Source organism: Ochotona curzoniae, unplaced genomic scaffold (assembly GCF_017591425.1).
Source record: "Ochotona curzoniae isolate NIBS_2020 unplaced genomic scaffold, NIBS_Ocur_1.0 scaffold_1037, whole genome shotgun sequence".
Classification (NCBI taxonomy): domain Eukaryota; kingdom Metazoa; phylum Chordata; class Mammalia; order Lagomorpha; family Ochotonidae; genus Ochotona; species Ochotona curzoniae.
The window spans coordinates 1946313-2018401 of record NW_024467083.1 but is presented as its reverse complement, the minus strand read 5'-3'; the positions used below and the strand labels follow the sequence as shown (position 1 = coordinate 2018401).

Sequence of the window (72089 nt, the reverse complement as noted above, 5' to 3'; positions counted from 1 at the left end):
TAGCCCTTGACCCTTTGCCCAAATTAACCATGTAACGATTGTTAAAATAATATATATATATATATATATATATACAAAAAAAAAAGTTTCTTCTGGGTCTCCCATGCAGGCACAGGGTCCCAGGGTGTTGGACCGTCCTTGATTGCTTTCCCAGGCCACAGGCAGGAAGCTGGATGGGAACCGGGCTACCAGGATTAGAACTGGTGCCCACATGCAAGGTGAGGACTTTAGCTGCTAGGCTACCATGCTAAACCCATAATGATATGTGATTATTTAAAATTTTTCCTTAGATAACTAAAATGGACTCATTTGATTATTGCTTACAGTACTTACCTGTGTATCTGCTGAACTACAGTTTTTCACATTTTACTTGTTAAGCTCTTTATTTGAGTATTAAGCCTTTGACTATAACATAATTAAAAATATTACCACCCTAATTAGGAAAAAAGCAAGAGGGAAAGTAAAAAAGGATGGAAGCAGGAAGAAAGGAAACAAGGAAGGAAGATAATATTTCTAGTTTTGTGTAGGAATAGAAGAGCTTTAAAAAGTATTGTTTGTTTAATGCAAAGCATTTAGCAGCTTATAAAATGAATAATCTCACTTTGTTAACAGCTGTGTACTAACACAACAAAATTACACCTATCTATGGAGATATTTTCATAAAGCAGATTAAACGTGCACTGGCTGACATTTGTGGAGTCAAGTTGTGGATGGAAATCAATATCTCTCTGTGTCCCCCAATGTTATTGTGCCTGTGAAATTTAAAAAACAAAAACAGTCTTTTAAAAATTGTGTATAGGGCCTGGTACGATAGCATAATGGCTAAAGTCCTCACCTTTAACGCACCCCGGGGGTCTCATATGGGTGCCAGTTCTAATCCCGGTAGCTCCATTTCCCAACCAGCTCCCTGCTTGTGGCCTGGGAAAGCAGTTGAGGATGCCCCAATGCCTTGGGACCCTGCACCTGTGTGGGAGACCAAGAAAGAAGTTCCTGGCTCCCGGCTTCAGATAGGCACAGCACCAGCCATTGTGGTCACTTGGGGAGTGAATCATTGGACAGAAGATCTTCCTCTCTGTCTCTCCTCTTCTCTGTACATCTGCCCTTCCAACAAAATAAATGCATCTTAAAAAGATTGTGTATATTTTAGCATATGTTTGATATTTTGACATATTTAAACTATACATACTTTAGGGTACCATGTGACATTTGAATCTATGTGTGCATTTGTGTAATATCCAATTAGGTTCAACATATGTAGTTCCTCAAACTATCATTTCTTTTTGGTAAAAACATTTAAATACTTTCTTCTAGATTTTTTCCATTTTTATGAAAAAAATATTTAGTGCATTATGATTGCAATCATCCTCCCACATGAAACAAGGCACCTGAACTTTTTTCCTATTGGTCAAATTACCTTTCCCCAAGCTTCTCTCCCAGTCTCTAGATGCTATCATTACACTACTAAAATCTGTGTGACAAATTCTTCAAGACTTCACATATTAGTGAGACCATAATACAATTCTCTTTCTTTACTGACTTCAGTTATCATAAAGAATTTTTATCCATGTTGGAGCAAATGACAAGATTTCATCCATTGTTATGGAGGAATGGTATTGCATTGTGCCCTCAGCACATAAAGAAATGCTCACCATAATGGGAAATGTGAATCAAAGTTGCCATCATCTCACTCCAGTTAGATGACCTATTCTAAAAAAGAAGATAAAGGAAGAAAGAAAGGATGGAAAGAAGGAAAGAAAGAAGAAAAAGACAAGAAAAAAAATACACCTGCTGGCCAGTGTGGAGAAAAGGAAATCCTTGTATCCCTGCCCACCAGTCTAGGAGATGTAAATTAGGACAGCCATTATGGAAAAGTTTATAGACTCCTCACAATAGTAAAACCAGGATGTCACATGATCCAGCATTTCCACTGTGGGCTACATATGGGAGGGAAATGAAGTCAGTCTGTGAAAGAAACGGCTGTGCTTCCAAGTTTATTGCAGCACTGTTTACAATCACTAAGACAGAGAAACAAAAGGAGAGTTCACCAATAATGAGCGGGGAAGCAAAATGGGCACATATCTACAACGGAATACAAACCAGGAAACTCATAAGGCCAGGAGGCTACGAGTGGAGAGGACAGCTCCATTGGATAGGGGTAACAACCATTGATTTCCATGGCCTCCTGTTTAGCGCAGATTGAGGCTACAGATGCCTCATACCTGATTCTTTCACAAAGACCTCGGGTCATTCTGATGCAGTTTGTGCAAGCACCATGCACTCTAAAAATGGATACATATAAGGGAGATTAGGTACCACAGTTAATCCCAGCAGTTTAGTGAAAGTGAGACTAGAACCCACCAAATGCAATAGTGTGATCACTTTGGAATATTAAATGTGGCTTTAGAAAATCAAGTGATACTGAAACTAGTCTGAGGTAGCAGGAAAATTATAAGCAAACACAGAAGAAAGGCATGAGATGGTGCCTGCACAATAGCACCTCTGCCAGGGCCTGGATTTGGGTTTCTCAGTCCCAGTAGGAACTTCAGTCCCATGGGGCAGAAAACGCTAGGACCCATCCCTCCAGGTCTCACATGGGACAGTTTGCTGCAGCACTTACAAATGATTTCCCTAAGTGGAGCAGCACATTCTGGGGATGCAGGGCCCATGATCTCAACCTCTGTAGAGATACTGTGGAGATGCAGAGCTGCCCAGAGAAAAGTGCCCATTTGTCAGCATGTCAAGACTCCAGCACCAAACTCTTCCTGCCTGCACCCACACATTTTGTCTAGGCTGTGTTGTATATTCAAGGTCCTTGCTGTCAGTAAAGGGAAAAGGCATGCATGACACAGGCACACTTTACACTCACCTGACCTGGCAATGAAGTTACATATAAATTCACCTGCAACCCAAACTCACCTGTTGTACTTCCCTCCTGAACCAGCTCCTCTGAAACCCTCTCTTTGAAGCCATAAAGAGAAACAGATCTGACTCCTAATATAAGTGCTTAGGGGAGGAGAACCAAAACCAAAACCATTCCCCACACCCCCGTTGTGCCAAGAGCTAATTATGGAGATGCTTGAACAATTTGCAGTCAGTCAGTAAATAGATGGGTGGAATGTGACCCTGAGAAAGTCCCTGGCTCCCCACCTGTTTATGTGACTTTGCTCCTCACAGATGGAGCCCTTGTCCCTCTGCCCACTCAGCCGCCCTGCAATCAGGCAGGAGTAGCCTGTGCCACATTCCCAGGTGGCCACCACAGACACCTCCTGGGTAACAGCCACACTCCGGGGCTAGCTGAATATTCAGGAGAAAAGGTTCAGGGACTTGTCAAGAGGCCAGACAGGGACACTCACCCTCCTGAGTACCAATTATGAAGCTCCTCAGCAAAGGGTCCCTGGAAGGGCATCCACCCTGGCTGCTGCTGAATATAGAGCATGAGAGCTAGCTAGGCAAGCATCCTGGGCTTGAAGGGTCCAAAACACATAGTCACAGCTGCTGTGAGGGTGGCTCTGGTAAACTGAAGAATGTCTCAGGTTTCTTTGTGAGTGCCCACTGCAAACCTTCCATGTTCTCACTAAAAATAAGAATAACTGACTTTTTTTAAGCCTGGGAATTCTTATTTCCATTCTTTCAATGTTATAGCATTCATAGAACCAAAGTTGACCTACTTCAGTGTTTGAGGTGGGGAGGGGGACGCTCCCATCAATGCTGGACCAGAGAGGAATGCAGTGTCCCAGCCACAGGTGAACCTTAGACTCTGCACTCCAGTCTTCTAGAAGAGCAATCATTGTGAGGATGTCCCTGAGGGACATTGGATGATGGGATGATGGCAGGACGTCCCCTCTGCCTCCTTAGAAGAGCTGCTTCTTCTTCTTTTCTTGAAGCATTTATTGTGTTCATTGAAAAGACAGATTTACAAGAGATAGAAAGATCTATCTGCTGCTTCATTCCCCAGATGGTGCAACAGCTGAAGCTGAGCCGATCTGAATCCAGGAGCCAGGAGTTTCTTCCAGGTCTTCCACACAGGTGCAGGGTCCCAAGGCTTTAGGCCATTTTCTGTTGATTCTCCCACAAGCAAGAAATTGGATGGGAAGTGGAATAGCAGGGAAACAAATCAGCGCCTATATAGAATCACAGCACTTTGAGATGAAGGACTAGCCAGTAGAGCCATCATTTATGTTCCTAATCTGGGGTTCCTATAGAGCCAATTGAACCAGAAATGTCTATGTAAAAACTATCAGGAGTCCATCTTTTATTTTGAAGTAGAGACAACGAATAGTGCACTGTATCTTCACAGGTGTATATGATCATCCCTATTACAAAGTTGCCCTAGATGACTATATGTACATACATGTTCACATACATATCTGTTGATCTTGTATTTTACATAAAGATTGCCTTATATCAGAGAGAAGACATGATATTTGTCCTGTGGTGCTAGGGTCCATGCAGTAGGTGTGGATGGCATGAAGGTGTGAAGAGAACAGCTCCCTGCTTGGCAGGGCCAGGGGAGCTTCCAGCTGTTTGGCAGGGCCCGGCAGATTTCTCTCTGACCACCTTGACGCAGTCTCACCCCCTGTTTGCATGGACGCTCAAGCACCCCACTAAAAGTTCTGTAATCTATTGAGGCATTGTTTGCCCCTGTGAGATGGCTTTGGCAACTAATGTGAGCTTGAGAGCTAATGTTATTGATAATGTCGCAGTGAGTGGGCCTTTAACTGTACACAAGAGTACAATTAAACCCATGCCATTTCACGGCAATGCCTACCCATTGCCCTGAAATCGGGCCCAGGTATATAGCATGCCTTCTGGGAAATAGCTTGATAACAATTTTACAAACTAATGGAAGTGATGAGAGTATGAGTGGAAACTGCTATGGCAAAAAATATAGTTACTGTAACCTTAAAGGTTAGCCTGTCCTTACAACTCTTTAGAGCATAGAAAATGTAGCTGTTTTAGCTGCTTTCATAATTTTTAACTAGAGGAAGTATAGGGCAATTCTATTAACATCATAGAGATATACTTTTGATTATTATTTGATTGCTTATGAAGTTGTAGGGAGATTTAATGTTTGAAATTTTTTGTCTTGGATCCTTATGCTTTTTCTCCTTTGATGCATTTCTCCCATTAAGTGATAGATAAGTTGTGAAAAATAAAATGTAGTAGGAATGTTTCACTGATTAGCAGGTAACCATCTGTGCCTTGGCCTTGGAGTTCAGGCTGTCACCTAATGGCTACTTCTGAAGAACGAATAATGGCTTGCTTGAAAGAAACTGATTATAGTAACTTACAGAATTATCTTTAAGAGCACCTGGTTGATCATGAAGTAAAAAGTAAAATAATGAAACATCTGGGCATACCCACTTAGTCATGAAGTATAAATAGAACAAATAAATGATTGTGTAGAGGTTTATATGTGTCTAAGTAAATAAAAAGGACAGCTTCTTCTTGAGCTCAAGCAAGAAGGCACCAAGTGACAGTTTCTGTGTCTCTCTTTATCGCTGACGCCACGCACCCTTCTTGAGCTCCGAACTCAGCTGGATCTGGACTCTGGCACTGTTGGAATTGGTTCTCAATGAAACTACTAAATATATGTAGGATGCTGGACTCTGCCATTGTCCATACCTACAATGTTAAGATACACTTAAATAGTAGAATGATGGAGTCATGACTGCTTTTGAAGGAATATATTATGTAATAATATAGGGGAAATCAGTGGGGGAGGATTTGGGGGAAGAAGGAAGGGAAATATCAGAGTGCATGGAACTGTATCATAAAATAAATTTAAAAGATTAAAACCAAAAGGAAAACAAAAATTATCGCATATACTATTTAGCCATTATTTATATTTGCATCATTTTTAACGTTGAAGACTTAATTAAAAAATAAGTTAAAAAAAGCAAAAAATCCCAAACCAAAACTAAACAAAAAGATTTACTGCAAGCATACAGATTGTCTCAGACTAACACTTCCCTGTAATTTGTGTTTTAGAAATTATTATACATTTGATGGTTACTTAAAGTACACTTTGGATAGTGTTTTTTGTTATCAATAAAACAGAACAGGTGTATTTTTGATATAAGGACAAAAATGTGTTCATAGGTATACCCAAAACATCAAACATCACCACAGCAGGACTGTGTAGATTGCAAGTATCCATCCATTGTAAATAGGTGAACAAAATGAGGTATGCTTGTTAAAAGACATTTGGAGCAATGACCATCACAGCCTCTCATCACACCAAACACTGCAGATGGGTATACTTAGATAAGTACAGTAAGAGCTATGTGTTCAAAGGGCTGAGCACACGGAGTAGATAGGCCGCTTCCTTTGGAGAGTGTGCACACAGGCAAATCCTAAATTTGAGGTCAGAAGGCAGAACTGTCAACTCTGTCATACCACATTGTGTACTGAAATTTGAACTGAATTTAAAACTGCTCCCCAAATTGGTGTTGCATAGGTAGTATGAATAGAGACTCATCCTTAAATTGCCAGTCTGAGCATCAAAAGAACTTGAAACTGAAAAACTTGCCAGTTTTGCCCATCTTCCTCACGCTTTTCTTGTCTCCTCAGCCTATCAGCAGACTGTTTTTTGAATGGTAAGCACTGAAGTTGTCCACAGCTCTTGCATAAAAGCAAACATTAGTATCCATTACAGGACACAGAAGGAATGAAATTCCATTTCTCAGAAAGGAAAGTGAAAGTAGTAAAGTCTTCTGTGAAACAGAATTAGTGCTGAGAAACCAGCTGCCTTTTCTTCTGACCAATAAAATCTATTGTTTACATCAGCAAATCAAAACATAGTTACAAGGACAAATGAATGTTTTTGTGAATGCTTATGTAATAACAGAATATCCTTTTTACAACAGAAATCACTTTCCAAATTAAGTCTGTAAATAAAGTTGAAAACATTGGTCAAGTGATATGACTTCAAGTGTATTTTGCATGGTTTCATTTGTGAAAAATGCTCATAAAAGTATATGCTTATGTAAATATGTACAATATATGAAGATACTAAAAAACAAATTTATGTATCACTGAATACATTGGTAACTTTTCATTATCTTCTGTGAATTATAAATTTCTGCCCAGTGAATGTATCTTATAATCATAGCAATGTACCTACATAGCATGAAGAGTTTCCCTATTTTAATAACAAAATCATTAATTTCAGAAACAGATTTTTTCTTAATAGATTTATCTTATATTTGATGATTCTTATTTACATAGTTGAGAAGGATGCATGTTCATGCGGACCACTGATTAGGGAGGAAAAGGGTTAAGGAATAGGCAAGTGGATAAGACAATTGCTTCCAATCTTTCATTCTATTCTTCCTTTATCTGGGGAGAGGCAAGAGAGGAGAAGAGGGCTACTCCTGGCAGTCAAACACACCAGTACTTGAGGATGTGGGACGAACACTCAATGGCATCCTAGAGTCCCTGATGTGGAGCATGTTCTGAGGATACTGCTTAAGTGGTTTCAATAGTTCTGAGATGCTGTTGGTTTCATTGTTTCAAGGTTGAGGAAATCCCTTCAAATTTCCTTGCCTGACATAGTCCAGCCCAGAATCTCCACTCACCCAGATAGCTACTATTGAAGCTTGACCAGGAGTTTTCTCTGCCCTGCGTACTATTAGACATCTTCTGAAAGCCTCAATATCTGTCATGTCCCCCATGTGCATCTGGGCATGCCATCCATTTCACAGGTATCAGCAACTAAGTAGACCCAGTCCCAATACATACACTCTGAGGTTGAACCACAAATTCCCTGAGGTTGGAGTTTTGAGTCCAGTGATCCATTTGGGGGAGGTGGAGGAAAGATTTCTAAAGAAACCTCACCTGAGGTGCTCTCCGACCTGACTCCTGTGTGTGCCAGGCAGTGCAGGGTCTAGCTCAGTCTGTCACCTGCATTGGCCTACACACACAGTAGTGGTTATACTCACCTGGTCAGTTCTGTCCCCAACCCCATCTTATACACAAACCAGTGGATGCTGTGGCCTAGCCTAACCTTGCCCACCACACACTCAGCCCTCATACACACCAGCAGAATCTGAAGCCAGGGCAGGATGATCCTCAATAATCCCCACCAAATCCACTTTCATCTGGGTTCCTACACATGGTGGAGTATACAGCAGACTGTTTCGGGTGGTCAGACATCCCATTATCCCATTTGGATCTTGTGGGGTACAGCCTAGCTAAGCCTGACTGACCCCATTAGCTACTCCCAATGTATGCTGGCAGGTTCTGTCACCTTGTCCAATCAGTCTGCTCCCCAGCTCTGATTCTAATGCTTACAGTGGGAGCTACAACCCAATGTAAGGGTGCTCACATTTTTCCTACTAGGCCTTCTCTTATCCCCTGGAAAGTACAAGATCTTTCCAGGTGGTAATGGAGTCCAGTCTGACATGACTTGCACCCAGTCTTGGCACTTGCCAGCAGATGCTGCAGCAAAATCCAGCCAGTCTGCCCTTATTCTGGTTCTTGCATATGACAGTGATTGTGGTGGTCTAGACTAGTCTGGCTCCCCTAAAACCTAGCTCCCATGTAACCCTGCCCAGTCTAGTCCACTGCATTCCCAGCTGTCACATTCACCAATGGAACAGTGACTCACCAGGGCAGCCTCCATAGTTCCCCTGCCAGGCTCACTCCTAGCCCAGGGTCTTGCATATGCTAGTAAGTGTTGCAGCATAGTCTAGCATGACCTGTCTCACCTTGGCATTTACCAATGGATGCTGACCCTAGTTTGGCTTAACCTGGCATCAGTTCCAGCTCTTGCTGACAGACGCTGCAGTTTAGTTCAGCCTGGACAGCCCCCAAGTAGAGTGACCTTGTCTGACAGGCCTGCACCCATTTCAGCTCTCACCCATGGATATTACAGCAGAGCTCATCCCTGCTTGGCTCATCCCCAGACCTGGCTCTCATGTGGTTCAATAGATGCTGTGATCTAGCCCATTCTGTCTCACACCCACTCTGGCTTTTGTGAGTGCCATTAGGTGCTACAACATAGCCCAATTTGGCTTACATCCAAAACCTGGATCTAGCCCACATACCTAGCAAGGGAGAAAGTAGCCATGTCATATGCAGCTAAGTTTCCCCCTCCCCACACAAAAATCTGGCTCTCAGACTTACCAGTAGGAATTGTAGCCCAGCATGGGGAGGCCCTTAGCTCCCCAGCCAATCCCACTCCCAGCTACAGATCTTGTATATACCAGTCATTGCTTCAACCCTGCATGTCATGGCCCAACCCCATCTTTACCTTTGCCATTGGATGCTTCGCCCCAGCCTGGCCTTGTCTGCCACAGTCCCAAGTCTTACTAAATGATGCTGCAGCCTAGACTTGCCCAGCCTTCTCCAATCCCCAGCTCTCATGGAAGCCAGTGAGTTTGGAAATCTAGCCTGACATGGTCCACAGAACTTCCTTGTTTCCACGCATGCCAGTGTGTACTACAATTTGGCCCAAACTTTCTTGGTGCCTGGCCCCCTGAGCCAACCCACATACCTCATCACAAATGGAATATCCTTCGCTAGTCTGGCCCACATCCAGCCCCAACTCTTGTACTTACCAATAGGAGCTATATCCCAGTGAGGGTATTCCCCAAATTCTCCCACCTTACCTATTCCTAGACCTGGATCTCACCCATTTTAGTCAGGATTAGGCCCCTGAAAAGCATAGTCCACTCCCCAATCTGGACCTTTATGAGTGCTGGTGGATGCTACATCCCAGCCTGCCCCACACCCAATTCTTGGTTGTGCCTGTGGGTGCTGCAGCCTAGATCAAACCAGCCTAAACACAACCCATGTGTTTGTGCAGTTCTATGGTCATTCATATTTCTCTCATCACCACAAACAGCACAGCTCTCACCCAAACTAGTGCATATTACAGTCCCAAAGGGATAAGCTCACAAATTCCCCTTACAGAATCTGCACCTAGATCCAGTTCTATGTGTCTACTAGATTTACGGCCCAAAGTAATACAGCCCATCCCCTGTTCTAACACTCACTGGCAGGTACTGTAGCTTAGTGCTGTCAGGAAGGCCCCCTAGCTCTAGGTTTTATGTGTGCCAATGGGCTGTGATTAATGCCAACTTAACCCAACTCATGTCTCCCACGTGAGTGGGGATCCTGGTCTCTGATTTAGACATGTCCTCCGGTTTTCCCGCTCCAGATCACCCAGTCTCAGCCACCTTGCTTATTTGCAATTGCAGCAGCTCAGTCTATGGAAGTCCCCCAGAAGTCATTCCCCACCTAAAAAGTACTTCCTCAGCAGTTACCCCTCCCACACATCACCAAACCTCCTTCCCTGGGCAGTCCTCAGTCCCCACATCTACAGCCACGTGGCATGGCCCTGGACCTGATCTTCCTGTTGTATTCTTTTTCTGCATACATATTGAGCATTCCCAAACTGAACCATCTGAAGTTAAGCCCAAAAACTGTTTGAACACTTTCTTGATGCCCCATAGTGGAAGAGTCCACACTATGAAACTGTGTTTCCCACACAAAATTTTTCAAAATAGTTCATAAAATTGTCTTTGGATCATATGTAAAAAGTATTTGAAATATTAATAAATTTCATCTTTAGACTTATGTGCTATTTCTAAACATTCTTTATATATACAATTTAAATATTTCAAAATTTAAAAATACCTGATTCTGATATATTTTGGTCATAAGCCTTTCATATAAGGGAGAGTCAACCACGATAGAGTGAAAGAAAATGAGAAGACGTAAATTTATGTTTCTCAAATGAAGGCTTTCACCCTGAGGATCAGGGCAGGCTCAAAAACTAAGTTCAATAAATTGATTAAGACGGGTACATTTCTCTTCCTATGATCTAAAACTTCTCTTCTACTTTATATTGACAGGCCACAAAAATGATTTAACAAATGATTCACATGTTTTGGTTTGTTGCTGTAAAGTAGTGTAGGAAATTTTCCTTCCTCTCCCTGATTCATACATTTGTGAATAGTTGTATCTCAGGAGGCACTTTGACATCTGCTTCATTGCTTGAGGAACAAATGGGCATTATTGCCAGAAATTATAGTGGCTTAAAATTTTACATGTAACACATAAGGTATAACATTTGATTATTTACTCCTATATATATGACCTCCTCAAATGACAGGATAGTTTCTTAACTCTTCAAACACAGTGAGGTCACTTCATGTCTCTGCTGCTTTTAAAATGATCTACCAGAGAGTTCACAATTCATTTCACTCATTTTGAATGAGTGTAAGACAGAGAGAGGAACACACACACACACACAATCAGCTGTCACCCACTCATTTGAGGTGTAAGCTCTAATGCCTGCTATAGCTAGTTGGCTGGCCTGCTGAATATTTGTGCAAATCATAACAACTGTCAACTTGTGTGAACTCTAGCATCTATTTCAGGACACAGATTGAAATCTAATTCCCACTTGCAAATGGGACTGAAAGTGAAAGCAGGCAGTATTTCTTTGAAATAGAATTAATGCTGAGAAATCATCTGTCTTTCCTTCTGAACAATTTCAGCTGTTGTTTCTATCAGGCTGCCAAAACATCATTACAGACACAAATGTTTATGTAGCAACAAAGCTTCTGACCTCCAACCAAACTTCATTGCAGAGGAAGTAAATCTACTCACTTTACAAAAATTTGAAAATACTGATAAGTGTCTTAACTTTGGTTATATTTGGCATGATCCTTTTGTGGAATGGGTTTATAAATCTGCATGCATATATGAATATACTCTTTATTTAATAATATTACTGTCTCATTTAGTGAGCCAAGGGTTTTTTTTCACCATTTTCTATTGCTTATGAATTTCTGTTTCTGAATATTGATTATTTTAAATCTAAATCTATGGTAGCACACACAATAGCTTGAGACATGTCCATATTAAGCAAAAAAAAAAATCAGTGACTTAAGTAAAAAAAAATTGATTTCTAGGTAACTAACTATTGGGTGTTCATTTTCAACTGATCATTTTTGCTTAGATACATGATTAACAAGCACTAGATGTGGGCAAGACACTGCCATATAAGGATCAGTGGGTACAGAGGATTTATTCGCATAGAGATAGTTCATATAGAAAGGGTTTCCTGGAATAAAAGATTATATAATAACCATAAGGATGCACAGGAACTAGGTTGTGAGAGAATTATGAAACGAAGAGGTGCTGTGTCAAGCCGATATATATCAAGGAACATAATTCAAGAACAAAAACAGGCAAGAACTGGAGCAAATTATTATTGTTTTTGTTTTATTTATGTATATATATTTATTTATTATATAATATAAATATATGTATTTAAAGATATTAGAAATTTTTTAAAATTACATAGTCTATCTTGAAATTCCTTACACTTGAACAGAGGATATAGAATTATACTTGTGGAATAATAGAATGCTTAATTGATAATAATTCCATTATTTTGTACAATATTTCCTTATTTGTATGTAAACCAATTTCACAAGTAAATTTGTAGATATTATCTTTTTTATTATTCTTTATTTAATGACACAGTTTAATAAGCATTGGGGTTTCCCCTTTCTCTCTCAGCCCTCCCCCCATTGTTCTTCTCTCCAGTCTTTCAACAGGTGTCTTCCGAGTATCCTCAGAAGTCCATCATATTGCCATTGAGGTATCTCCCAATAATGTAGGGACTTATTTGTCATTTTGCTGTGAGACCATCCTTGTATTGCAAGTATGGGGATATACTTCTCTTTGTTTCTGCATATGGACATATTTATTTCCGCTGCACTTCCATTATACTTCCCCTTAGGTGCAGTCCACCACAGGTTGAAAAGGAAAAAAGGGAAAAAAAAGTTAAATAAAATGAAACAGTGAGTCTTCATCTACATGGTGTTGTTGAACTCGTAGCAGGTGTACCAGTGTTATGCTAGGATGGTGCAAAAGAGTGTCCAATATCCTGCAGAAATTAATGCTAGTGTATAACCTGTGTGGTTCAAAAGTAAGTACAGTACAGACTGGAGCATCATTACCCACGGGTATTACTAATAACAGTAACAAAAGGATAAAATAAAGAGGAGGAGGAGAAGGAGAAAAGGAAAAGGAAGAAGGAGGAGGAGGAGGAGGAGAATCGATATGCTTCCATCAGGGTCAGGTGCCACTAAAAGCTTTATAATCCAGTTTAAAGACACAGCTGTTATCTCCCTAATCTCGGGCGCTGCTGGAACTGTGAATGAGAGAAAGGCTGAGTAGACAATGGTGTGAGTGAGAAAGCTCAGGTGCCCTGGCTGTGGAGGCAACAGCAAGTGCACAACATGGAAGCACAGAACTGAAACTCACTGGAGGGAGTAGCATGAGTGACATAAACCGAGAACTGGCACTGAACAGGGTCAGTAGAGTCGACCTACAAACCTGTGGATGACACAGTGTAAGAATGGGTCCACAGGAGAATCTAAAAACCTGAATTTCAATGGCCAAGGACAAAATAAGAGACAGACACCATGAAAGAGGTTACTGGTACTCCTCCACAAAGCTTCAAAAGAACATTTCAACCTCAGAGTTAACTGATGAAGACATTGACAAGCTGTCATTGTCATTTTCAGACTTAATTATTTTCACAACATTTGGCTATACTCTTAAGGTATGGTGGGTTCTTTTCTATCCGCTATTTGTTGAATGTTTTATCTAATGGAGTGTTAAGCCTATTATTTCAATATGATATGAGACTATAACATTGTAAATTTAAAAATTAAAAAAGAAATTAAGGAAGGAGGGTTTATGAGGAACATGGGAAGAAGTGGGAGTAAGGTGGGAAGTATCAGCATGTACCGTATGATCAGTATGTATCATGAAATATGTGAAATGTGTTCATTACAAAATAATTTATTTTTAGTGAGTAAAGGCTTTTGATAGTGGAAAATTGGACTGGGATACTTTGCTCTATTTGAAGAGCATTTTTTGCATTTTATTTTCTTGTACTACAAAGAAATATGAATTTAATTCTTTTTGTAGTAATACGTCTTAGTGTTAAATTTTAAAATAATTATGGTATGTAAAAGCAAAAGATTACATTTACCACACGTTAGTTGGACTTCTTAAATCACATCTTAAGACATCTGATACACTACCTGGATAATATTTGGCTTTCTTATTAAGCTACTTTATGCCACAGAAATAACCAAATTTCCTCATCAGATGTGCCATTATTAGGTTGAGCTTTTATGTAATTTTAATTGAAGTCTTATTGGTCAGAGTTTTGTCATTTATTCTGATGATTTTACTAAAATACATTTTAAGCTGATAAGTCTACCAAAATCTTTTTTACAGCTGTTTGCAAGCATATATAATTGTAATGTGTGTTTCTTCCAGAACATACACAGAAAGCAGAAAAGAATTATCACACAAAACAGATAACGTCAAAAGATCCAGGGGCTAACTCCGTGAGGCCAACTCAGAGGATGGTTTCTTATAACTGTTTTTCTGGAAACATGGACAATTGTCTTCATGTTTTGTTTTTAAACTTTAAAGTAATATTCTTATTCTCTTAAGCAATATACACATTGTAGTGGTTTGCAAATCCATCTTCATAAGCAAAACTGAAATATTTCCTTTTTCTTTGAACTTGTCCTACTAAAATTTGGATGCTATTGGTGAATATTCCTATAATAGGACACACCACTATTTGCATCATTGCAATAACAATCCATTCTTCATGTGTAATTGCCAGTCTTAAAATGATAACATATTTTCAGATGCAACCAAATATTTTTAGGGAACTGTACATGAATTTATGGTACTAAGAAAAGTTCCCTGGTACCTCTAATTGTTCACAAGATATCTGTACTGTTTGACTTTTCTTTATATCTGAAATAACTGATAAAACTGACCTTGTAAAGAGGAAATGTTTTTGTAGTTTATAATTTTAGAGGTTCAAGTACAAGTGTGGATGGCCCCAATGATTAGGTCCCGTGATGTGACAGTCTCAGCTTATGCTACAGTTGTCATAAGTTGGGGTGTCATGTCCACAGATCTCCCTAGGATATTTAGGCTGGTGTTGCAGGGTGGCAGCTCTACATCTGTTGGTGATGCAGGCAGTCATACACCTGTGGTTTTATTGAGTAATGTAGATGTCTTCATGGGCTGCTTGTTGATGTGTGTGCTTTCTCAAGTCGTTTAGAGCATAATGTTGGCAGTTTTTAGTAGGACTTCATTATGCTGTTATGCCTGCGTGTCCAGGATGTCTACTGCAGATATTTTCCACAGCTCTAGTAGGCATTATCCCTGTTGAAACTATTTTCAGGGACTTTAGACCTATGACAAATTTTGTCTAAGCTCTCATTCTTTCCTTTGCAATATTTGTGGAACAGCGTGGCTTCATAAATACTGAATTCTGCACAAGAGCTAAGTTGGCTTGATGCATACACCAAGGTCTTCAACCAACACATGTAGTGCCTAAGCCCATAAGAACCATGAATGCAGTTGTGGAGTGGCTGAGTAACTAAACAAGGTGAATAAACAAGAAGGCAGTCTTTGACAATCACAACAGAAGTGTCCCAGTGTTCCATGAAACAATTCCGTTCTACCAGTCTTGCATGCTCCAGCAGGAAGGGGTTCCTGTGATGAATTCTGTAATACCCACAATACTTTCTTTCCATTGTTCAGTCACCACATGGCTCATTTAAGCACACTGATGTCTTCAACAATCAGTTTATCTACTGTATTCCTTCCTAAACACTCTCATTTAATCCCTCTTTGACCTGGTGTGAACTTTTCAAATTGTTGCAGTCTGCTCTGTTCTCGCCAAATTTTTATTGCAAAACTAATTAAAAACAGCCAATAATATCTATGTCAAATGTGAGTTCTTTCTGCCTTAAAGCCATTCAGCCAAAAAAAAAAAAAACTGCAGTGTAACATCTTTCATTTTAGTCTATCACAAAATATCAAGGCACCTACACAACAAAATCACGTTTTTGTCACAGTGTAAAAAGTGTGGCCTTCAGTCAAATTCCCAGTAAAACCCCACTGTTATCTAAAACCCCATGAATGTTGCCTTTATTGTCTACATTTCTGTCAGCATTTAGGTAGACAAGACCCTATCTTGAATTGGTCTTAGTTATTTCCTAGGTTTATCCAAGGTTTTTTGGAGTTCAGTGAATTTGAGTGAGACTCCAAGATGAGTGAAATGATTTTAATTTTTAGTCCAGGGGAAACCTCCTGCCATAAGTAAGAAGCACCCCAGAATGAAATCAGTGTGGGATGTTTATAGTAAGTATCTATCAGAAAATCAAAAATTACATGACAGTGAGCAAGTACATGCTTAAAAGCTTACAGTGACACAAACAGAAAGCATGTTTAAGAATTTACAATGCATATGTTTGGGGTCCTGATCATGTTACTTCAATGCAGAGAGCAATAAAACAGCATGCCTCGAGGGTAGCTGTCCCTCCTCTAAATCTAAAAACCAAGATTCTGCTTATATCCTGTCTGCTTCCTAGTGTTTCAGGAAGCAGGAACTTTTTCTCCTAACAGGATGAAGAGGACATTATGGAACACGTGAGACAGGAATGAAGACATATTGAGACAGCAAATGGAACCATGAGTGCAAACTCAGACTATTTTAATAACCATCTTTTTAGAATGCTGTTCTGAACACAAGCCATCCAAATTCACATCTTTAAAATATGGGGCTTTATGAGAGACCATTCATCTTAATATCACAATAAACTTCATGAGTAAAGTGTATGTGAGAAATTTGAATCCTTATTAAAAGTCTACACTAAAAACAAAATAAGGATGAATTCCAGGCACTCCCGCTTGGCTTCAACCAGCTCAACCAGGCTCGGGTTGGCCTGGGGCAGTGAACTAGCAGGAAACTTGGCAGCTCAGGCCCAGGCAAGTGAAAGAAGCCTGGGGATTCCTGCATGTGCTTGATCCCCGTGCAGGGGAAGGGATACCTGGCTTGGATGGTGCTGTGTTGTACTGATGCACTGGTCTTGGGGAACTGAAATGTGCTTGGGTCTCTAGTGAGCAGAGGGTTAGAATGCTAAGCTGCACGCTGAAGGACTGGGTCTAGGGAACTGTGCATGCACTTGGGTACCAGGTGGGTGGGAAGGACTTTAAGCAAGCACTCCACCCAGTTGGAAGTCCAGGCTATGGAAAGCATATGTTCTCAGGCCCAGACGCTATGGCTTTCTCAGGGAATGGGGTATGGGATGTGAGAGAAGGGAAACCTCTCAGTGAGTATGTTACAGGTGAGGAAAGACTTCTAGGAGACTTGCATCAACAAGACCACTGTATATGCAGGGAAGTATGGGAACTGAGACCGAGAAATTCTGTGGAGGCAAACTGGAGGGCCTTTCTGTACCAAACCAATGCACCTGCCCATGTCTGAGGTTTGAACTGGGCTAATTAACATCAGCCACCACTGACTACCACCCGCTGGTGCACATGACAGCTAGGATTGTTGGCCTACCTGGCAGGGCTTCATCACAGTACAACCTAATGAGTATCTGAACAGGGGATAGATCACATTAGGCTGGACTGTGACACTGTCATGACAGAGAACTGTGTGCTAGGGCAGATCATATGTAGGACATGTGGGCTCAACTCTGTAAAACTGTAATATCAGCTGGTTTGCTCAAGAGCTAGAGATAGTGAAAAACCAAGCTAGGCATGATGATGGAACTCTACACTCATGGATAATGTGTTTGGGAACAGTCCGTGCTGGTCCAGGTTGCAACACCCACAAGTGTACACAAGAATTGGATGTGGGGTGAGCTGGGGAACAACATCCACTAACACACAAAAGTGCAAAGGCTAAAAGGTGGATTACGCCAAGAAATGATCTAGAACCTATTTACATATGTAAGACCTGAGTCTGGAAGTAGGTCTGATAGAGAAACTTAGGGAACTCCCCTGATGGGTTTCAGCTGCTATTGGTGAGCACATGAGTCAGGGCTAGGTGTTGGTCAGGACAGGCAGGGATGGCCCACATGTTGCCAAGTGTGTGTGTTGGCTCTGTCGAGGTGGACCAGGTAGGGCTTGGCCAAACCATGGTTCATGGGCATGTGCAGGAGCCAGGATGGAGTACGAGCCATGCTGAGATAGGCTATCACACCTACTGGTTTACATGAAAGCCATGGATAGGAGCAAACTTGATAGGGCTGAGCTTCAGCACCCACAAATGAGAGTTGGCACTGCAGGTGGGCCAGGGCAGACCAGGCTGTAGCATCTGATGTCAAAAACCAAGACAGGGGATGGGCTATGCCAGGCTGGGTTGGAGCAACCGCCAGCACATGCAAGATCTGTCATTGAGAGCAGACCTGGTTGGAAAACTAAGGGGATGCCGCGGCTGGGCTAGGATTCCCTCTGGCAAGCATGAGAGCCAGAGCATGGGAACCAGAATCTGGGCTAGACTTGACTGCAGTTTACTTTGGCATGGGTGTAGACTGGGTCTAGGATATGCCAGACTGGGCTAGTTCCAGCACTCGCTGGTGCTCACAATGCCAGAGTAGGTGTAGGATGGGTAGGGTTGGGTCCAAGTCCCTTCTGAGCTACATGAAAGCAAGGCTGGGGAAGGGCAGGTGGGCCTTGAGTCAGGAGCATATATGAACAAGTACATGTCAAACAACCCTTGAATTGCCACACCAAATCTTTGTATTCTTTTATTATTGTTACTTATTTTCTACTTCAATTAAATGACTGTAGAGTATTCGTTTGAATGTATGTACAGGATTTATCTTTTTATTGCCCAACAGACAGCACAATCCTGTCAAAAACATGTCATATGTGTGTGCTGGCTTTTCTAAGCACTACTACCACTAAACTATTCCATATGCCATTTCAACTTGAAACATTGATCCATAAGGAAAATTCTCAAGAGTGTATTCGGTGTATCAAAAGTACATGCATCTTACTTTTTAATTATAATTAGGAGAGTTGGCGCTCGCATTAGGAAACACGAGACTCAATTTTCCAAAACCCTCCCTTGTTCAGTGTGCCATCAAGGATATTTTTTCTTGCCCTTCTTAGAAGTGAAAGACACACCACACAATTTGACTTTGCGTGTCTTTTATTATCAGTAAAGTTCAGAGTTTTCACTTTCTGCTTCATCTACTTAAAACAATTATGGCCATTGTTCTAGTCTCACTGCTTTTTTCTATCAAGGAATCAGTGCAGTTTAAATCATCTCCCTACATTTATAATGCAAACGGTACAACTGTTCTTCATCTTGTCATGTGCTTTTCCTTCACTGGAATTGTTTTTATAAATAATTTTATTATTTTTCCGTTTCTCATTTCTTCATAATAATTAATCAAAAAACACAGAAGGTTAATCACTTTGGAAGATGCCAGAACCTGATATTCTTTAATAGTTGCATTTCATTTTTAAACACACTTGAATAAAGTTACTGCAACATCTTTAAAATGAGCAATGCCATGATGCACTTACAGTAGAATGTAAAAGACTATACCATCGTACGAATATAGAAAGAAATAGTAGGAGGGAAGACATAGAGAGGAAAAGGGAATCCTTATACTTAAAAATTTGCATCCTGGGAAATTATAACAATAAAAATTTTTTTAAAAGCAGGAAAAATGTGAAATTCATGCATATGTAAGGATTTTTAAAAATGTACAGAAAACAATGACATTCTGTTTACAACTGTGACTACAAACCACACTGAACCTGCTAAATGCTAATTGAAAATTTTCAAAATTTAAAATAAGGTGAGTAACATTTTTATGCTAATGAAAGAAAAAAAAGCTTATTTTCATTTCCAGGCATTAATTTTTCGAACCAAGATTTTTCAACCCCATACCAAGTAGCATAGTGGGTAAAGTAGGTATCAGGGAGAATATGTTGCCCAATGTATTTAAGAACCCTGACAACCCTGAACTTTGATTCTTTGTTTTTTCAATCTCTTGATTTAGTCGTTGTATCTGTTCTTTTAAGACGTCAGCATTCTTCTTAGATTCTTCTGCAAGCATTCTTTTTTGCTCCTATAAAATGGAAAGAGCCAACACTTCAAAATCTCTATTTCGTAAAGTCAACATTTATATTTATTGTCAGAAGTTCAGCATGTATGTCTATTGTTCTACCATGTTAGAATACATTCTGAGGAATTTGTCCAACATAAAAGAACTCATGCGGACCTAGAAACAGATAGAGCAGAATCAGGGCACTCAGTGCGCTTCACATTTCACCAGATCAGCTTTGAGCCTTTCAGACCAGAGATCTGCTTCAGGTTTCTTTGACAGTTGCTACGGAAATCTTCACCACCTAGACTGGACCAAGGCCCCCAGTGAACAGAGGCTTAGTGAGACCACCTCATGACATCTTGTAGATGCCCGTGCATCACTAGGATCCAGACTAGTTAGGTTCCCTCTGTGACCATACCGTTGATTCAAGCCTGGTCCTTTCTCTCCCCAAGGATCCTGAGGATTGTCCCTCGGCACTGCCCACACACCACCAGACTCACCTCTAACTTGTGCTTCAGCATCTTTTCCTGCTCTCTCAAGATCTCTTGCTTTTCCCGCTCCATCTTCTCCTGTAGCTGAGCAATGTTTTCTCGGAAACTTCTCTCTTGGGCCTCCATCTTTTGCTGTTGCTCCTTCTCCTTATGTCTTAGCAGTTCCCGTTCCTTCTCAGCTGCCTGCCTCTTGGCCTCCTCGGCTGTTCCACAATTAACAAGAGAAGAAAATCAGTTCTGAGTTCAGAATCAAGCAGCTTGAAAAGCAATGCTGGAAGCAGAAGGGGAAGCCCTTCTCCTGAAACAGCAAGAACATTTTTCAGAACGTGACACAAAACTACTGATGGGCTGAATGTGCAGCCCAATTGCCCTTGTGGTTTTCAGGTGTAGCGCAATGTGTGCCCCACAGTCAGAGAACCCCTCTTGTTCCAGCAAAACCTTCCTGTCCATCACACAAGAGGGCATCACAGGAAACTGCCCACCCTCCTGCTAGGTGCCTGTTGCCCCTGTACCTGCTAAGGCCTTCTGTCCATCAGTGAGTGCTTGGTCTGCCTGCAGGATGGATTTCTCTGTTGCTGCCAGTGACTGCATAAAACTCTGAAGCACCTCTTTTGCCTAAGGAAACAAGAAAGAGTAAAGATATTTTAGACAGAAAATATCTGTCTTTTGAGGTTGAAATTACTGGTCAATAAAAATTAAAATTAAAAAGAATACAAATTTAACTCTGTAAATTCTGCATCCTTCTTAGTCCACCGCAGAAACCCCCAGCTCTTTGGTGAGGTCTGGAATTCTCTAGAGCAGCCTCCTTCCTGGTTGTGCAGTCTCCTCTCCCAACAACGCTGCCTGCCACTACCTCTGCACACCCAGGTCACAGGAAGGAGATTTTTGTGAAGTTCTGTAGACACACATTCGCTGCACTTGCAAGATTTGCACATTGTCCTTCTTTCACATAGATTCTCTCCTACCCTTCCTTAGCTTAAGACAGAATCCATATGGGCCTCGCATGATAGCCCCAGTGGCTAAAGTACTCCACTTGCACACACTGGGATCCGATATGGGCTCTGGTGCATGTCCTGGTGGCCTCACTTCCCATTCGGCTTCCTGCTCATGGCCTGGGAAAGCAGTTTAGGATGGCACAAGGCCTTGTGATCCTGCACCGCATGGGAGATCCGGAAGAGGTTCCAGGCTCCTGGCTTCAGATCGGCACAGCTCCGGCTGTTGCAGCTACTTGAGGAGTGAATCATCCGACGGAAGATCTTCCTCTCTGTCTCTCCTCCTCTCTGTATATCTGACTTTCTAATACAAAAAATAAAATAAATCTTTAAAAGCAAAAAGACAGCATCCATGAACACTTCAGCACGTAACTCTTACTTCCCCTTGCAGGAAGATTTTTTTATTTTAAAATGTATTTATTTTTATTACAAAGTCAGATATACAGAGAGAAGGATAGAAGGAGGGGAAGACCTTCCATCTGATGATTCACTCCCCAAGTGAGTGCAACGGCCAATGCTATGCCGATCTGAAGCCAGGATCCAGGAACTTCTTCGGGTATCCCATGCAGGTGCAGGGTCCCAAGGCTTTGGCCCATCTTCGACTGCTTTCCCAGGCCACATGCAGGGAGCTGGATGGGAAGTGGAGCTGCTGGGATTAAAACTGGCACCCATATGGGATCCCAGGTCCTTCAAGGCGAGGACTTTAGCCACTAGACCATGCCGCCGGGCCCACTGCAGGAAGATTTTTAAATCTACTTTCTGAGGCTATTCTCCCTAGTTTTAGTAAGCTCTGAATGACAAATAATGGTGGTGTGTATTTAAAATATACATAGATGCATTGTAAGGTTCTTAGTATTTTAAAAGATTTATTTATTTTTATTTGAAACATAGATTTATAGAGGGGGGGAAAGAGACGGAGAGAGAGACAGACAGAGAGAGACAGAGAGAGACAGAGATCTTCATTCACTGATCCACTTTTCAAATAGCTACCTCACAATACCTGAATTTCAAGTGTGTAACTAATTCAAAGTAGTTTGGGATACTGATATGAAAAATAAATAAATAAAACACACAGTATCATAGATTGATCTAACAGAGTAGAGATAAGGAAAAAGTCCATGTTTATATGATCAACTACTTTGATTCTTCGTTCAGGAAGATAAACAAAGACAAGGATACCATCTTCAGAAAATGCTGCTGGGAAACCTGGGTGTACAAAAGAATGACATTGGCTCCTTATTCTACAACATATGCAAAAAAACAAATAATAATGATTTTTTTTTGTTTTGATACTAAAAGTATAAGCAGAAAACCAAATAAACAAACAATAAAAACGGATTATGTCAAATTACAGAGTTTCTTCCTAGCTAAAGAAGCAATCTGGGCCTGGCATGGTAGGCTAGCAGCTAAAAGTCCTCACTTTGCACATGCCAGCATCCCATACTTGTGCTGGTTCTAATCCCAGCTGCCCTACTTCCCCAGCTGCCCTGCTCCCTGCCTCTGGCCTTGGAAAGAGTAGACTGTCCAAAACCCTGGGACCCTGCACCCACGTGCGAGACTGGGAGGAGGTTCCTGGCTCCTGGATGTGGATTAGCTTAATTCAACTCTGGCCATTTGGGGCCATAAGCGGCAGTGAACCAGTGTATAGTTCTCTCTCTGTCTCTCCTTCTCTCTGTAAATCTGACTTTCCAATGAAAATAAATAAATCTTATAAAACAAAAATGGGAGAGGTTCTGATGGTGGAGACTAGGAAACCCCTCTGTCAAGACACAGTCCCTGAAGGTGAATGCAAGAACCACAATGGGAAAGAGCCCAGACCAGGCCAGGGAATGGTACCCATCAGCACACATTTGGCACAGGTCAGGGGTGAACCAGGCAGGGCCAGGTTACATCACCCGCTGGCAAATCTGAGCACCAGAATGAAGTGTGGGCACAGGCCAGATTCAGTCACAACACACGCCAGTACACATGAGGCCTTGGACTGGGTGCCAGCCGGGCTGGGCTAGGCTGTAGCCCCCACCAACCATAGTTGGAATTGGGGGGTGGACCAGGCTGGGCCAGGCTACAGCACCCACTGGCAAAAGCCGAGGTGAGGCAAGTCATGCCAGTCTGAGCTGCAGCACACAACCAGCACACAAGAGATCCAGCCGGGAGGGGACAAAGTCGACTGGGAACAACATGGGGTGCCCCGGCTGGATCACTACTCCAATTGGAGAGTATGAGTTGGGATAGACCAGACCCAGCAGAGCTACAACACCTGTTGTTTTCATGTGAGCTGGACCAGGGAAAAGCCAGGCTGGGTTGACTGTGCTGGTGCAAGCATAAGTCTGTTGGGGTTCAATGAATCCAAGCAAGACTCCAAGGCAAGTGAAATGATTTTAATTTCTACTCAATGGCCAACCTCTTGCCATAAGCAAGAAGTGCCTTGAATGAAATAATTGTGGGGATTTTATAGTAAGAGAATCAAAAGCTACATGACAGTATGCAAGTACATGATTAGGGACTAACAGTGACACAAAACAGAAAGCATGTGACAGTCTGTGCTGGACCTTGTGCTGGCTGGCAAGCACACACAAGAATCTGGTCTGGGATCATTTCAAATGATGTTTCTTTGGGGATTCCCCCAATCAAATGGCCAGAATCAGAACTCCAAACATGAAGAGAATTGCAGGTTCCATGGTCTGACCCTGGAGTGCATATGTCAAAGCTGAGCCACCTCAGTGGCTCAAATGGAGCAGTGGACAGCATAGCCAGGTGCACATGGAGAATATGGTAGTACATTGGAGCCTGCATAGGACAGCTGGTACCAGAGGACAGAACAAATTGATCAACTACCCCAGCAAAGTTTTGGCAGTGAAAATCTAAGCAAGTGGAGACACTAAGGTGGATTATGTCAGCCAGTGAATTATGAAATGATTTCGTCGTGCTTGGAATGATGAGATAGGCAGCAATTCAGAACAGTTAAACTATCAAAAACACTTGAGCAGTGCCCTCAGAACCGCCTCATGTCAGGGACCCTGGGATGGATGGTTGGGAGGGTGGGGCTTCTCCCTTTGTCTCTCTCCTTTCCCCAGATACAGGAAGGAAAAAAGAGAATGTGGAAACAATGGTCTTATCCATTTTCCTGTAACCCTTGATCCTTCGAGCCCTAATCAACCATGTAAAGATCATCAAAATAAAATTTTAAAAAAGGAAACCATCAACAGAATGCAAAGGACAGAATAACAGACAATACTAACAGACTATATACCTCGTAAGAGGTTGATACTAAGAATAAGAGTCACACAAAATCAATATCAAGAAACCAATGATCTGACTTTAAAATGGGCAGAGTACTTTTAAAACCATTTCTCAACAGAATAAATTCAAATGATTAACCAGTACATGGATTATGGCAGATGCCACAATCATCTGAGAAACAAATCATAATGAGATCTCAGGCAACATGTGTTAGAATGGGTATTATTTGGGATCAACATTGGGATGCAGCAGGTTAAATTGCCAGTTGTTCGATTCTGTAACCCCATATCACAATGTTGGTTCAAGTTCAGATATTATGCTTTTTACCAAAATTGATTGATGGCATGCCTGGGAAAGCAGAGGATGATGACCAAGTACTTGGGTCCCTGTCACCCAGACGGGAGATCTGGATAACGGTTCCCCAACTTTGCAACAATCCTCGTTGGCTTTGAGGACATTTGAAGAGCGAACCAGGAGATGGGAGAATGCTTTCAGTCTCTTCCTCTCTCTGATTTTCAAATAAGAAAAAATAAATAAAAACAAATAGCTGCTATGATTCAAACAGTAAAAACTGTTGGCAAAAACATGCATAGAAGGGAACCCTTGCTACTTGTTGTTGGAGTATAAACTGGTATCACCATTACGGGCACAATATGAAGCTCCCATAAAACAATAAAAGTGTGATTCTACTGGTCACATGTATGAAACTGCCTCATCCTCTCCACCACCTGCTAAGCATTATCTTAGGGAAACTTAACAGCTTCTCTATGCTTTGCGTTCCCTATCTACATAAGAGGGGCGATGTTAATACCAAATTCATACTTTTCTGAGAAATACATTGATAATTTCATAAAATGATCCAAACCTTACCTGGTACAACGAGTGAATGTGCAGTGAATGTTAGCTGCAAAGGTCATCAGCATCAGTATTGTTACTGCCAGTGCATACCAGCATGGTAACCATATACAGAGTACAAAGAATTTTCCACCCCAGGTAACATCATGACTGTATTGAGAAATATTTTCTATATTTAGCAAAAAAAATCTGCCCTTTTGTTTCACAATTCATAAATCCTGATCCTCTTTGGAAAAAAGCACGGAAATGGTTTAAATTATGCATAATAGAAACCCATAAAGTGTGCAGATATTGCTACACCAGTCTGCTTTCCACTATTCTAGCAAAATCTCACAAATAGGTTACTTTATAAGAGGTTTATTTAATTTAGTCTGGAGGTTTAAGAGCACACCCCCTTTATGCACATGGCTCTGGTTAAGATGGCTCAGACTCTCAGTGAGGACAGCATCACTACACAGCATGTAGAATGGAGCGATCAGATTACCAGAGAGGAAGGCAGAGAACGACTCAGGGGTCTGTCCAATTTTTATAACACCTAAACTACCAGAACTCACACAGGGTTCCATAAGAACGTCTACATTAATTAACTTCTAAAAGCAGCCCTCAGGGACCTAAGAACCTCCTGTTAGGCACCATCTCCAAATGATCTCATCACGTATCACAAATCCAACACATCAACGACCAGGGGGACAAAGCACTCCCAAACCACAGCCATTGCTCTGCCTGCTCTCCACGATGAGTCTGTGGTCCTCATTTTCAAAAGCAGCATCAAAGATCCCTTTCCTCTAGTCCCTTGCACCCCATTCCTCACCTTCACTCCTTTCCTGGGCACCAGCGCAAACTCCTGTTCAACCTTTTTCCTTGCTTCTAAGTAGAGATTGTGCCCTCCAGGAACAGAGAATGTTCCTCCTGAAATATTTTCCATCAAGGACTTTGAAAGCCGCTTAAGCTCAGCTTGGCTATATTTGACAGAAGCATCTTCATTCTGCAGCAAGAAATCTTCCTTCATCTTTTCTATGGCTTCCTGCCAGGGAAACATGGGAATATGCATTAGAAAGAAACCATTAGCAGGGAAGTGTCACCTGTGGCACACAGAGGAGAAGCATTAGGGTGGCCCATGGGTGACTAAGACCTGAAATGGACCAGCAATCAGGAGACATGCTTCATTGTTGCTTCTGATCATTCCTGCTTCACCTTTGTAAAGTCTCTTGATGATCCAGGGGACAGGATCAATATTGTAAAACAAGAGCCAATAGACCTGAGCTGTGAGGTGCTTTAACACACAAATGACAGTCACCAAGAATAAACACCAGAAAGTTGAACTCTGGCTCAAATTCAAATTTCCTCAGAGCCTTTGAATGGAGATGGACAGATATATGAATATATATGAATATCTGAAAACCAAACCTTACTAGTTGGTTAAGTGTACATTGAATCAATTTTAGAACTCTTTATGAACACTTTTTGTGGTGGCTCACACTTTTAAATATACAGGAACAATTTTGCTCATACTTGAAAGATACAATCCACCTGAGTTTTCTTAATACAAATTGAGAGATGTTTCCTTCTTTTGAGGTCCAACTCCAACTGACACCTTCCATCAGTCTGCCTGCATTAAACAAAAACCCTAGGTAACATGGTATGGACACCTGCCCTGCAAAACTGTGTGACAGTAATAGATACTCTTTTTTTCTTTTTTCCTTCCTTTCTTTCTTCTTTCTTTTCTTCTCTGTTTTCCCTTTCTTCCTTCCTTCCTGCCTTCCTTCCTTCTCTCCTTCCTTTACCTTTTAATGTGTACTTTTTTGAGGGCTAAGTCTATGATAATTTATTTTTGCAGCACCAGAAAATAAATTGTCCAACTTTTAGAAAATGTGTGAGATTTAATTCCCAGAGCTCTTACTCTTTCTCAAGAATCCTAGTCTATGTTACCATGTTAGGGAGATGATCATGGGAGCAAAACAGTGACCTTAGGCATCATTGCAGTAAAGAGGAATCTGGAAGGATAAGTGCTGAGGTATGTACCGCAAGATTCTTCTGAAAGTTCTGGTTCTCATCCTTGAAGGAGTGCTCCATGAATACTTTAATGGCTTCCTTCTCACAGGCTGTGTGCACGTCCAGCAGCTCCTGGAGTGTGTCTGTGGGGAACATCACTCGCTCAACCATTTGTGCCATGTAGTGGGCGGCTGCCTTCTCCACAGCTGCAGTGTTCTCACGTTCAGCCAGAGTTGTCACTGCGTTCTCCAGGCAAGGCACTGCTCCACTGTTGATGGCATTCACGTACATCTCTACCAGACAGCCCAGTCCTGAATAACACATGAGTGTAAGAAGTAGATAGTTCTCACTCTGTTTTCACAGGATTTAAGAACCAGCATTTTAAAATAACAAAAATTCCATTTACCTTCCAGCTTTCTTTCTACCTCCTGCTCTTACTCCTTCTCCTCCTGTCCCTTTCCTTCATTCTCCCACTCTTTATTTTCCTTCTATCTCTTTTTCAATCCTGCTCTGTCAATCCTCCCCTATATGATAACATGCGTGATATTTCTAGTTACCCTTTCTATTATGGTTCTCAAATTCAAAACATTGCAGAAGTAATTTATTTATTATACAGAATATAATTTATGGCTTTCTAGAATAATATTTTTCTTTTCAAAGAAACAAGTTATTAGACTAGGAAAGGAAACTGCATAGTTTTCAAACCCTCATTCCAAATAAAGTGCTAATTCCTTGATTTGAAAAAATCCTCAGGAATTTGCAGCTTGTCCCTCAGCATATTCAATCAAGCATCAGCTGATACAAACATGGTGGCCATGCTATTAAGCTGGCACAATTGGTGAGATTACCTTTAACTTTTTCTCATAAACTCCTGCTAATCTTGCATTGGATCCACAGATTATCCTTTATATTCTGACTGGTACTAATTTCTACAATATTTTGTGTTTCCTCCTGGATAATACCTTACCATATAGGACCTCTCTCACAGGCAGATTTCTCTCTAACATCTTTCGTGTGCATCATTTGTTGATTTACTTCATGAGATTGATGAGGCCTCAGTAAATACACATGGAGGGAAAATTTAACCAAGAAACATCACTTTTAGTGTAGAAGGAGATTACCTCCTCCTTTATACTCTGATATAGATGCAAACATAATGATTGAGATACCCACAGAAGAATCATCTTTATCACACACAGCAAGAAACATGCTTTGACACAAAAGCAACTCACTGTGTCCAGTGACAATGATTCCATGTCTCAGGGTCTTGGTCTTCCCACATGTGAAGATATAGTTGCAGAATTGAATTGACTGCTTTTTAAAATTTGATTCCAGTTGGTCTTCTGGCACTTCTTCAATATGTGCTAGTAGATTTTTATCACTTGTGGGCCGGTCAAAGACAAAGCACTTACGTTTTGGAAAGAAATATCTGATACATGTTCTAGGCAAGTTGGAATTTTCAATTCTAGGGTTCTTTCCTGTAGAATTGCAAAAGGACACTAAGTGAAGAGACGGCCTACAAAGGGGCTGAGGACATTTGAAGCAGTCTTTGTATCACTCTAGCTCCTGGACCGATAAATTTTCCTTTCCAGTTTTACACAAAGCTGAAAATGATACTGTTGAGAGGAATAGGAGGCAGGTGAAGAAACTGATCTTCGTTGTCCTGGGTAGAGTAACTATCGTTTTGAAAACGTAGGACTAGGTCTGGCAAAGCCAGGAACCAAAAGCTCCATCTCTATATTCACTGTGAGTGACAGGAGCCCAACAGATTAGGTCATCTTTTGATGCTTTCCTCAAGCCATTAGAAGGTAGCATGACTGGAATTGGAATAGCCAGGACACAAACAGGTGCCTATATTGGATGTTGATTGGGCAAGAAGCTGCTTTACTCTGTCATAAAACTGACCCTAGAGTGACCATTTTAGAATATTTCAAACTAAAATATTACAAAAATTTTTAAGAATGCATCTGTGATGTTGGAGTCCTGTGTCAGAACTGAAACATGAATTTTAAGGAAATGTAGAAATAAAGATGAGATGCTTCTGGAACAATAACATGAGAACCAATGACTTCAAGTCACTAAAGAATAAATATTTCAAAATTATAGCTAAAAAATATACATACCATTATATTTACAATAATTTTAGTAGTAAACTTTAAAGTAAAATAATGTAAATATAATTGGACAGTATCTTGAAAAGGGATTTTGAGGCACATATTTTAGTCAAAATAAATAAGTATGAATAAAAGAATAAACTAAAATGTGGTAGTCCCTCAAGGTCCATTATTACTCTTCTAAATATAATCTTCACGATAAATTCATAATATTGAAGTGATAACATAGTGCCAAAGGCTGCAGGGTGAAGAAGGTGATGTTATGAAAAATGACAAAATGAAAAACTTAACCATATTACTGGAGGCACATAGCAGTGTTTTCCACCACTTACACCCTGCAATATTGAAGATGTAAGTATGCTTCTAGAAAGAATGCAACAGTTGGGCCCAGCAGCGTAGCCTAGCTGCTGAAGTCCTCACCGTGAACACACCGGGATCCCATGTGGGTGCTGGTTCTAATCCCCACTGCTCCACTTTCCAACCCAGCTCCCTGCTTGTGGCCTGGGAAGGCAGTCAAGGATAGCCCAAAGCTTTGGGACCCTGCACCTGCGTGGGAGACCTGGAAGAGGTTCCTGGTTCCCTGCTTCGGATCGGCGCAACACCGGCCATTGTGCTCACTAGGGAGTGAATCATTGGATGGAAGATCTTCCTCTGTCTCTCCTCCTCTCTGTATATCTGACTTTATAATAAAAAAATAAATAAATAGTTTTTAAAAAAGAATGCAACAGTTGAGGAATGCAAAACATAATAAACGATATTTATTTTTTTAAATTAGGCTATTTGATCTCCTAGTGATTTTATATTTACTAGCTTCCTAAGTAAGCTATTTTACTCCTGAGTAGGAGGAATGTTCAAATTTATCAAGTAACATAGATATACGAGTCTTACAAGTGACAGCATAGATTGTAGTTCTCACTTTTTATTCACAGTACCAATAGGCCTAAAATTGTTTGATACAGCATTGAGCTCCAGCGTCTGGGATGGTAGCCTAGTGGCTAAAGTCCTTGCCTTGCATGCACCAGAATCCCATATGAGCACAAATTTCAATCCCAGTGGCTCCACTTCCCATCCAGCTCCCTGTTTGTGGCCTGGGGAAGCAGTAGCAGACAGCCCAAAGCCTTAGCATCCTACACTTGTGTGGGAGACTCAGGGGAGGCTCCTAGCTCCTGGCTAAGGAATGGTCAGCTCTGGCTATTGCAGCCACTCCGGGAGTGAACCAATGGATGGAAGATCTTTCTCTCTTTCTCTCCTTTCTGTGAATCTGAGTTTCCAACAAAAATAAATAAACCTTAAAAAAAAAAAAAACCTGAGCCTTAAATGTCCTCTCCAACTAATTCATGAAATTTGCTCTATCTTTAGTAACACATTTTAAGAGAAAAAGAGAATTAATTTCCTCACAGTTTAAGTCTCGTTTTCTGAAAGTTTTCAATAATATTGCTAAAATCATGGCCATCCATCAATCAGTGGTCACCAATACCATAGGCTCAGTTCAGTATCAAATAAACATTTATTTCAAACACTGCAGGAGAGTCTTTTGGGTCCCACCTTGTAAAAACTCAATTAGCCATAACCAGACCACACTCTCCTACCTGGAATCAGCTTCAAGGCATTCTCTAGGTACTCATCTTCTGTGATGGGCCTTCCATTTAACTTCAGCTCCAGGGTGAAATCCCGCACAGTCCAGACAAAATCTGGAAAGAAACTCACAAAATCTGTGGAGTCTTCTACTTCATCAGATATGGGCGAAGATCGTGCCCTGATTAACTGAGTGAGTTCAGTCACATAACTAGGATCTTCATTAAGGAAAAACACCCTACACCAAAATTCCAGGCTACACTCAGAAACAGATTAGGCAGGTTTCCCCTTTAACCCCGAATCTACTCTCACTCAACTTGGAAAACTGTCTCTTATTCATCTTGGGACTGAGTCACATAAAGAAGAAACAACCTCAGCTGCCATTTTCCCAAACTCAGTGACACTTGGTGGCTGCTTTCCTGGAAGGATACTGTAGCTGCTCCAGGGCCTGGTGGTTGATGGTGCCCGTGCTATTGTAGACCAAGGTGCTGCTCAGAAGCACAGCCAGGGCAAAGATCCACGAGTCATTCTTAGGGTCTCCCTAGATTGCACAACAGAGCCAGAGACTTAGACATCTATGCTTCATTCAGTCCTCATTCATCCATTTGGCTGTTTATTCACTCTTATAATGGTTTTTTTAGTTGAATAATAAGATAAATAACAGTTGTAATATAACAAGAAAGATAAAATGTGTTTTTTTTAACTGTATACTAAACACATTTGGGGCATCAGTTTGCTCACAAAAAAAAATCCATGGTGTTCTGTCATAAAATACTTAGTAAAGAGTTTAACATACAACTCAACTTATAAGTCTACCAATATTGTGACTTTTCCTTAAATAATAACTATACTATAATCTATCAATATTGTAACAGGTGACTTATAGATAACAGATTCGAAACTGCAGTAGACATTAGCAAAAACTATAGAGACATACAGTGGGATCCTTGAGTGATCCTGACTGTCTCTTAACAGGAGGTCATATACACAGAGCAGGAGAGGACCCCAGACTGGAACAGGAGGAAAAGAGGAGGTCTGTACACTAGTCCCAGAGAACCCTGGAAACCTCCCACGTGCTTTCCCCACAGAAGCAGTGGATACTTCATCAAGGATTGTGAGTATGGGCACCAAGGACCATATCCTGACTGCCAAGGAGATCACAGGGAATTTGAATAGCCTTGTAGGCCGAGAACTCTGAGGTCTGCCATTTCTTACCAGATCTTCCACATGGAATTGAAGCAGCCCAGAACCTATCTCATAGGGTCTAGTGACACAGCAACAACAGCCAGGGGCCTCTGGTGGTCCGCAGAGATAGAAGAATTATAAATTTCCTTCTGGACTCAGGAGAGGAGCTTTCTCTTGTCCTTACTTAATTCCAGCTTTGGCTCCCCATCCCTTTCGCACTGACCATCAGGGTCACTCAGGAGCCCCAAAATTAGTTCAGATTGACACAGAGATACTAATATAGAAAGCTTTGAACAGATAGGAAAAAGTCAGCTAGCATATAACTTATATGCTCAACCTGTACCTTACTGGTCAGGCTCCCGATTTGCTTTTCCTAGAACCCACTAGGTAGGATGCAGAGTTCAGTTATTCCTCACTTGCTAAGTTATTGGCGATTTCTCTGCACACCTGCCTGAGACTGTTCTATGCTTCAATTGTTAATATTTGGCTTTCTAGAGTTATAAGTCTGTGTTGATTATCCTAAAATGCATAATGTTCTGTAAAAATCTCTATCTTGAATACTATAAACTGCTAAATATAAAGATAATTTTTAAAAGAAAGAAAAATTATAACTATAGTAAGGATACAAATCCTATTCAGAAAATTTCCTCAACACTTCACTGGGCCAGACTTTGCATTTGTTTTGTATATATAAAGTTCCATTTGGCAATCTCTACCCTCTTCTTGAGGTAGCTTTTCAGAGCAGCAAGCAGGTCAACATATAAATGTTACCAAAATGATCATCTTCACCATGAGTGCAATCCAAATTGTACCAAAAAAGTCTTGAAGAGAGGGAGGCCTACATATGTGAACAAAGATTCTGAATTCAGAACGAGAAGGGATTCTGTGTCACTGGAATATGAACATACCAAGTGGAAAACAACTGAGTCGTACATATCAGATAGAAAACAGATCTGTGGAGATGAAGGGCTCAATCAAAGAACCAATAAAGGCCAAGTTAGAATCATTAGTGCATAATCCTATAACAGAATTGCCATGCTATTCCACTTAATGGAAGCAGTGCATATGGACACTGAAATGCAATTCACAAAAGAAGTGAAAGGCGTTTCCTATCACAGCACAAATCAAAAGTTAAGTCTTCACTTTATATTTAGTTTACTTTGGTTCATCAACAGCAATTAAATCAATAGGTGGTTCACAAAAATTACAATTTTGCAAAAATATAATGTCCATAATGATTATCTTAAATAATAATCAGTCACCTTAAAACTGAATTTTTAAACTCACACTTTCCAAGTTTGTGTTTCCCTCCCATCCTATGATAAGGGAATTCCAATATAAATTGATCCTTGTTGATGCCTTTCCTTTCAATTTACACTTGGACTCATAGATAAGCACAAAATCATTTCACTCAATCTATAAAGCATAAATAATTTTAACTACCTGATTATTTGTTTTGTGCATATTTCATGTTTTCTTTTTTTAAAGATTTATTTTTTTATTAGAAAGGCAAGTTTACAGAAAGAAGAAGAGAAAGAGAGAAAGAGAGAAAGATATTCCATCTGCAGGTTCACTCCCCAAGTTACTGCCATGGCCAGTGCTAAGCCAATCTGAAGAAAGGAGACAGGAATTTCTGCCAAGTCTCCCACATGCGCGCAAGGTTCCAAGGTTTTGGGTTGTCTTCTACTGTTTTCCCAGGCCACAAACAGGGAGCTGGATGGGAAGGAAGTGTAGCATCCAATATGGGAACCTGGCACTTACAAAGCAATGATTTAGCCACTGGGCCAATGTGCCAGGCCACTAGGTTATGTTTTCGAAGAGGTCACTGCAGGATTCATCAGAGACTTGGTCAAAAAACTTGATGGTAAGGGGCCAACATAATGGAATACACCTCTTGCTACCCTCACATTGTCTTTAGGCTCCAGTTCATATCCAGATTTCTCATTTCTAATACAGCTCCCTGCTAATGGCCTAGGAATATTAGTGGAGGATAGCATAATTTTTGGGTTCCTGCCACCCACCCAGGAGATCTAGAAGAAGCTCCAGGCTACTGTCTTTGACCTGACTTAACCCAGGCTATTGCAGTCATCTGGAGAGTAAATCAATGGATAGAAGATCTGACTGTGTGCCTGTATGTGTGTATCCCTCACTCTGTAACTCTTATTTCTAAAATAAAGAAATAAATGTTATAACAAACATAAATTTTTCCAAAGGTTGCTACTATTTTTCTTCACAGAGACCCAATTTTCATAGTCTCTGTCTCCGTCCACACCATCGCCAGACAATTTAGTAAAACCCATTGATCCAACAGAAGAGAACTTTCTCAAAAATCCCAAACTCAATGTCTGATTTTTCTCCTATTCTTTTCACTTTTTTGTCAATCTGTGCAGGATACCTTCCATACTTCTCTGTAGCCAGGCTCTATCCATCTTGTACGTTGCTATACCTGAAGTACCTAGTGGGGAATTCTAAACTGACTTGTGCATTAATATCTGTTAACTAAATTATTTACTCCAACCTAAAAAAAAAAAAGAATCTCTCTCCATCATACATTGAAGTAAGGGATTACTCAGGAAGCTTGTGAGGAAAGCATGGAATCTCGTTGCCTATTATTGAATTTGCAGTCCATGAAAATGTGTCAGAGTGGCAAAGTGATGTGGCGAATTAAAAATGTATGATTGCAGTCAGTAATAGAGAACATTCTGGGTCTCACCTTTTCCACATCACCCAGGCCTTCAGTATCCAGAAGGACCAAAGTGTGATTTGGCTTGGAGGGGTGGGGCACACACCACATCCAAATGCCCTTGGTTTGAGATTGCACCGTGGAGCCCAGAGGGAAGCCTGAAAAGAAGAGGAGAAATAAAACCTGAGAGCAGATTGACCAAGATGGCCAATGGTTACATTCACTAAACCTGTAGGAATTTAAGTGCTAGTCAGAAAAGGGATTGCTTCTATTCTGGAAAGGAAACTTCGTCCTAGACATAAAATATGCATATGATTTTCTCAAACTATGTCACATGATAGAACGAATATATCCAGTAATCTATATTATTTTTCTGACACTAAAGAGCTATTGGATAATCTGACTTCTTATTGAGCTCTATCAGATGGAAGCCTCACAGGAGAATGATGGCAAATGCATGATCCCTCAGCTTCCAACTTGTTGGGCCTCAGTGTCCCAATGGCTTATTCTGTGTCACATCACAGCTCCTTTCATACAGCTACATCCAATGAGTTTCACCTTATCCCACCAACTACTCCTTGCTTGTCTTTGTGGCATAGGATGGTAATATCCAGCTGTCCCATTTGATGCCTTTCTTTGAGTGCTTTGTCACTTTTACTGCTTCTCTTTACCTATGCCCTTATAAGTATACCCTCCATTCAACTCTCTTCGATTATCTTTTGAGTGGTTTATATGTGTCCTGCCAGAACTTCAAATGATGATTAGCTTTTGCATCAACCCCCTCTCTCCCTTCTCATTTTACTCTTCTCCTTTCTCTTCTTTGGCTAATGGTAAATTCCATGCTCCTTCCTTCAAGAGGAAGATATAAGTGAAGAAATACAGAAAAGAGCTGTGAGACTAAGCTGACTGTCCTTCCAAAGGCTCAAACCCACAAGGAGATGATTTGAAAAACATGCCGAGGAGCCAGTGGATGGCATTTTCTATCTAACAATCCAGGATTTGGACCACCTGTCATTTATTAAGGGAAATTGATGTGACTACGTATCTAAAAGTGTGTGGTCATCTTGGTTCAGGTCATTCCAATTCCACGCCCTGTGAGGACAGAAAGCCAGAGATGCTCTGGTCATTTCTACCTTGTCATGATATCTGACTGTTAACTGACTAGTAGAAAATAAATGCAACACTCTGTGCTCCCACTTAAAAAAAGCACAAGATGTGAATGGAGGTGATACCTCATAAACTCAGTATTAACAGAAAAACAGTATTAAATGATAAGTTGGCACAAATGAAATTTTAAAGCTTTTTGTATTTTTTTTCATAATACACAATTTCTATGACTGTTTCGAAGATCTCTCATATTCATGAATTTGGAAAAAAATGCAGAAAAATAAACTCACCTTTTAGTTCCATGTTCTACAAACCTTTTTAAGTGACTTCACTAAATCACAGATACACGCACACGCATGCAAACAGACCCAGTGAATCACACACACACAGAGATAAAAATGGCTATATAGCTCTCCTTGGAGCCTGATTTGGAAGCAAGTTTCTCTCTCTCTCTTTTTTTTTTTCTAACACAAGGCACAGTGGTGAAGTCACAGTTCAATGCTTAAAGCATTTTGGGACCAGAAACTCATTTTTACTTGCATAGAGAATCGGCCTCGTTCCTTTTAAAGACTACCTTGATGGAACTACTCCAACATTGTTGAGAATTTCTTTCTGATACCTGTCAGAGTTCCCAACCCTGTCTTCCTTCAAAGAATCTCCTAAAAATTGATGTGATTCAAGGATGACAAACTATATTCCCTGACTGATGATCAAAACTATCTCTAACACAAAATTAAAGTGTGGTACTTAGGATCCAAAGGAAGATTGGAAACAAAAGCAAGAAAAAGTAAAGAAGGAAATGAAGAATAAGAAAGTTGAAGGAAGGAGAATGGGATGGAGGGAGAGCAAGAGACAAAAACATGGTGACCAAGGAACCTTTGGAGTTTACTAGACAGAAGGACAACCGACAATAGTGTTAAGCCAGAAAGCAAGTCAACCATGGGGAGTAGGGGAAATGGTGGCATGATTTTGCATACAGAAAGACCAAGTAGGATGATTTGCGCATTGTCACCAAAGTCTGTAAAAGTCAAAAGAGACCATTGATGGGGGAAAAAAGGAAGATTTCACAAAGTGCAAGTGGAAAATTCATATGAGAAAACATACTACAACAGTCACCACAATATAATTCCATGTGAACTAAGTTTCCAAAAAGGCCTCAGTGAGCCGTTGTTAGTACACATACATAGTGGAAGAAGTATGTTTGGAAATCCAAAATATTGATAAGCTATATTGAGAGATTAGTTATTATGATTGGAAATTTGCATGTTGGTGACATCCTATGGATTTATTATGCAAACATTCTCTTTATATTTATTTAGTTTTTAAAGATTTCTTTATTTATTTCTAAAAGGCTGATTTATGGAGAGAAAGGTCTTACACCTGCCTGCTAACTCCCACCTTGGTCTCAATAGCTGGGGATCCATCAATTTAAAGCCAGGAACCAGGAGCCAGGAGTTTCTTCTGGGTCTCCCACATGAGTACATGGAACCAAGGATTTGGGCCATCCTCAACTGCCTTCCCAGGTCACAAGCAGGAAGCTAGGTATGGGACATTGAGCAGTCAGAACACAAACCAGTGCCCATATGGGATCTGGGCACTTGGATGTGGAGGATGAGCCATTGGAGCTATTGCACCAGGCCCTCTTTATATGTATTAACTTGATGTACATGTGTGTTATTCAGTCTTCTCCAAGTGTTATAGTGTACATGTTGGAAAAGGTGATCAGACAAAGAGAAAGAGATGCATTTTATTATAACCTGAGGCAAAATAAAATACATTCTAGTACAACTTAAGTATTAGATACACATGTAATTCTCGGTACATGCTTCTGACTATTCACTTCAAGTTTGGTTTTTTTTTATATTGATTACATTGCATCATGCGACACAGTTTTACAGGCACTGGGATTCCCCCCTCCCCTCCCCAAAACCCACTCCCTCCCCCATGTTGGATTCTACCATCTTGTTGCATTACCACAGGTCAAATTCAGTTGAGATTTTTTTCCTTGCAAGCATCTACAAAGCATAGAGTCCAGCATCTTATTGTCCAGATATGTTCAACAGTTTCATGAGGAGACATATGTCTTGTTACAGTTATGGAGTTAGACTACCCAAAAAACAGCCAGGTTCTGCAAAATCATGCTTCAACGCTATGAACTGCTAAATACTAAAATTAAAATAGACATGAGACAGCTGAATAGTAATCTATAGCCATTTTAAGGTGTACAGAACCCAGCTGTATATAAACTAATAATTGTAATGTCAATGTAGAAGTCATAGGATGTGGTTCAGAACTTGCACTCTTTTTGTTTGTTTTATTTTGTTTTTCACTTCAAGTTTTTTAAAAGACATGTACTACTTGAACTGCCCATGTACTATATGCAAAACTGATGGAAGAATAAGAAAGAATTAATTATTAGATCTCATCTCTAAGCAAATGTGAGTAGATTAGATCAAGAATAATAAGTAGTTGAAATAGTGGTTCAGCTGGTATTCAGGATACGTGCACCCCATAGCAGAGGGTTTGTGTTTGAGTCCCACTTGTGCTTCTGATCAGTTTCTTACTAGCACACAACCAGCTGGGAGCAAGTGGAAACACAAGTGCTTAGATGTCTGAGGCTTCTGGATGGGGTTCAGGATCCTGCCCTTGTTCTGTTCCCATGCCAGCTGTTAAAGGCACTTAGGAATGAACCAGTACATGGAAGATCTCTGTGTCTGTATATCTCTCCCTGTGTGTGTCTCTATGACCTTCAAATTATAAACTATAAAAGTGAAACACAAAGGAAGACTGGTGGAATTGATCTCTTGAAAGAGTTAGGAGAATCTTTACTAATGGGCTAAAGAATGGGAGCCTGTGGACACATGAGGTTTAGGTTGTAAATTTGGAGGTGAAAGTTACAAGAGTTTTCTGGAGAAATCAGGCTCTTCTTTAAGATGACGTTAAGCAAAGGGCATCAGCTTGTGTCATCATTGGTACCAAGCAAATGATGCCTGTCCCAGACCCACACTCACCATGATTCCTTCCTGCCAGGCGATTCAGGAGGTAAGATTTTCCTGTGCGATACAATCCCACAATTGCCACTGCCACCACAGGTTGAGATATCTTGTGAAGAATTTCTAATGCTTTTGGATTCACCGTCAGCTGCTCCTCGCAATTTTCCACTAGACAGATAGGGGCTTCCATGGTGAATTCAATTGTCCTTGTAACCTGTAACACAGCAAAGCCATTCAGTAGGCTACAGGGTCATGAAATGATGTCTAGTAGTTGCTGAAGACAAATGCTAATGGTAGCACCATAGGAATATTAAAATCTGAGGAAAGCACAGACAAGATCTGATATAAAGCTGATGAGGAGAGGTCAGTAAGGACAAAGAGTGGTCTCGACATTCCAGTAAAATTATGGCTGTCATTAATTCAACAAATATGTTATGTTATGCATTCCTACTATGTACTGGACCTTGTTCTAAGTGTTCAGTATCACACAGTGAACAAAACTAACTTAAATTCTTGTTGATGGAACTTTTCTCACAACAGAGTAAATACATAAGACAATAAGAAAAAGAGAATATGTTAAATTACTGTTCATTCTCAGAAAAAAAATAAGCAGAGTCAATGAAGATAGAGAGAAATTGACTTAGACCATGGGTCTTAATGAGGACAGAGTGAGTAACTTGTGGAAGCGGAGCAGCCTGGATAGAGAAACACCAATAAAGATCAAAGGCAGATGAAGATGGTAGCTTCTCTCAAAACAGGAAGGACGATTGCATATGCTGGCTGGCACAGGAACCAAAGCCATGGGCCAGTCCAGTGGGGATTATTAGCAGCCTCTCTGACTGGGCTGCAGCTCCCCCTGGTGAGTGTGCTGGGCAGTACTGGACTAGCCCTCAGCACCCATTGGTTTCCAGAGGAAGGAGGCCAGAACAAAGTGAACAACTACCTCAGTGAAGCTTGACAGCAAATTTCTGGGTTAATGCAGACTCTGAGGTGGGCTGTATTAGCCAATTGACCTTGGAAGGCTCTCCTCATCCTTGGAGTGCTGTTATCAACAACATCTTATAACTATTGAAACCACTTGAGCAGAACCCTCAGAATATGCTCCACAATATGGACTCTGAAATGATGTCAAGTACTGAGGTGGATGGGAGGCTGGGCATGGTCTTGCCCATTGCGCCTCCATTCCCCCACCAGATACAGAAAGAAGAAAAAGAAATCGTCTAAGAAAAAGAAAAATGTGTCTGCAAAAACTGACAAAGAGATGGGAGGGAGTTAAGTGGATTGCAAGGGAGGAACCAGGGAGTGAGGGAAGTGTGGTCACCTTGGAGTTGTATGGAATACATTAAATTGGTTCGCTTGTATATTAATAAAAATTTTTAAAGAAAAAAAGAAAAGACAGTTTTAGAATAACTAGACAAATATAGAGGCTCAGAAACTATTCTTGTTTTATTTAACTAGCAGAAATAGACACTGCTTCAACACTGGTGATAAGGAAGAGAGGCTGGATGCTGAGTATCTAGGATCTGCCCAGGGCGGACAAAGCCCAAAACTCACATTTTTTCAGTGTTAGCATTGCAATAAGGAGAGCATGCTATAAACTTCAGAGACAAAGCAGACTGAGAGATTCCACTGTCACTGACTTTCTCAGAAACAATGTTAAGCAATATTCCCATGTTCAGCTCTCTTCACTAGTTGTATGATCATCATAAATATCATAATCCTTTCCTCTCTTTTTTTCCTCTCAATAAAATGGATATACTAATAAGTAACAATTTAGTAGTCATTACTTACCTTAAAATGCTCTTAAGTCATGCCCATGGTAGTTCTTCCTAAAAGGCACTGCTTAAAATTAGTGCCTAAGGATGCAAGCAGCATGATTCCTGGAGAATGTGAAGGACAAACTTTGTACAGAAACAGTGACACTGATCCCAGGGTGGGAGTGAGCACAGGCACAACCCACAGCAAGTGCTGACTCAGTGAAAAGGATGACACTGGGAGAACGGAAAAGAGCAAGAAGAATCCAGATCTGTCCCGGGATGTCACAGTGCAGAGGCTGGACTGCCACAGTGCAAACAGGAGAAAATCACCAGTTGCCTAGGAAATTTGGAAATGGATTTTACCTGTGTGAGTGAAGATTTTCTTATCAGTGTTTAAAGGTGAACAACAACGACTATCTGACTCATTATTGTGATGCTGGGAAAAACAGATACACAATGAAAAATACTTAAAAGTTGCATGATTAAAATATTTTTGGTAAAACGTATACATATACACTGTGGAATAGTTTTCGTCCATAAAAAGAATTAAATCCTGCCTTTTCCAACAAACTGGATGCAGCTGGAAACTATTACGCTTAGCGAAATAAACCAGCCCCCAAAAGACAATTACCACATGTTTTCCCTGAGCTGTGGTAACTAACACACAGAGTACAAAAAAGGTAACCTACAGAAATGAGATTGACACCTCAAGAACTGACTACGGCTTACAGCAGCATTTGTCTAAACTCTTTATACTCTTTGGGAAGTACAGGGTTTTTTTTTCCCCTTGGGGCTTTTTTTTTTTTCTACTTTCTGGTTGTTGAATTCCTTACCTAATGAAATGTTAAGCCTGTGACTGAGCTGTGAACTGAAATGACATCATGATAAAAACTTAGGAGAAAAAAAAAAAGAATGAAGGAAACGGGTGGAGGGGAAGCATCAATAGGTTCTCCAAACTGCATTGTGAGATATGCAAATGCGACCAATTTATATGAGTAAATTAATTTTTTTAGAAAAATTTTATATGAAATGATACTTTTTGTACAACGAACAAGAAAACATGTTGCTGCATTCCTCTAAGTTCTTTAAGATGAAAATTACCAAGAAATAATAAATATCCAGGATCTGCATTAGCTGAAAGGACCAATTTGTTTTTAACACTCTTTTTTTGTAATAGGTGGCTTGGAGAATCATTAGGGCAATGAAACATGAGCTGTTTATTGCTGTGTAATAAACCAGAGGAATTATAGAATGTTTACTAAGTAAATATTTTGATTTCTTGGAACAAAGAGATTAGTTTGAAGTATTTCTGTTTGTTCAGTTATTTAATGCAAAGCATTCTAGCTACCTAAATCAAGAATCTTCTTTTTCTCTTTTAAAAATTCATCTAACACAAAAATTTGTACACATTTGGAGTGCATGTTGTATGCACCCCATTAAATGAGCTGCTGGGATTGTTTCAGGAGTGAATCCACTGATGGAAATCTCTCTGTTGTTATTGTTTTGTGTGTGTGTGTGTGTGTGTGTGTGTGTGTGTGTGTGTGTGTGTGTGTGGTGTTTATTTCTGTTACTCTGAATTTCAAATAAATAAATCTTTTAGAAATTACACATGTTGGGCCTGGCGCAACGGCGCAGTGGTTAAGGTCCTCGCCTTGCACACCAGGATCCCATATGGGCGCCAGTTCTAATCCCAGCGGCCCCGCTTCCCATCCAGCTCCCTGCCTGTGGCTCAGGAAAGCAATCGAGGACGGCCCAAAGCTTTGGGACCCTGCACCCGCGTGGGAGACCCAGAAGAGGCTCCTGGCTTCAGATTGGTATAGCATCAGCCATTGCGCTCACTTGGGGAGTGAATCATTGGACGGAAGATCTTCCTCTCTGTCTCTCCTCTCTGTATATCTGCTTTTCCAATAAAAATTAAATAAATCTTTAAAAAAAATTTACACATGTTTTGGGGGTGTCAATACATGTACTCATTGTGTAATATCCAATCAAGTTAAACATACACACCTCCCAAACACTTATCATTTCTTTGTGGAAAAGCACTCAAAATCTATTAGTCTAGATATACATATTTTTAAGAAAATTAGTTGGCATTTTATTATCCTGCAAAAAACAGAATATGAGTTTGTACCTCTTAAATTACCTTTCCCCAGGCCTTACTACCTGCTCAGTTCCCAGTCTCTACGTACCACCACAATATTCTCAACCTGTATGAAATGAAATCCTTGAGATTCCACTCATAAGTGAGATCATGACGCACTTGTCTTTCTGTGCATGGCTTATTTCACTTAACATAATGATGTCCAGCTCCCTCCATGTTGCTGCAAATGCCAATATTCCATCGTTTTCATGGAGGAATAGTAATTCCTTGTGCCAAAAGATACTTGGAGAAATTGTTAGTTTTGCTAGTAACCAGGGAAGTACAAATGAAAACCACATGAGTGACCACTTCAATTAATTCAAAAAGCAAACTGGCTGGTCAACATGTGAGACAAAAAGGAAAATTGCCCATGTTGTTGATGGGAATGGAAATTAGAACAGCCATTATGGAAAACAGTTTGGAGGTTTCTCAAAAATCTGCAAATCAAACTCCCTTATGATCTAGGAAGATGTGAGATATCTAATCACTCAAGTTTACTGCAGCACATTTTACAATAATAAAAACACAGGAAAGCCTCAGAGTTCATCCACTGATGAATGCATACGTGAACTGCTACACACCCATCTACAATGGAACCCAAACCAATAAACCTGTCACTCCCTGGTAACAAGCAAACATTCCAAAGTGTCCTGTCCACCAGAATCACGGGGGCTGACGACTACAAATGTGTATGGGTTAAGAGTGCATGACTTGCACAAATTGCATTAGAATGAAGCTGAGGACCCTGTGGGAAGTAGCAAATGCGAGGCATTTGTAGTTATTTGGAATATTAAATGTGTTTTTTTTTTTTTAAAGTAAATGATATTTCTAGGATCATGCTCTTCTAAGGTCTTTTTCCTGTTTCTCCAGTGTCCTGCAGGGGGCAGCCAGGAAAGGTGTGAGCACAGAAGGGAGGCAAGGGGCAGTGGTGCGCAGCAGAATCTATCAGCGGCTGGATGTAGGTCGTGGGGTCCCAGGAAGGACTTGAGCCCCTTTGCGCAGAAGATGGTAGAGTCCGACTCTCTGCGTCGGCGCAGGACTCTGTTGCAGCCCGGGGTGGAAGCCAGAGAAGGAAACAAGCGAGCGCGCGACCGCCTTCTGGGACCCTTAAGGAGAGGCAGAGAGACCCTGACAAAGTGCCCATCTGGCCACATGCTGCCCTCCGCCTGCCCTCGCCCATCGCCCGTGCAGAGGCTGCCGTGGTGGGCGCTGTCGGTGAAGGGAAAGGACACAGACAACACAACGCACTCACCCAGCCAGGGAGCAACAGGCAGGACCAAGTTCTCTGCAGCCTGCTGCTGGCTCTCACCCTTTGTGCTCTGCTCCTGGTCTGACTCCCAAGTTAAGGCTGAGAGGAGGAGAACCAAAACTGAAACCATCCAGTGGTTGCATGGTTTGCCAGCTGGCAGGAAACGGGTTTGTGGGATGAGGTGCTAGGGAAGATAGGGCTCCCTGCCAGTTTCTGAGGGACTGCAACCCTACTCCCCTAAGGTAGAATCCCCCATTCCTGTACCCACTGAACCAACTTTTATTCAAGAATGCGCCTGATCCCTGGTGGCCATACCATTATTGCCTGGGTCATGCTCCACACTCCAGGGCAAACTGACTGTCTAGCAAAACAGGTGCAGGAACTTGCACAGGACCTGGCAGGGACATGTCCTCATCCTCCTGAGATTCAAAAAGCAAACTTCCCAGCAAGAGTCTGCTGGGGGACTCCTACTCTGGCAGCTGTGGGGGGCTAGTGTGGAGACCTAGGCAAGCACCCTGGGTTCCAAGCAGGCTCAGAAAGTTTCCCTTCACACAGTCGCAGTCCTGTGAGGGTGGTTCAGTTGAGTTGAAAAAAAAAATTTTTTTCAGACTTGACTTAGTGCCTACTCCAAATGGCCTAAATTTCCATTTTTAAAAAAATCAGATTCAACCATTGCAAGGCTTTGCTGTCTAAATTTGGGGTTAGCTGCAATCTGTTGTCTCTGAAGAATAGGCCTGAAAGTTTCAAAAACCTGTTGTTGTGGAATGAGTTCTCAGTGAGCCGCTCAGCTCCATCCTCTGAGCAAGCATCTTCATCAAAACAGCATGTAATCCTTCCATCCTGTAGGGACAGTGGTGTTTACCTTAAGCCATGCCGAAAAAATTAAGTGCTAACTTTGATTTTAGAGATAGCACGCATATCATAAAAGCAAAGCTTCACTCACATAGCAGTCAGTATGACCCCTGACCAACCACGTGTCACAAACTGTACACACACATCAGTACTCTACTTCTGGCTAGACCTGTTTGTCCACGAAGTAGGTGGAATTACTCCTGGGTATCCACAGTTGCTGTGTGATCTCACTGTCTTTATGAGATCAACCAGGTACTTGCTCTGCAAATGAAAGGTGAGTGGAAGAGACGCCTTTGTGAGGACTCTGGATTCTCCCCGGCCCTCCTGAGCACATTTGCATGCACAACCAGAACACAAACTGCACAAAGGGATTAATCCTTTCAAATCACCCCCAAATGAAATGAACATGAAAGTACATTTGAACCTAACCCCAAATCTGAATCTGACTTCCTGACCAAAAATTAAACATGAGCTCATAAAAACCATTCACCTGAACCTAGGATTACAGTGTGTAATACTACACAACAACTAAGAACTTTCCTGCCTCTCCCCAAACATACACACCTTCTGCCATCAATTCATTCTTGTTGGGTGGCTAGAACATCACTATTGCTTTCTCTACTTCAACAAGTTTCAGGAGCGTTATAGGAAATGAGGCCAGTCAGGGGACAAATCCCTGAGTGCCAGTAAGTGTGGATCTGTCTAGATGACAAGGAAAAATCATGACTAGATGCCAACCAAACTGGCTGGAAAACTTTTGAGTTTATGGACTAGGATCACATCCTTGAGTGACACCTGGCTGATGTGCATGCAGCAACACAAATCTAGTTGTTCAACCTCTGTACCATGGCTATACACAGGCATCCTACTGGAACTGCTGCCACTTCTCTTATTTGTTTTCCTTTCGGTAGAGACAGAGATAAATATGGTACCATATCTGCCTTCCAAATGCCTTAGAAACTGTAACAAGTAAATTTAAGTTCTTAGAAAATCTCAATAATTTGTTGTATAAAATAGCACTTTGCATGATGAATTTGCTGTTAGTAAACTTACTTACTTTGTATTATTTATTTCAGATTACAGAGACTGAGGGAAAGAGAGACAGATAGTGGTGAAAGAAAGAGGGCTCCCGGGGTATACACTGCAGTTTCCTTTCTAAGTCTGATTGACAGGCACAGCTAGGCCTAAACTGACAGCTGGAGACCCAGTCTGGGTGACCCATATCAGAATGACAGGAATCGACCACTTTCCCAACACTACTGCCTTCTAAGATCAGTGTTAGGAGGAAGCTCATGTCAGGAGCCAGAGCTGGGTACACCAACATGGGAGATGAGATCTTAACTGACATCCCATCTGCCAGTCCACGTGTCCTCCCATGCTTTCGATCTTCACATAGATTCGTAAGTTCAGAGGTAAAGAGATTCCTGACTGGCTTTGGTGCAGGGCCTGGCCCCTCAAGGGTTAACCTCATCAGGTATGCCTGCTGCACTAATCTTGCTTTTTCTCAAACCGGTTACACTTGAGAAAGCTTGAGAAACTGCAGCCGATGAACAGGGCACGATGTTCCGCCCTGCATGACTGATGGGTTCATGTTGACCTAACGGCAAGCTTCCTGATACATGCGAGACATACAATGATCAAAGAGCGTGAGAATATTCCCCAGGAGGAACTAGACAGGGAATATTAGCACAGCCTGCAGTACCAATAAATGACATTCTTACACGAATGACCCAGTGTGTGTGTGTGATTTTTTTTTTTTTAACCCTAGTCCCTCCACTCGGCTCGGGGTATATGGCGACGCGGGCGTTGTCGGCACTTTGGGACTCTGGTTCTTATAGGCAATAGGAGCATATTGCTCTTTCTGAGATATAAAAAGTTTACTTGGGAGTTTCTGAAAACCAAGTAGTGGCAAAAGGTTGCCTTCTATCTTCCTTTACAAGTAACCTTCTGCAATTCACTATTATTTACCTATCACTTGAACTAGTACTGGAAAATAACAATTATTTTTACTTCTGATGTTAGTGTTGTCCTCAGGTTCATTGCTGTGACACGAAGCAAAGTATGCATCCTTAGAAACGAAAGAGGGACAGGACACATTCATCTGACCTGATTGACAGGTGTGGGACAGGGAGAACATGAAGGCCCCTCAGATAGTGGCCCCGAGATCTTGCTGTCTTGAATAACATCACAGGCAAGTAATGGGAGCATTGAATTCTGCTTTATGTCACAACATTGGTGGTGACCACAGATGCTGTCTATGTTGACCCTTGATTTTTCCTCGCTTCCCTAGGACTAGAACAGTACACTACAAATGGGAATAACGGGGAAGAACACATTCCACACCGATCCTAAGATACTATTTGTGAAAATCGAACACAGTTGGTTTTTCCTTGCAGTCTATGATGTCTGTTTGCTGATACGAGTACATTCACAGTACACTGTTTTTCACCTTTAGTCCTGGAACATTTTCCTTATTTTTATCATCACTTCAACAGTGAGGCCTGTCTCAACAGAGTTGGGAGGGGAAGCTTTGGTTAATGTGGTAAATACCACAAGAAAATGGTTCACACCAAGAATGACTCAGTATTCCCAGTTCCCTTCCCAGACTACACAGAAATACTCTGTGAAGAACAATGGCCTAAAGCATCCAGAGTTCTGAGCATTAAATGGACTTTTCCCTGTTTTGTTTAAGATACTTCCAAATCTCAATGCCACAACTAGGTCATTGAGGTCCAAATTACCACAAAAGAAATGTTTCCCAACCACTGAAACCAGACCTGAAGAATGAGGCCAACTCCTCACCCTCAGTAGAATTGTTACATTTCCCAGGGTGATTATTTCTGTGACTGAGGTTTCCTACTCCATATACGTCATCCAAATACAGCAAAATCCACATTTTTTATACCTCCTATGCTCCTCTTTTCCTTCTTCTATCTTGCCCTCCTCCTCTTTTCTTCTCCATCCCTCCTGTTTGTCCTGTTCCAGGGATTCAGATATGGGTTGTCTTCTAAGGGTCCACCTGTTTGAGACTTCCTCCTCAGTGTGGTCTTTAAGATGTAGCATCAAATTAGAGGTTCTTCACTTATAGAAAAATTATTTATTTCATATATTTGGAAGGCAGAGTTAGAAAAGACAGAGAATTTCAATCTGCCAATTCATTCCCAAATGGCCACAATAGTTGGGACTACAGGAGGCTGAAGCCAGCACCCTAGAACTCCATCTGGACCTCCCACATGAGCTGTAAGGTCTGTGTACTTGTGTCATCTTCCACTGCTTTCCCTGCCAGATACAAAGGGAGATGAATCAGAAGCAGAAAATCTAAGACTCAATCTGTGCATACTTGAGATGATACTGTTAAAGGTGGATGTTTATCCCATCACTCCACAGTACCAGTCTGTAGTAGGAATTCCTTGGGTCACTGGAACCATTCCCTCAGTTGTAAGTAATTTCTCATGTACCTCTGAGTTAGTTCTCAGGAAAGGCTTTTTGTAAAATGACCAAGCCTGGCCCTGTCCAGTTCTCTGATGCCTCCTCCATCAACATCTATCTCCATCTCTCACTTGGCTCTTGCCGTTGCACTCTTAAATGATGGGATATGGCTGGGAGGTCCCAGTCAGAGCTGAACTGAGCATCCAAAACTATGTGCCTCCAAAAGTGTAAGCCAAACACAACTTTTGTTCATAAATGGCCTTTATTTTGACATGTTAAAAACCTGGATAATCCAGGGTTCATTAGAAAAAAAAAAAGAGAAATTTATTCTTATTTGGAAAGGAGAGGCCAAGAGAAAGATCTTCCAACCACTGGTTCACTCCTCATGTGGCTGCAGCTAATTCAAACCCAAGAGCCAGGAGCTTTTTCCAGGTCTCCCACATGAGTGAAGTGTCCAAAAGCTTTGGGTCATTTTCTACCGCTTTCCCAGTCAACAACCAGGAAGATGGATGGGAAGTGGAGCAGTTGGATACAAATGTTACCCATATGGGACCCTGGAACTTGGAGCTGGAACACTAGCCAATTGAACATCACATCAGGTCCTAATCCAAGGTTTTTACAGAGCAGATTGAACCGGAATTATCTATATAAAACAAAAATGTGTGGACAGAAGGCAGAACTGTTGGCTTTTGTGTCACATTGTGTGCTGGAATTTTCTTGTGGAAATATGTATAGCTAAAAACTAATCAAAAAATGGATCTTGCATGAATAGCATGAATAGACTTAGATCCTTAAATGGCCAGTCTGAGTGTCAGGAGAATGTACAACTTGTCCCCAGCTTCACCAGTGTTTTCTCAAACTTTTCCTATTGTCTCAGTTTATCAGCAGACTGTCTTGAATGATAAGAACTAAAGTTATCCACAGCTTTTCCATTAGAACAAACATTAGTGGGCCTGGCACAGCAGTCCAGTAGTTCAAGTCCTCACCTTGCACATGCAGAGATCACATATGGGTGCCACTTCTAAAACTGGCAGCTCCTCTTCTCATCCAGCTCCCTGACTGTGGCCTGGAAAAGCAGTCGAAGACGGCCCAAAGCCTTGGGACCCTGCAAGAGCATGGGAGACCCGGAAGAAGCTCCTAACTCCTGGATTCAGGCTGACAGCTCCAGGCGTTGCAGCCACTGGGGGAGTGATTCTGCTAATGGAAGATCTTGCTCTCTGTCTCTCCTCCTCTATGTGTATCTAAGTTTCCAATAAAAAGAAAATAATTTTAAAAAGCAAATATTAGTGTCCATTACAGGCCACAGAAGGAATGAAATTCCATTTCTCAGAAAGGAAAGTGAAAGTAGTAAAGTCTTCTGTGAAACAGAATTAGTGCTGAGAAACCAGCTGCCTTTTCTTCTGACCAATAAAATCTATTGTTTACATCAGCAAATCAAAACATAGTTACAAGGACAAATGAATGTTTTTGTGAATGCTTATGTAATAATAGAATTTCCTGACTACAAAAGAAACCACTTTCCAAATTAAGTCTGTAAATAAAGTTGAAAACATTGGGTAAGCGATTTAACTTCAAGTGTATTTTGCATGGTTTCAGTTGTGAAAAATGCTCATAAATGTATAAGCTTATGTAAACATATGCAATATATAGATACTCAAAAATCAAATTTATGTATCACTGAATACATTGGTAACTTTTCATTATCTTCTGTGAATTATAAATTTCTGCTCAGTGAATATATTTCATAGTCATAGAAATGAGCCTACACAGCAATGAAGAGTTCCACATTTTAAAAAGAAAAAAATTTCAGAAAATCTAGAGAAGTTCTATATATTGAGTGTTTCTTTTTAGTTGCTCAATTATTGTGTGACACACGTTTCAGACCACCAGCTATGGCAAAGACATTGTCATGCTGGGGTTGTTTCACTGGACAAAGAGGAATGATTCATACAAAGATGGTTCAGATGGAAGGGGGCTTTGGAATGAAGGTGCATACAGAGCCCAGGTTTGACAGAAAGAAGACAGGAGACCAAAGAGGTGCTTTCTCCTGTTAATGTATCAGAGGGCCATAACTTAATGCAAAGAGCAGGCTGAAACTAGAGTCAATTATTATTGCATTTTTGTGATAATTAGCTTTTTTAACATAGTATTTCAGCATTGTGCTGCATGTGGGCAGATGGTGACACCGTTTATAACCATGGGGAGGTAAATGAGCAGGAGAATTGCCCTCTCCCAGAATTACCTTAAGAGAATGAACAGGGAGGGTGCCCGCCAAACTGCCACAGGCCCCACACTGACCAGGGTCACCATCTCACCCAGCTGATGCATGCAGCTCAGAGTAGCGGCCACTGAGGGTTGGTTCAACATGTATAGGATGACTTCTGTGGGATTTTATGGACCAAACTACTACTATAGTAGGTAATCAGGGAAAATGGGATGGGATGGGATGGGCCAGACAGGACAAATCAGAGGACACCCCTGGATCAGAACAATGCAAATGCTGGTGTGCACAAGAGTCAGGCCTGGGAGCAGACAAACCCATGCTAGGTTGCAATACCCACAAGGGCTCATAACAGCTGTGTTTGCAGATGGGGCCAATAAGGGTTTGTTTAGGTCGTCCTAACTAGGCCACACCATCTACCAGTGTACTTGCAAAAGCCAAGGTTTGGAGTGGGATAGGCTGTAACACCTAGCAGCAAGAGCTAGGATGGGGGGCCTCAGGGTCAGGCTGGATTAGGCCAAGCTAGGCCATATTACCTGTCAACATATATGAAAACTGGGGCTGGGAGAGGCCACCTCTGGCTAAGCCTTAGTACCTGCCAGCATGCGTAAGAACGCACATACTGGTTGGAGGCAGGCCTGGTAGAATAACTTTGGGAACTCCCCAGTTAGGCCATAGCTCCCACTGGTGCTTAAAAGAGCTGGTACAAGGAACAGGCCAGGCTGGGTCAGGCTTCAGCATCTCCTGAAAAGAACTGGGACTAGGGGCAGGCCAGGTTGGGTCAGGCTTTAGCATCTACTGAAAAGAAATGGGACTGGGGGCAGGCCAGGCCAGGCCAGGCAGGGACACAGCACTTACCTGCACATGACAAAAACCAGACAAGGGGGAAAAACTGGTGGAAGTTATTAGGGACCACCCCAACTAGGTCTCAGTATCTGCCAATGTGTGCAAGAGCTAGAACTAGAGGTAGAAAGGACAGCAACATTTGCCAGTTTGTGTGAAAATCAGAGCTGGGGGTGGGACTGGCCAGCTCCCAGGCTTACACTGGCTGGTATATGGGGGGGCCTGAGCATGACCTTGCACCATCTGACACATAGGAGACCCAGGTCTGAGAACCTCTCACATGATAATTTTTAGGGGACTCCCAAATGGACTACTGCACTCAAACCCTGATCTCGAAGAAATTGTAGGCATGTAGACAACCCGGGAGCACAATGTTGCAGGCTTGGATCTTCTCATTTGCTGATGCCAATGCAATAGAGAACATACCCAGAGGCAAAAAAGCAAACCAAAAAAGCCAGACAGCCAACTCATCTAAGCCAGCTAAGTCATCAGAAGTTCTAGAGTAACTCTTCAAAGGATGGAAGGAAGGACAGATTGAACAGTACTCTAGACCGGGTTTTATTGCGTTCCTCTGGAATAGCTGCAGCTGTAAGGACACTGCCACAGGTGTTGCCACGCATTGTTTCTGAATCTTTCAATAGTATCTACCTCTCACCCACCTCTACTGTCCTTCAGAATACATGAGCCATGAAGCATAGAACAAATGGAAATGTAGAGTCAAATGCTTGGTCATCTGAACACCAGCCTGTGTGTCTTGGCAAAAAAAATGTCTCAGTCTGCCAACTGGCTCTTATCCTCTTTTCTCTTTCCTGTATTTGCTAGAGTTTGAGGGAAAGAGAAAGCTGCAGTTGTGGCCTTAGACAAAACAACTCTGGTTTTGCAACTTTAAAACTGGATCAATCCTCATGTCTTGGGGACCTTCCCCACACACTCCACCTCATTGCTTAATTTTTCTAGTGTACTTGACACCAGATTCTTGTGGCCTTCCAGAAACCTGTGTTCTCACACCTCACAATAAGAATTCCAGAAAATCCTCCATCTTTCGAGTACAGCCAACTCCTGAAGGAACATAGGCATCTTTAGCCACAGAGCTTCTATTTCACTGCATGGTTTCTTCCCCGCCAGAGTGTAACAATGTTACCTTCTCAATTCTTGGGAAACAGCCTGGAGCACTTTCTCTAATAATCTTTTGGTGAGTACAAAATGAATGTAAATGAAAAATAAATGGAATTTAGATTGCATTGGAAAGTTTTCTAGTACCACCACAATGGAGATTAAGAACTAGGCTCATACAAATTATAAAGGAAGAATTACACTTTGCAGAGAAATTAGAGATTTGGAGATTGAGACTCTGCTTGAGCAATTTGTAATTAAGTTTGCATAATTTTCTTTCATTTTTATTAGGATCTGATTTTTTTCACTAAGACTAGCAGAAGTGGTTCAAAATTATGCTCTTTTATGTTGGGAATAGAAATTCCTGGAAACAGTTTGGAGTTTCAGTAAGAGAAAATAGCTCCCCTAGGAAAGGATTTTTCATCTATGTGAGGCTATGCCATTATATTAAGTTAACCACTGTCATTCACCACTAGGGAAGAGCATGCAGCTTCTAAATGGATAGGCACCTGCTTTCAGGTCCATTCCCAATGCAGTTTATCAAGACCACTAATATGATACATCCAGTGCTATAAGACCTTAGAATCAGTATATTGTTTGTATATCCAATGCAAAATTGGACATGTACCCAATGATTTTATTATCCTCTCATTTCAATTGTAGGTAGCAGATAGTCTTACCATAAAGCTGGGATTATGTAATGGAGAAATAACACATTAAAGACTGAGAAACTTCCAACTTCTCATGCAAACATGGGTACAGTTTCTTACACTATAATGACCCTCCTAACTGATTGGATTCTTGCTCCTGCCTTTTATATCCTGGAAATTTCATGAAAATGTTGTGGAAATGTCCATCTATATCTAGTGTGAATGAGACAACAGTGGGGAACTTCTCCATGCACTGTATATTTAGTGCTGTCTGTTGAGGAGCAGGAAATCCTGAGTAGACTCCAGAAAAAAAAAAATATAGCAAAGAGTGGATAATTCACCCTATTCTGGAGACTAGCTATAGTGCATGAAATAATTTATTTCAGGTTGATCATTCCTTGTACCGACCTTGGATACAGGAATCATATTGTGCATCATTTATTACTCTTGATTTAAATAACAAAGAACTCTCATCTCCTTAAAAAAAACAAAAGTCATCAATGGCTGGTGCTGTTATTTAGCAAATGAAGCTGTCACCTGTGATACCAACATCCCATATGGGAGAATGCAAATGTGGCTGCTAAACTTTCCTCTTTTTTTTTTAACTGTTTGTCATATTTTTTTTATTAATTAAGTTGCATTATGTGACACAGATTCATAGCCTCTGGGATTCCCCCATCCCCTCCCCGTACCCTCCCCCCTTGGTAGATTCCTCTACCTAGTTGCAGTATCACAGTTCAAATTAAGTCAAGATTCTTTTGTGGCAATCATATACCAAGCATAGAATTCAGCATCTTATTGTCCAGATAAATCAGATAAATTCAACAGTATCTTGGGGAGACCTTCTCTGGTCTGAAGGTAGAGCTGCCAAAATATCATCCCGACAAATAGAAGCCCCAGCACAACATCAACAACAATTTACAACATTATAGAATTAATTGACATAGTATTGAGTAATCAATATGTTATAACAGTGCAAGTTCTCAACCACCTCCTGTAATTACTTCATTGACCCTTCAATTTTTGTTTGTACTCAGCACCAGCTGCTATACACCTTAAAGTGGCTATAGAGTACTATTCAGCTGTCTCGTGTCTGCTTTCATTTTAGTATTTAGCTGTTTATTGTGTTGACTCATAATTTTGCTGAACTTGGTAGATTTTAGGATAGTCTTAAACTGGCTTATAAATCTAACCAGGCCTTTGTCAACAGCTGAGGTGCAGAACAGTTTTAGGAGGGGTGTGTGGAGAAACCTTCCATGCCCTAGTGAGGAGTAACTAATCTTTGTGTCCTATCTAGTAAGATATATGTGGATCCACATTGATCATTTCCTATTTGGTTCTAAGCTTTCCTTGTATTTCTCTGACTATCTATTCTATTTTTTGGTGGGGGGGGGCTCTCCAGTGCGATCCTGAAGGTCATTACAAGAGAGGGTGGGGATTCAAAGCTGGAACTAAATAAGGACCAGAAAAAGCTCCTCTCCCTAGTCCCGAAGGAAGTTTGCTGTTCTGTTTCTGCAGATATCTCAGGGCTCCTGGTTGTTGTTCCGATGACCTTGGGTCCAAAATGCCCATCAACAGAAGACTGTATAAAAAAGTTATGGTTCATTTATTCCATGGAATACTACTCAGCTATTTTTAAAAAGCGAAATGCAGTTTTTTTGTGGCCAAATGGGCCCAACTGGAAACCATTATGCTAAGGGAAATGAGCCAATCCCAAAAGGTTAAATACCACGTGTTCACCTTAATATAAAATCATTGCAGCATAATCAGTAATTGCAAAAACATGGAAACAGCCAAAATGCCCATCAGCAGAAGATTGGATAAGAAAGCTTTGGTTCATCTACTCCATGGAATACTACTCAGCTATTAAAAAAAACAAAATGCAGTTCTTTGTGGCTAAATGGGCACAACTGGAAACTATAATGCTAAGGGAAATGAGTGAATCCCAAAAGATTAGATACCACATGTTTGCCTTGATTTAACCTGTAATTTTTGTTTGGTTGTTTGTTATTTTTTGAACCTGTCATTGATACTGTCTCAACCCAGATGTTTCGAAGAATGGAACTTGCATTATTTTTAACATATTGTTTACCCAATACTATGTCAATTAATTCCATAATGTTGTATATTGATACTGAGGCCTTGTTGGGGCTTTTAACTGACCGGATCTTTACTCTGTTAGACCTATCTTCAGACCAGAGAAGGTCTCCCCAAGAGGCCACTGAACTTATCTGGACAATAAGACGCTGAACTTTATGCTAGGCATGTGTTTGCAAGCAATGAATCTCAACTGAACTTGAACTATGGTTATGCAACAAGGTGGAGGAATCAACCATGGGGGGAGGGGTATGGGAGGGGTAGGAGGAATCCCCAGCGCCTATAAAACTGTACTACATAATATAATGTAAGCAACAATAAAAAAAAAAAGCTAGAATAGATAGAGAACAGCAAGGAAAGCTTAGAAACAGGAAACGGGCAGTGGGGATGCACTTATAATTCACTGGGTGGGACACAACGATTAGTTACTCCTCACTAGGGTATGGCGGATTTCTCTGCACACCCCTCCTAAAACTGTTCACCTAAACTGTTGACATATGTCTTGTTAGAGTTATAGAGTTAGACTACCCAAAAAACAGCCAGGTTCTGCAAAATCATGCTTCAACTCTATAAACTGCTAAATACTAAAATTAAAATAGACATGAGACAGCTGAATAGTAATCTATAGCCATTTTAAGGTGTACAGAACCCAGTTGTATATAAACTAACAATTGTAATGTCAATGTAGAAGTCATAGGATGTGGTTCAGAACTTGCACTCTTTTTTCTCTCTTTTAACATGTTGGTTACACAATACCATGTCAACTAATTCCATTACGTTATAAATTGTTACTGATGTAATGTCAGGGCTTTTAATTGATTGGGATGATACTCTGTCGGCTCAACCTTCAGACCAGAGACGGTCTCCCCAAGAAACCGTTGAACTTATCTGGACAATAAGATGCTGGACTCTATGCTTTGTAGATGCTTGCAAGAAAAGAGTCTCCACTGAATTTGAACTGTGGTAATGCAACAAGGTGCAAGAATCCACCATGGGGGGGGGCAGGTTTGGGGAGGGGAGGGAGGAATCCCAGTACCTATAAAACTGTGTCACATAATGCAATGTAATCAATAATAATAAAAAAAAAAGATTGGAAAAAAAAAAAAAAGATGAAAGGATGTCAATCCGGAAAATAGTATCCATGTATTATAATATTATTTTAACCTCAAACAGCCTGTATCTAATGCATTAAAATATTGTAATGTAATCAATGAACATACAATTAATGTGAATCAGACTGCTTATGTTCTACATCAAAGAATTGTAAAACCTAATATACTTTCAAGACCCTAAGCTACTCGGAAATGGGTGGAAGAACAGGGAAATCTTCCATCTCCTTAGAATGTGTGAGGAAGACGTAAAGTATAAACCTATCAGAAACATAGCAGGTAGTTCATAGACAACAGACTTGAATCAGCATTAAACAATAAATTACAAAGACATATAGGGGGAATCAAGAGCAATCCTGACAACCTCTTAACAGGAGGTCATATGCACAGAGCGGACCCCAGAATGGAGCAGGTAGGCAGGAAGAGGCTTGTATCCCAACCCCGAAGACTCGGATCCTCACCAAGGACTATCAGTATGGGCACCAAGAACTACATCCCAACAGACAAGGAGAACACGGGGAACTGGAATGCCTTCAGAGGCCGAGAACTCCGAAGTTACTCAGGCCTGTTTTGATCTACCACATGGGATGGAAGAGGACCAAATCCTTCCTCACAGGCTGCTCAACTTTCAATCCATCTCCCTGCTGATACACCTTGGAAAGCAGCAATAGTTGGCCCAATTGCTTGAACCCTTGTACTCATGCACAAGTTCTAAAAAGAAACATTGGTTTCCTGACTTCAGTCTGGCCCAGACCTGGTCATGAATAGTTATAAACAGAAGATTCTCTCTTTCTACCCTTTCTGTGTAAAGTATTGCCTTTAAAATAAATAAAAATGATCATCTGTAAAAATAAAGCAAGTTTTATCGTATTGAAACTGGCCTCTTTTTATCAAAACAGGATATTTGATCATTCAAAACATAATCTGAAGTCTAAAACTTACCCAGACTACGATAAACTGGCTCAGATTCTAAAATGACTCGTCATTTTGTCAAGAACTTGGCATTTCTGTAATTAACACATTACCATCCTCATTAAAGGCCAAGAACCCAAGGTGCCTCTGACACCTTCAGTTGCTTCAGTTAATTTAGTTTAGGTAATTTGTCTCTGCAATTAATTCTTTGGATTTCTTTCAAGTATTTCATAAAGTAGATCAACTTGGACTTATGAAAGGAAGAAAAGTTCACCTCTGAAGTTGGAAAATTATTCAAGCAACATTTAATATTTAACAACTTTATCAACGAAGTACAGTTTATAACTTTACCAACAACTGCGAATGACTTTGGATGCGGTTGTAGAGTATTTCCATGTACAGACAGCTAGACTTACAATCGTTTAACTTACAGCTTTTCAGTTTCACACTGGTGCAAAAGCAATGAGCCTTTTGTATTGTGATCTTTTCTGCAAATAGTGATTTTAGGTTATTGCAAGCCAATCCATAACCTCTAGTCATCCTTATGATTTTGAAGGCAAATAAGTGGTAACAATGCTGCCAATGTCCTCTGGGTACAAGTGCTCAATTGATTCCCAACACTTCCATTAAAGATACTTAGTGGGGCCCGGCACGGTGGCACAGTGGTTAAGGTCCTCGCCTTGCACACCCGGGATCCCATATGGGCGCTGGTTCTATCCTGGCAGCCCCGCTTCCCTTCCAGCTCCCTGCCTGTGGCCCGGGAAAGCAGTCGAGGACGGCCCAAAGCTTTGGGAACCTGCACCCGCGTGGGAGACCCGGAAGAGGCTCCTGGCTTCGGATCAGGGCATAGTATCGGCCATTGCGCTCACTTGGGGAGTGAATCATCAGACGGAAGATCTTCCTCTCTGTCTCTCCTCTCTGTATATCCGCCTTTCCAATAAAAAAATAATAAAAATAAATCTTAAAAAAAAAGATATTTTGTGTTAGATGACTTTGATCAACTGTAGACTAATGTAAGTATTCTAAATATGTTAAGGTAGGCTAAGCTATGGAGTCCAGTGCATTTGTGTATTAAAAGCATTTGGGCCCGGCGCCGTGGCGCAAGTGGTTAGAGGTCCTCGCCTTGCATGCCCGGGATCCCATATGGGTGCCGGTTCTAGTCCCGGCAGCCCCGCTTCCCTTCCAGCTTCCTGCCTGTGGCCTGGGAAAGCAGTCGAGGACGGCCCAAAGCTTTGGGACCCTGCACCCACGTGGGAGACCCGGAAGAGGCTCCTGGCTTCGGATGGGCATAGTATCAGCCATTGCGCTCACTTGGGGAGTGAATCATCGGACAGAAGATCTTCCTCTCTGTCTCTCCTCTCTGTATATCCGCCTTTCAAATGGAAAAATAATAAAAATAAATCTTTATAAAAAAAAGCATTTTAACAATAAATTCATGACATTTTCAGCTTATGATGAGTTTATTGTGATGTAATGCTGTTTTACTTGGGGGGAGGCTCTGTACTTGAACATGAATAGTAAAACAATCCATGGTTTATCGCTTTTTACCATCCCCTCAGCATCATCATATGCAGACGGGGTTGCCTAAGTCTTGACTGAGAACCAATTCTATAATGTGCTGCAGCCCTATGGATGCCATTTGCATGGGAAGATAAGCTTAGTTCACATTAACTGAGGAAGCTTTGCATACATATGTAATGGTGCTGTATATGACAGTGATTATAAAACTCCAAGTTAGAATGAGATTGCAACTTACTCTAGTAGTATAAAATGATTTAGACAAATCCATAGAGAAAATATAAGTTCCAAAGTTTTCAGCATTCTGCGTTTGCTTTCAGGCCCTATCTTACTATTTTAACACTAAATGGATCAGTTTTAAAACTTGGTGATTATTAAAATATCGCCTTAAAACCATATCCGTGAAGACCTGGCACAGTAGCCTAGCAGCTAAAGTCATTACCTTGCATGTACCAGGATCCCATATGGACACAGTTTCACTTCCCGGTGGCTTTGCTTTCCATCCAGCTCCCCACTTGTGGCCTGGGAAAGAAGTAGAAGACAGCCCAAAGCCATGGGAATCAACAACCATGCAGGAGACCTGAAAGATGCTCCTGGCTCATGGCTTCAGATCAGTTCAGCTTGGGCCTTTGCAGCTACTTGGTAGGTGAATCAGTGGATGAAAGATCTTCCCCTCTGTGTCTCCTCTCTGTATATCTGAATTTCAAATAAAAATAAATAAATCTTTTTAAAAACCCTATGAAATATTTTCTCTTTATATTAACAAAAACAAAAATTTTAAAATTATGAAAGTCCTAGGATTATAGGATTGCAGAATTAGGGCCCTATCCTTGTGGTGCACAATGAGAACTTTCTAAAATCGCCACACAGAGCATCCCAGCCTCCTACAACTTTACAACGTCTGCCTGTTCACAAAGTGTTGGGGTTTTGAGGGTTGAAGCACTGCCTGAGGCTCCAGATGGATTTGCAGTTTCAGTGAATCTTGTCTTCGTGATTCACTCAGGGATATCTGGTAAATCTTAGCTCTTCCCTTCTAGAAAAAACCAACACATGCTCCTGCAGGCTCATTCAGACTCAGCTGTGGCTTACGCTCAGCATCTTTTCCCACCCCTCTATGTGCCTTCCTTTTTTGCCCTCTCTCTCTTCCTCAGTTGTCTGCTTGAAGGTTTCAGTATTCCTTGTCCTGTATTTCAGCTAAGCAACCTCGATCATGTGCTGCTGCTGCTGCTGCTGCTGCTGCTTTGCTTCAAGTTGCAGCTGCTGAGTTTCCTCTTTCTTGGCCCATATTGCTGCTCCATCAAAATTTTGAAGAGAGAAGGAAATAGTCAGGTCTGTGCTGTCTTCCTCAGAAACAACAGGAGCGTGTCACAATGTAATGCGAAAGTCTCTGAAAATCTGGCTAATGTCAAACATAGTTCTCTTTTTTGCTTTCAGATTGAGTGAAGTGTGGAGTTATATAGAAAGAACTTTCTGTTTTAGAAAGGGCTTTTTGTTTCATCCCTGAAAGGTCATTGCAGAGAGCTAACCCATCCCTCCAAGAGCTGGGTCCTGTCCCCATGCCTGTCCTGGCCTATTCCCCAAAGGTGCAGGCTCATCTGACTATATATGAACCCAGAGCAACTATTGACACAGCTGCCTGAGGCATCTGTAGCCTTTTCCAAGAAATTTCTGTAATAATCTTGCTTCTGAGATTTGAGTTCCTTCCAAGTTCTGTTTGCTTGATACATGATTTTAGGAAGCATAATAAAATCTCTGTACATCACATTCTTAACTATAGTAGCTAAATAACATTTTTTTCTTAAGATTAAATTTAGAATTCAAGATAAACATCTAGCTGCACATTTCATACAATTTGAGTATTACAGTGAGGGGGAACTCAGGATGTATCAATGTATTATTATTAGTTATCATAATCATTATTTTTACCTTTATGACCATGGCAGGGTGATACTTTTTATCACATCAATAAAAAACATTATGTATTTCATCTTTGAAAATCTGGTGCCGAAAACTGCTATTGTTTCTGATAAACAAAACGGCTTATTTATCCTGCAGCTATTTTGATTCTGTCCCTTACTATGAGAAGAAACACTTTGGTCTCTTCAAGATTATTGGCACTATAATACTAAACATAAGGAAAGAACCCTAAGAGTCTGACTTCACTCTTCCAGCCACATTCCTCATCTTCACTCCTGTTCTCGACACTATACTTGCACTCAAATACAGTCTTTTTGTTTACATTTAAGTAGAGTTATACCCTCAAAGAACAGAGAAAATTCCTCTGAAAGAGCTTTCTCCCAGGGATTCCATTAGCCACTCAAACTCAGTTTGGCAGTATTTGAGAAATGGCTTTTCATTATGCAACACCGTATAGTCCTTGTTTTGCAGTATGACTTTCTGCCAGACACATAAAGGGAAAGAGAAACCAAAAGAAACTTAGAAGGCAAGGCTCAAATGTTGTCTTCCTGGAAAAAGAAATCTGATGATGACCTTAGAGTGGGCCAGGTTATGAAAAACAGATCAAGAGTCAGGAGACTTGTTTTGTTACCATTTCTGACCGATTGCTGTGTAATCTTGGAAAATCCCTTACATTTTGTTGAGGTGAGATTCATTCTCTCTAAAGTAAATGAAGGGACTTAGGTCTGAATTACAATAGCAACCCAATCAAAAACCAACAAACAAGAGAAAGTTAAATGTGGTTGCAGGCAGGATTTCTTCAGAGAATTTGTGCTGTAACAGTTGAAAATGTTGATGTGGAAAGCAGTTCACCCACTAATGACCTGAGTTTTCTCTGTCGTTAAGTCTTCAGGTTAAGGTTTGACACTATGAAGACATGAAAGCAGACACTTGTTTATTTTACTTGTGCACTGTAATTTAAGGAAACGAAACCACCAAGAATTGGAATGAGTTGAGAGGGTCTTCAGGCCTGCATTGAAAAACTCAGTGGGGCCGGGCATGGTGGCACAGTGGTTAAAGGTCCTCGCCTTGCACGCCCAGGATCCCATATGGGTGCCGGTTCTAATCCCAGCAGCCCCGCTTCCCTTCCAGCTCCCTGCCTGTGGCCCGGGAAAGCAGTCGAGGACGGCCCAAAGCTTTGGGACCCTGCACCCACGTGGGAGACCCGGAAGAGGCTCCTGGCTTCGGATTGGCATAGTATCGGCCATTGCGCTCACTTGGGGAGTGAATCATCGGACGGAAGATCTTCCTCTCTGTCTCTCCTCTCTGTATATCCGCCTTTCCAATGAAAAAATAATAAAAATAAATCTTTAAAGAAAAACTCAGTGGAGCTGATGCCCTGTGTTCAGCTTCCCAACACCCTTCAGCCATCCCTTGCCAGACTTTTAGTGTTAACAAATGTGAGCTTGCTTGTAAATCTTTCACGTAAGTGGGCAGACTCAAGATATTTTGGTCTGCAGCAGTGCCAAAAAAATCAAAGATCCATCTTTTAGGAGAAGATGAATTGTAGCCCTGTATATCTTTGTTACCAACAAAAGTCTTTAAATCATGACTGGTAGCTGAACCACTGCATTGAGAAGGAGACTCCAAGTATTATTCCAGAAGGACAGGAATCAAGAGAAACAAATTATGAGACACAGTGCAACATTCTTCTGAAGCTCCTAATTTTCTTTTTATTTTAGTTTTCTTTTTTTTAATTTTATTTTTGACAAACTTTACATAGTTAATTTGGGTAAAAAGGTTCAGGGGCTATAGGAAAGTGGGTAAGACTATTATTTCCATATTGTTTCCTTCATGTATCTGGGGTTAAGGAGGATATTGAGGGAGAAGTCCCACCCAGTTTCTCACCCACCCCAGGTCCCAGATGTGGGGCATGCTCCGAGATTCTTGCTCAAGTGGTTTTGATAGTTCACCAGTTATGAATCGCTGCCAATTTCGCCTCTCCAAGCATGAAGAAGTCGTTGAAGAATCCACTGACTGACACAGTCCTTCTTAGAGTCTCCATTTGCCCAGTATTTTGCTGCCAACATATAGCTGAGGTGGTTGATTGACTTGTTCTCTCCTCTGTGTTAGGGTTCTGAGTCCGGCATTTCAATTGGGGAGATCTCCAAAGAAACTTTGTCTGAGATATTCATAGACCAGATTCTTGCATGTACTAGCAAGTACAGAGCCAGGCACAGACCAATGCCTTAATCAGTTGGTGGTTGCAATTGCTGGGTCCGTTCTGTTTCCAGCCCTGTCTTCCACGCGAACCAATGAGTATTGCAGTCCTGCCTGGTTCTACCCAGCACACACTTGACCCTCACATAAACCAGTGGGAGCTGCAGCCTAGTCGGAGTGACCCACAATAACTCCTACCAGGTCTGCCCCCTATCCTGGTTTGCCAGTATGTGTAGCAGACTAGTCCAGTCTGTCCCACATCCCATTCAGCTCTCATATATTTCAATGTACATCGAAGCCTAGTTCAACCCAATTGAGCCCGACTATGCAGCTGACACACATGCTGTTGGGTGCCTTTCTGTCTAGCACACCCCAGCTCCTGTCCTGGTTTTTTTGCCCTCCAGTGGGGGTGGTAACCCAAGAGGGAGGAGCCCACTATTTCCCTCCCAGGCCACTCCCACTCCCAGATTATGCACTCTCCAGGTGGTTCTGCAGTTTAACTTGACAGAATCAGCCCCCAGTGCCAGCTTCTGCCAGTCGATGCTGTGGCTAAGCCCAAACAACCCTCACCCACTCTAATTTTTGTTTGCACCAGAAGGAACAATCAGCCCAGCCTGACTTTCCCTGATCTAGTCCACATGAGGCCCATAGGTGTTGTAGCCCTACCTAATTCTGGTCTGCCCACATCCCAGCTCAAGCTCTCCAGTGGGAGTAGCTGTCCAGCTAGGGAGCACCCACCATATTCCCCCTTCTGGCTCTGCCCCCTCCCTTCTTGGTAGGGCGCTGCGGCCACCACATCTGGCACAGGCATCCTCACCTTGGCATTCTGTAATGTGCACTGGTTTTTGTCATGACCGAAACCGACCTGACCCACATTTTTTTCTGATGCCTGGATTTGCCAGTGGATGACGTGGACAGATTCAGGCTGGTCTTCCCCAATCCATGCCATGTGTATGCCAGTGGGATAATTTCAATTGCTTGTTCTGGGTTGTTCCCTATTGTGCTTCTTGTGCTTACCTGCCGGGTCTGTGTCCAGCCAGAGGAGTTGCCCAGGCTCCTCCATCAGAACCTCTCCCAATGCCAGATTTCGCTGTCCATGAGCCAGCACTACTCAGTTCACCTCCTGTCCTAGCAGGAACAGTGGATCTTCCTGACTGGCCTTCAACCCAATCTGGTTCTTACTGTTGGATGTTTCAGCCCAACCATGGCTCATCCATACCCACACACAGCCCACACATGGCTTAGTAGGGGCTGAGACATAACCTGGTCCATCTCACATCTACCCTGGTCCCCTAGAGCACCAGATGGTGTTGGAATCTAGCCTGGCTTGGTGCATCCAGTCCCAGTCCACATTGTGCTAAGTGAGTCTACAACTGTATCCTGATCAGAACACAGCCCCCATTCCAGCCCCATGCTCCTTGGTGGGAACCTCAACCTGGCTAGGGTGTCCCCTTAGCTCTTCAACCAGGCCTGTTTCCAGCCATAGATCATGTGCCAGCCATAGATCGTGCGCATGCCAGTGGTTGCTTGGCACAGCCAAGCTTGGCACAGCCCCTCACCTGTCCCAGACCCTGCCTTAGAGGCTGTGGCTTACTGTCACTGGCTCACATAGACCAGTAGGTGCAAAAGCCCAGCTTGGTATGACCTGTGCTGCATCCTGATTTCTAATTTTGCTTGTGGGCTAAGGTTTGTTCAGTCCTGTCCAGTCTACCCCGTTTCATTGCCAATTCACACATTAGCCAGTTGTTCTCATACCCAGTTCTCATACATGCCTATGGGTTTTAGGCCAGGGTCCGGCATAGTCTGGCCTTCCATTTGGCCTTATATGAGCTGTCGAACTTTACAGCCCAGCCCACCTCACACTCTATTAAGGATGCTGCTGCCTTGACCAGTCCAGACTGTTACCCGTTCCTTTACCCGTGAGTGATAGCCAACTCCTTGGTCACACCTAGCTTAGTCTATCAATATCCCAACTCTTGAGCTAACCAATGGGGCTAGTATTTGGCCTACACATCCCCCACAGAATCTTTCCCCGGATATGGTTCTCTCATGTGCTAGATATTGTCATGGCCCTGCCTAATGAGATCCATCTCCTGATCCATCATCATGTCAGTTAATAGAATATGATCCTGCTAGACAGGCTCCTAGCATTAGCTTTACATGTATTGGTGTTCAGTGTCAGCTTTGTTCAGTGACTACAAGTTCTACACAGGATTCATAGGAGGTTGGTATATCAGACTTATCCATGAAGATCATCTGATCCCTCTTCTCAAAACTTCCAGGTCTCATTACCCTCACTTGCCTTCAAAGGAAAAGTTACTCTGTCGTTGGGAGTATTTAGAATTGATTGACTTTCCAGAATCACAGTGAGCTCAACATGGAGCTACCTAAGCAGCAATTCTAAAAGCCAAAGCCCCAGAGCTGGCTGCTGGGTGGCCAGCAGGCAGAGCCTGTGGCCAAATGGCACACTGGCCACCTGGGTAGCACATGCACAAGGTGGCTGGAAGCAGGGATCCAAGCATGGAGATGCCCTGGCCTGGCACCCACCGCTAATCTTCTATATCTGGCTATTTTTACAAAAAAAAAAGGAACAGGTACTTGGTGTAGAACTGTTCTCTATGACCTAGTACACAGTAAGATCTTATAAACACAAAAAGTAGAGGTGAAAAGTTTGTTGGGAAGAGTCAAAACTCCTTCATGGAAAAAAACTGAAGTGGGTATTGTAGGTGCTCAATATCCAGCGGGGAATTCCATGGATACAAATTTCACCTCACAAGGCCCCAAACAGTGGAGTGACTCAGACAATGAAGAAAAACAAAAGATGAATGTGCATGTTAGATGAAGGAACCAAGCAGAAAATGACAACAGGGCATGTTAAGGGCTGAATTTACAGCTAGCATTTCAGAGGAAGAGGTAAGATGAAAGGAATCAGTGACCCTGAGCAGGAAAGTGGCTTGTGGGTTGAATGGAGAGCTTTAAGAGAAGAAAGCAAGATAAAGAATGTTGTTCTGGGGCCAGTCTTGTGTCACTGCAGGTTATGCTATCACCTGCATCCCTGGCTTCCCAAGAGGGTTCTGATTGAGTCTCAGATATTCCAAATCTGAATCAACATCATGCTAATGACGTGGGAAAAGAGGATGCATGGAGTGCTTGGGCCTCTGCCACGCATGTAGGAAATCCAGGAAAAGTTCCTGGCTACTGGCCTTGGTCAGGTTCGGCCCTGGCCATTGGGCTTAATGGAGAGTGAACTGGGAGATGGGGAGTTTCTTTCTCTCTTTCTTTCTCTCTTTCTTTCTCTCTCTCCACTGTACCCTTTCTGTAGTTCTTCATTTCACATAAATAAATTTCTTTCTTGTTTTATTTCAAAAGCCAAATGAGTGATAGCCAGGGAAACAGAGTGAAAGAGCTTCCATTACTGGTCCACACCCCAAATGGCTGCAATGGCCAGTGCTAAGACAAACCAAATCTAAAATCCAGAAGTGAGACAAGCTTTGACTAGGCACCTGAGTGATCCTCAAACGCTTTCTACAACATATCATCAGGGAGCAGAGCTGGACTAGAACTGGTGTCCATGTGGACTGCCAGCACTTCAGGAAATAGCTTAATTTGCTCTACTCACAGCACCAGCCCAAGTAAATAAATCTTTTTTGTAATGTAGCTAACTTTCTCCAATGATGGGAAAAGAGCAAGGAGGCAGAGCAGTGGGAAGATGGTGACAGGGCAGGACTGACATGGCAGGGTCAGGGAAGAGTGCCCAGATCAGCACAGAATCTGGGGACATTTTTAAGTCTTGAAATTATACTTGGCTATATTTGGGGATGAAATAATCCTGGGATAGATTTAGTGTTTTCTATTTAGTGACATACAAAACTGGAAGTAACAGCTTTTGGGCTCATGATCCAAAATTAAATGATAAAAGTTGTTTCTCTCTACACTCAATCCAAGAACCCCCTGTCTTCCTCATGTTTCTGTGCTTCCCTTTGCTAATATTGTTATGAAGATATGACTCTAGAAAAGAAGCATCAAATACTCTGGTTTCTCTTTTTTTTTTTTTATTGTTGTTGCTTACATTGTATTATGTAGTACAGTTTTATAGGTGCTGGGGATTCCCCCCACCCCTCCCATACCCCACCCCCCATGGTGGATTCCTCCACCTTGTTGCATAACCATAGTTCAAGTTCAGTTGAGATTCATTGCTTGCAAACACATGCCTAGCATAAAGTTCAGCGTCTTATTGTCCAGATAAGTTCAGTGGCCTCTTGGGGAGACCTTCTATGGTCTGAAGATAGGTCTAACAGAGTAAAGATCCGGTCAGTTAAAAGCCCCAACAAGGCCTCAGTATCAATATACAACATTATGGAATTAATTGACATAGTAATGGGTAGACAATATGTTAAAAATAATGCAAGTTCCATTCTTCGAAACATCTGGGTTGAGACAGTATCAATGACAGGTTCAAAAAATAACCAACAACCAAACAAAAAATTACAGGTTAAATCAAGGCAAACATGTGGTATCTAATCTTTTGGGATTCACTCATTTCCCTTAGCATTATAGTTTCCAGTTGTGCCCATTTAGCCACAAAGAACTGCATTTTGTTTTTTTTAATAGCTGAGTAGTATTCCATGGAGTAGATGTACCAAAGCTTTCTTATCCAATCTTCTGCTGATGGGCATTTCGGTTGCTTCCATGTTTTTGCAATTACTGATTGTGCTGCAATGAACATAGGGATGCATGTTGGTTTGTCGTAAAACAGGTGTTTTGGATATATTCCTAGGAGTGCTATTGCTGGGTCATATGGCATGCAGATTCCGAGTTGTTTGAGTGTTCTCCAGACTGATTTCCATAAAGGCTGTACCAATTTGCAGCTCCACCAGCAGTGGAGTAGGGTTCCCTTTTCCCCGCATCCTCACCAGCAAGCGTCGTTGGTGTTCTTTTTTATGTGGGCCAATCTTACTGGTGTTAGGTGGTACCTCATCGATGTTTTAATTTGGATTTCCCTTATTGCTAGGGAGCTGGAACATTTTTTCATATGTTTGTTTGCCATTTGGACTTGTTCCTTTGTGAAATGTTTGCCCATTTCCCGTGCCCATTTCTTGAGTGGTTTGTTTGTTTTGGTTTTTTGGTTGTTTTGAAGTTCTTTGTATATCCTGGAAATTAGCCCCCTATCGCCTATATCGTGTGCAAAGATCTTCTCCCACTCTGTGGGTTGCTTTTTTACTTTGTTGATTGTTTCCCTTGCTGTACAGAAGCTTCTTAGTTTGATGAGGTCCCATTTGTTTATTCTGTTCTCAACTGCTATTGCTTTTGGTGTCCTTCTTAGAAAGTCGGAACCTACTCCTAGGTCTTGCAGGGTATTTCCTACATTTTCCTGCAAGAGTTTGAAGGTTTCTGGATGTAGGTTTAGGTCTTTTATCCATGTAGATTGGATCTTAGTGTATGGTGATAGATGTGGGTCTATCTTTTTGTTTCTACAGGCTATCAGCCAGTTGTCCCAACAACATTTACTAAAGAGGCCTTCCCACTTGCTTGAGTTGTCATTGGTCTTTTTGTCAAAGATTAATTGGCTGTATTTGTGTGGGTTCCCTTTTGGTGCTTCTATTCTATTCCATTGATCTTCCTTTCTGTCTTTGTGCCAGTACCAGGCTGTTTTGATAACCACTGCTCTATAGTATGTCCAGAGGTCCGGGATTGTGATTCCCCCTGCTAACTTCTTATTTTTCAGGATGGTTCTAGCTATTCGTGGTTTTTTGTGTTTCCAGATGAACTCTTGAATCATTGTATCCAGTTCCGTGAAGAATGTTTTGGGCAATTTGATTGGAATTGCGTTGAAAATGTATATTGCTTGTGGTAGTATAGACATTTTAATGATATTGATTTTGCCTATCCAGGAGCACGGGATGTTATTCCATCTTTTGAGGTTTTGTTCAATTTCCTTTTTAAATAGTTTGTAGTTTTCTTCGAATAGGTCTCCTACGCTTTTGGTTAAATTTATTCCCAAATACTTCATACTTCTCTCTGCTATTTTGAATGGTATCCTGTTGGTTAGATCTTCTTCCATCTTGGTGTTATTTGCGTACACTATGGCTGTTGATTTTCGTTCGTTAATTTTGTACCCCGCCACTCTGCCAAACTCTCGTATAAGTTCTAGCAGTTTCTGTATTGAGTCTCCTGGTTTTTCTATGTACAGGATTATGTCATCTGCATATAGTGAAAGCTTGACTTCTTCGTTTCCTATACGTATGCCTTTGATTTCTTTTTCTTGTCTTATGGCCTCTGCAAGTACCTCTAGGACTATGTTGAATAGCAGTGGTGATAGTGGGCACCCTTGTCTTGTTCCAGATCGCAGTGGGAAGGGTTCTAGCTTTTCTCCATTCAGTATGATACTGGCATTGGGTTTTTCATAAATTGCTTTGATTATGTTGTGGATTTTCCCATCTATGCCTACTTTGGCTAGAGTTTTTAGCATGAAGAGGTGTTGGATTTTGTCGAAAGCTTTTTCTGCATCTATTGAAACTATTATGTGGTTCTTGTTTTGCAGTTTTTGGATGTGGTTTATAACATTTATGGATTTCCGAATGTTGAACCATCCCTGCATTCCAGGGATGAATCCTACTTGATCCGGATGAATGATCTGTCTGATGATTTTTTGAATTCTATTGGCTAGGATTTTGTTGAGAATTTTAGCATCAATGTTCATCAGAGAAATAGGTCTGTAGTTTTCCTTCTCTGATGGTTCTCTGTCCGGTTTTGGGATTAAGGTGATGTTAGCTTCATAGAATGAGTTTGGGAGGGTTGCTTCCTCCTCTATTGTTTTGAAGAGCTTGTAGAGGATTGGGGTTAGTTCTGTTCGGAATGTTTTGTAGAATTCTGTAGTGAAGCCGTCTGGGCCTGGGCTTTTTTTCGTTGGGAGATCTTTGATGACTGTTTCAATCTCTACCTCGGTTATGGGTTTATTTAATTCTGCAGTTGCCTCTGGACTGAGTTTTGGTAAGTGGTGGGAGTCCAAGAACTTTTCTATTTCTTGGTGGTCCTCAAATTTGTGGGAGTACAGTTCTTTGTAGTAATTTCTAATTATTTTCTTAATGATTGCAGTGTCTGTTGTTATGTTGCCTTTTTCATCTTTAATGCTATTGATTCTCACTTTCTCTTGTTTTTTTTTGGTCAATCGGGCCAGTGGAGTGTCTATTTTGTTTATTTTCTCAAAAAACCAACTTTTTGATTTGTTGATTTTATGTATAGTTTTTTTGATTTCTATTTGGTTTATCTCCTCCCTTGTTTTGATGATTTCTTGTTTCCTATTGTGTGTGGGACTCTTCTGCTGCTGTTTTTCCAGATCCTGGAGGTGTGAGGTTAGTTCCTGTATTTGGCGTCTTTCTTGGGCCTTGACATGGGCTCCGATTGCGATGAATCTACCTCGTAGCACTGCTTTGGCGGTGTCCCACAAGTTTTGGAATGTTGTATCAGAGTTTTCATTGGTTTCCATAAATTTTTTGATCTCATCTTTAATTTCTTCTCTGACCCATTGTTCGTTTAATAGCATATTGTTCAATTTCCAAGAGTGCCTATACTTCCTGGGGAGTTTTGAGTTGTTGATTTCCAGTTTCATCCCATGGTGGTCTGAGAGGGTACATGGTATGATACTAATGTTTTGGAAGTTGTTTAGATTCGCTTTATGTCCTATCATGTGGTCGATTCTGGAGAAGGTGCCATGCACCGCTGAGAAGAAGGTATAGTCTGTGGCCTTAGGATAAAAAGTTCTATATATGTCTACTAAGTCCAGTTGTTCTATTGTTTGTGTGAGCTCTGTTGTTTCTTTGTTGAGTTTTTGTTTCGTAGACCGGTCCATTGTTGTTAGAGGTGTGTTGAGATCGCCTACAAGAATTGTGCGGGTGTCTATGTCTTCCCTTAAGTCTGTAAGTAATTGCTTTACGTAAGTAGGTGCATTAAGATTCGGTGCATAAACATTAATGATGGTGATTGCTTCTTGATGGATCATTCCTTTCACCAGTATAAAATGGCCTTCCCTGTCTCTTTTGATGTTAGTTAGAATGAAATCTATCTCGTCTGAAATTAGGATAGCTACCCCAGCTTTTTTTTCTCGTCTATTGGTGTGAAATATCTTTTTCCATCCCTTCACTTTCAGTTTCTTTGCATCCTTTCTGGTTAGATGCGTTTCTTGTAGGCAACAGATGGTTGGGTCTTGTTTGATGATCCATTCTATTAATCTCTGTCTTTTGATTGGTGAATTTAGACCATTTGTGTTGAGAGTTAAAATTGAGAGGTTGCAATTTTGCCCTGCCATGTGATTGTGTTGTGTGTGTGTTGTTGCCTATGTAATTGTCTTGTTGGTGCGGCCTTTAGTTTGGAGACCTTCTTATTTGCCAACTTTGTTTGTGATTTGCCTCCTTTTTGTCCGGGACTAGCGCATTTCTAAGGAGACTTTGCAGAGCTGGTTTTGTGTAGACATATTCTTCTAGTTTTTCTTTGCTATTGAAGTATCTGATTTCGTTCTCATATACAAATGAGATCTTTGCTGGGTAGATTATTTTTGGTTGACAGTTGTTTTGTTTCAGGACTTGGAAGATCTTTGTCCATTCTCTCCTTGCTTGTAGGGTCTCTTCGGAGAAGTCAGCAGTGATTCTGATGGGTTTTCCCCTGTATGTGATCTTTTCTCTACTTCGTACTTGTCTCAGGATTCCTTCTTTGTCTTCATTGGAGTAGAACTTGAGCACCGTGTGTCTGGGTGAAGATCTCTTTGGATCATGTCTGTTGGGAGTTCTCTGTCCATCCTGTATGCGGGGTGGATTCGTGTTCCAAGTGTTTTGGAAGTTTTCCTGTATAATTTCATCGAGCACTGCTTGCATCCCAGATTCTCTTTCTACTCCCTCGGGGAGGCCGATGATCCGAATATTCAGTTTTCTA

General features: G+C 41.4%; 1 protein-coding gene across 2 annotated transcripts; it reads right to left on the bottom strand.

Moving 5' to 3' along the window:
* Positions 1–19007: 19007 nt before the first annotated feature.
* LOC121168578 (guanylate-binding protein 4-like) lies at positions 19008–39368 on the bottom strand. Of its 2 annotated transcripts, XM_040998836.1 has the most exons (10): positions 39177–39368; positions 35089–35216; positions 31622–31731; positions 31205–31401; positions 28734–28979; positions 27532–27812; positions 26321–26533; positions 20935–21037; positions 20432–20625; positions 19008–19952 (listed from the first exon to the last, which is right to left on the bottom strand). In XM_040998836.1, exons 1-10 carry the CDS (start codon positions 39346–39348, stop codon positions 19737–19739), a joined length of 1860 nt encoding a protein of 619 aa, XP_040854770.1. In that variant the 5' UTR covers positions 39349–39368; the 3' UTR covers positions 19008–19736. The 2 variants fall into 2 exon arrangements, with proteins under 2 accessions (XP_040854770.1, XP_040854771.1); XM_040998837.1 differs by lacking the exon at positions 28734–28979.
* Between the last annotated feature and the right edge of the window lie 32721 nt (positions 39369–72089).

Bases quoted from the DNA above. Each gene is read 5' to 3' on its own strand.
- LOC121168578 (XM_040998836.1), bottom strand. From the start codon at position 39,348: ATGGAAGCCCCTATCTGTCTAGTGGAAAATTGCGAGGAGCAGCTGACG. The intron at 31,402-31,621 runs GTATCCTTCCAG...TGAAGATCCTAG, and splicing joins CAGGCCCTGGAGCAGCTACA to TTATGTGACTGAACTCACTC. The intron at 20,626-20,934 runs GTACAGGGGCAA...ATTGTGGAACAG, and splicing joins TGGACAGAAGGCCTTAGCAG to CCGAGGAGGCCAAGAGGCAG.